Here is a 72,089-nt window from a genome sequence, read left to right as displayed (position 1 = left end):
ATTAGCGGACAAGACTAGCCCGTTTTCTCTCACAGCCGTTTGAATCTGGCCTTATTCACACACAGTAATATTTAAAGCTGCATTTACGTCAGTGTGAAAAACAGAGAAGGGGTGGAAGGATGTGCCAGAGCTAAACGGCTGTAGCACTGAAGACCAGGAGGAATGGGAGAGAGCATGCATCACAGCAAATGCCCATAGCTTCACATTCACAAGAGGAGTCTTTAGAAAATGAATGTAAACAATTTTCTAAACAGTATTTATTAAGGGTGAATTCAACCAAATTTGAGCATGAATGGTCTCATTGGTGAACAGGCGGTAAACCACTGCCAAACACCCTAGGTAACAGCTGATCTCCCTTCAAAGAAAAGGTCAGGCATACGGATATCCAACATGCCCCACCCATTATCTGCCACATTGCCACACTCAGTCCAGACACCAACATACACATTAGTCGTCTGGCTCTACCAAAATTGATAATGCAGAGCTTGACTGGCATTCATTGTAATGTGTATGGCCACATTTAGAGATATTAGTAGTGAGGGGAGAAGGGTTTACATAGCAGAGCAAACTAAAGCAGAGGGTCCAGAGTCGGCAGGGAAAGAGGTTACACAGGTTGCGTAATGAGAGAACTCAATATTAAAGGGACACTGTCACCTGAATTTGGAGGGAACAATCTTCAGCCATGGAGGCGGGGTTTTGGGGTGTTTGATTCACCCTTTCCTTACCCGCTGGCTGCATGCTGGCTGCAATATTGGATTGAAGTTCATTCTCTGTCCTCCGTAGTACATGCCTGCACAAAGCAATCTTGCCTTGCGCAGGCATGTACTATGGAGGGCAGAGAATAAACTTCAATCCAATATTGCAGCCAGCATGCAGCCAGCAGGTAAGGAAAGGGTGAATCAAACACCCCAAAACCCCGCCTCCATGGCAGAAGATTGTTCCCTCCAAATTCAGGTGACAGTGTTCATTTAACCATTGCCAGAATTAAAAGTCTCCCTATATCAGCTTGGTGCTCTACATAAAGGGAACCTGTCACCCGATTAACCCCATATGTGCAGGTTCATAGCATTGCGAAGCTGACCAGTGCCGACACTTAGAGCCGCGCTGGCAGCAGCATTAGCGTTTCGGTCACTGGGGTTGCGCCAGTGCGGGTCCAGTCACCACTATGTATGGAGAGCAGCAGCTGTAACCGCACCCCTTGCTCTGACTGACAGCAGCTCAGCATTAGGGTTGGCTGTCAGTGAGTTCAGTCAATGCAGTTACAGCTTCCTCTCTCTATACACAGTGGTGACTGAACCCACGCCGGGCCGCCCCATGACTGAAACTGGTAAGCTGCTGGGAGGGGGGGGGGATGGGATAAAGTTAATTTCCTCCCGACAGCAGGGGTCTACGTGCCAGCACCAAGCAGGTTCACTACGATATTAACCTGCAGATTAACCCCATATAAGCAGGCTAAGGCCGGTTTCACATTTGCGGTTGTGTCCGCAGCGTTTCTGATGCATACATCCGCATGCGTATTGATTTCATGTCTTTTACATTGTGGACATAGGTACATGCATTCGCCTGCATTTGCTTACGCATGTGTCGTTTCGCGGTGTGTGGCGGGGCGAGGTTAACGCACGTTTCTCAAATTTCTGCCACCATACGCATGCGGATACTTGCGGAAAGAGTGTGTAAAACAATGCATTACAGTCTATGGGAACGCAAAGACATGCGTACGTGTACACATGCGTTTTTATGAGTCAACATGTCCAGGAACTGGTTTTAAGCCACCCCCCAAAGAAAGCTTTTAAAAGAGGGTGTGGGCACTGGAAGTCCATTTCTCTCCAGGATCTGGAAGCGATACAAGGCATTGCAGGATCTTTTATGGAAGACTCTTGACTATCAAAATGTGAGTATACAAAATATATATCTGCCTGTTTTTCTCCCTGCAGTCTGTAATCATTTCTGTATCTCTTGCAGAATTCCTCATCATGTCCTCCAGTTCAGAGCAGACCTCACAGAGTGGACAGGAGACTGAAGTGAGTACATTTGCTACTGATTGGTAAGCATTCACTGTCACTATTACACATGTGGATAAATATTTATTTTTCTTTACAGAGCCATTCCAGTGTAGATGAGCAGGAGCAGCAGACTCGGGCCCAAGTTCCGGTGGCAAGATGGCGTGTAAGTATTCTTGAATGTTTTTGGTTATTCTTGACTATTTTTTGGTTTAAGTGTTTTATCTTTACAACATTAATGTCTTTCTTTCATTTCTAGGTTCCACAACGGGAGGAAAATGCCATTGACAATGACCTCCTCACCACACTTGTGCAGGAGCGAGTTGCATTGTGGGACACCCGGGAGCAGCAGCAGACGCTGTGGTGATTCGGTGGCTGTGGATTGAAGTGGCCAAATCGCTAATGGATGACTGGGACAATGCCACAAGTCCGAAAGGAATTTACTCAGTATTGCAATGAGGGCTGATGCGGCAGTGAACCTGAAGGCCGTGATCACACAACTGTGTGTGATGCGAGAAACTCACAAGAGTTTCTCGCATCACACACGGGTGTGTGATCCTGGCCTCAAGTACATTGTTTAACAAATTTTTTTTTTCCCCCTTCAGAGTGAACAAAGTCAAAACCCATTGGCGTTCGACAAAGGATCGCTTCAACAAGGACCTGAGACAGGAGATCCAAGTTCGCAGTGGTGCTACAGCAAGGATTCAAAAACACAAGTACCACTCGCTTCTAGCGTTCCCGAGGCCTGTCGTTGCTCAGAGAACATAAGTATTTTTGTGTAGTATTCCATTGTGTTGTATTCCCTAATCTGAATTTTTCTATTCCACAGGAGTTGGCGCTTTTACAATTGTTATTTTTTGGTAGTAATGTATTTACTTTTCTTTTCACAGGACCTGGAGCAGCACCCTCGAACCTGGATCGTCCTCTGGAGCAGTCCCTCATTGACCAGCCATGGACTAGTCCCAGCCATCCACCAGCGATGCAGCAAGTGGGCCGGTGTCACAGGCTAGAGAACAGGCAACTGGTCCTTCAGGTGTTCCCCTGTCCCAGCACTCTGCCTCTTTTTTGGGGGGGTCTTCCTGCCAGCAGCAGAAGGCATCGGAAAGGTCACTCATGCCGGAGTTTATTCACTTGAGTTCAGTCTTCCAAATGGCCTGAAGGAACTGGGAGATAGACTGGAAAGTGGTCTGACCCATATTAATCCACTTTTCCAGGATGTCAACTGTCACGATATGGTATGAAATATCATAAGTAGTTCTCTTGCTAGCCTGCGTGGGCTAAGCCCCCCTTCTTGGAGTGATGCTGCAACAGTTTGTAGCTTCAAATTCATTCCCTTTCACTCAGCCAAGAGCTGCTTTGCCAATGTAGATGGGGGAGGAAGAGTTTATTACCTCTAGCTCAGAGAGCCGAAGTATTTACGACCGGTATTCTTGCAGTGGAAAGTGACAGGCTAGAACTGGATTCTAACTTTCCAGAAATGCATGGAAGTCCTTTGTCTTGTTTTGTTAAGATATTACACAACCCGTTTACGTAAAAAACACGAAAATATATATTCTTTACACCCCTCGGTGGATCTATTCACCACGTAAAACCTGAGCTTCTAACTCCGTCTGGTAAAGAAGTAGGGTTTTCTCTGTAAATATGTATCCCAGATAGGACATATTTGATCTCATTAGAATGCTCACGTTAATCCGAGATGAATGCTAGGTTTGTTATGACTCTGACATGTTTTGTAGTGAAGTTATAGAAATCAGAGAAAATAGTTTAAAGTTTACCCAGAATGTAGAGAGAGGAGGGTCTGGGTAAGCCAGCCTTTCTGTGATTTCACAGCCTTAAAGTTTTAAGTTTGTGGCAGGCTCCCCAGCTCAGTCTTCTGCTTGATTTCTTCTTCTGGACTTCTTGTCTTCTCCTGAAGTCAGCAGCACGTCCAAATGAGCTGGGACGTATGGTTGCCTGCCATGCTTTGAACATGTGAGTGTTATCTTTTCTCCTTTATTCCCTTTATGTTATAATTACCCGTGTACATATTTGCAATTGTCTCATTTGTAACATCTTTATAAAATATTTTTGATAAAGCACTGCCTAATTTTTATGGAATATAATATTTAATATTAGTTCGTTCTCCTGTTCTAATCCGTACCCTAAGTCTTCTGAAGGGTAATACGCTACTGTTACTGTTGTGTTGGGTTAGCTTCGGACCCGTTTAATCGAAGCTGGTGGCAGTGATACCGATAGTGTGCAGACTTTTGGGTGATGCTGAAGCTGCTGCGGGGTTGATAATTATTGTTCCTGCCTGAGTGGGAGTAGTTTATCGCGTCGCTGCAGCGTGCCCAATAGCCAGTACATAGCAGGCAGCCTTTCGGGCAACTAATTACCCAGGGTGCAGTACCTAATCTGAACTGAGAGTAAGGGGGGCGCCAGAGAGCTGCAAGTGTTAAGTGGAACTGTAAGCGGGATATACATAAATCCCTGCAGTTTGTGGTATATTGAAAGCAGTGGGATACCTAGAATAAGCCCCTGCTGTAAACTAAGAGGTCAATAGCCTTGTGTGTGTTTTCTCATCACATTGTTAGCAGTGGAGGGATAACTAAGATAAGCCCCCCTGCACATGTGATAGCCGTCTGTTGGCCCAAAGCCACCCCGACCCGTGACGTAGGGATGACGGTCACGGTGTGAATTGTGACAAATTGGTGGCAGCGGTCAGGGGAATCCTGACATTTGGTGGCAAGGCGGTGGGATATCTTGGAGCATTAGTGAATTGGTTTGAGTAATCATTCCTCTCACTAAAAACTTGCAGAAAGTTCTTGCGAGGACTCTGCGCAAATAAGTTTGGAGAACGAACTCAGTGTTTTATTAGTCTTGAGACAATTGCGTACTGGTAATTATCCCCTCCCTTCTCTTCATTTTTCTATCCTATCTTTTATTTGGCAACCATGGCTGCGAAAGGGGAAGTCTGGTACAACCAGCAGAAGAAGGACATTCTTGCTGGGATATGCATGTACCATGGCCTGAACCCCCAGGAAAAGTCCAAGGCTCAAATGGTCACTGACCTGGTGCAATTTGAAGCCGACCAAGCCAGGTCACAGAGCCCAGAGGCCGCAGAAGCCAGCACCAGCGAACATGGTGCTGCAGCAGAGGTCCAACCACTGAATGCTGGCCCTGTTAGCAATCCGGGCGAATTGGACCCCCACCTGCAGGCGGCCTTGAAAGAATTCCCCACTGACGACCATGAGGGACGTCGGCAGCTGATTCAGCAATACCGGCAGGAGGCCCAGCAAGCCGAGAGAGAGGCCCGAGCTGAGAGAGAGGCCCAGTGAGCCGAGCGGGAGGCTGAGAGAGCCGAGTGCCAAGCCCAGTGAGAACATGAACTGGAGATGCTCCGGCAGGGGGGGATGCCCTCCACTGCCCAGAGACGTGAGCCCAGCAGCGCTCAGATACCTAAGCCCCGGCCCGATCACTTCCCTGTTATGGAGAAGGACGGAGACTTGGACACGTTTCTGCGGGCCTTTGAGAAAGCCTGCAGACAGTACCGGCTGCCTACAGATGAATGGGCCCGATACCAGACACCAGGGCTGAGAGGTAAAGCTCTGGAGGCGTTTGCTGCCCTCCCTCAAGAACAAGATGGAGACTATGAGGCCATCAAGCAGGCCCTGATAGCAAAGTACCAGCTTACACCCGAGGTGTACCGTAGAAAGTTCCGGACCCTACAACGTGGCCCACATGACAGTTACAGTGATGTGGTGCATGGACTGGGGACCCACTTTGACCAGTGGACCCAAGGACTGTCAGTGACCACCTTTGCACAGCTGTGAGACCTGATGATCAAAGACCAGTTCTTTCATCTTTGCCCAGCTGTGGTGCGACAGTTCGTGATGGACAGAGAACCCAAAGACGTGACGAAAGTAGCGCAGATTGCCGATGCCTATGAGGCCAACCGTAGATCGGAAGTGCGGAAGCCAGTCACCACCAGCTGGAGAGGGGGTAAGCCTGCAACCAATGCCAGTATCCCTGCCAGCCAACACACCAGAGGTCCTGGCCCCGTGGCAAACAGCACCAGATCTACCACCGAACCTCGCAAGTGTTTCACCTGCCATCCGACTGGTCATATCAGTCCCTCCTGCCCAACCAAGCAGAAGAACACCCCAGCCAAGGCCCCAGGGCCTAATGCAGCAGTTCTTTTGGTGGGTGGTGTGGTTGGGAGGGTGTGTGACAACGTACAGCACGTCACTGTGGGAGGCCATGTTGCTACAGGCCTCAAGGACTCCGGGGCTGAACGAACCCTCATCCGACCCGAACTGGCGGCCCCTGAAGAAATCATTCCGGGGAAAACCCTAACTGTCACTGGGATTGGGGGCATCAGCTGTCCCTTACCGATGGCCCGGGTTTTTATTGATTGGGGTGCCGGGAGCGGGGTGAAAGAAGTGGGGCTGTCTGATAATTTGCCCACTGATGTTTTGTTGGGGACTGATTTGGGGAGGTTGGTTGCACACTACGTCCCTGACACCCCTCCCCAATCTACTAATGAGGGTAACGCTAACCCTGATGATGATGATGATGGGAAATCGCATGTGTTACCTGACCATGCTTTATCTTGTAATGATGCATCTAATAACCATTTTTTTCCTAGGATTGATGGTGAAAATGTTGTACCTGTGCCAGCTGAACCTGATAATGATTTTTCTGTGAAGGTTAATGTGTCCATAGGTACAGGCGTGCCCAGCCACGTCGCTCTGTGGAGTGAGATGGCTGAAGAACCCCTAACAGGGATAAGTGTCGGTGCTACAGGAAATGGGGAGATGCATGGGAACCGTGAGGAAGGTGACGCCATGAAAGTGACCAGTGCCACCGAGGAAGGTAACTGGCCCATAAGTAGCACTGCCCCTGGAGTGTTGGGGGTGGATGGGAAGGTCGAGCCCATAGCAGTGCCGGCTGATGGGACTGTAGAAACCCCCGGGGAGACAGCCTACGTAGCTGCTGTCACCCGCAGTCAGATTGCCCAGAACGCAGAGAACTGTCTGCCTTCCGGACCCTCCTCAGTCATCACTGTGACTGAACCAGAGGTGGACCCAGAGCAGGTCCAAGAGGGCTCCCGTGGGGAAGGGACCCTGACGTCGCTTCTGGCTTCCCCTAGCCAGGAGTTTCAGGCCGCTCTGCACACAGATGCGAGCTTAGAGAGTTTGAGACAACTCGCCGGGACGCGCTTCTCCGAGACTGATAAGGAGAAGGTGTTCTGGGAACAAGGAAGGTTGTACCGGGAGACAGTACCCGGAGAGTCACAAAAGGAGTGGTTGAGGGAAAGACAGCTGGTTGTCCCGCAGCAATTCCGGGGTGAGTTGTTGCGGATTGCCCATGAGATCCCGCTAGCTGGACACTTGGAGATCAGCAAAACTAAGGCCCGGCTGTCTCAACACTTCTATTGGCCTAAGATGGGGACAGATGTGTCAAACTACTGCCGCTCCTGTGTCACCTGTCAAAGAGTGGGGAAGGCGGGGCCTGCTCTTAAGGCTCCCCTGATCCCGTTGCCAGTGATAGAGGAGCCTTTCCAGAGGATCGCGGTGGACATTGTGGGCCCGCTGGCCGTCCCCAGCAGCTCTGGAAAGCAATACATTCTTACTGTGGTAGACTACGCTACCCGGTACCCAGAGGCAGTAGCTCTGTCGTCAACTAGGGAAGATAAGGTGGCGGATGCCCTGTTGGCCAACTTTTCACGTGTAGGATTTCCCAGGGAAATGCTTACTGATCAAGGGACCCAATTTATGTCTCGCCTAATGGAGGCTCTCTGTAAGAGAATGCAGGTGAAGCACCTGGTATCGAGTGCGTATCACCCACAGACCAATGGCTTGTGTGAACGCTTCAATGGTACCCTCAAACAGATGCTACGCATGCTGGTTGAGACTCAAGGGCGCGACTGGGAGAGGTACCTCCCACACCTGCTGTTCGCTTACCAAGAGGTTCCGCAGGCCTCGACGGGGTTCTCCCCCTTTGAGCTCCTGTACGGCAGGCGAGTCCGGGGACCCCTTAGGTTGGTAAGAGAATCCTGGGAAGAGGAGCCGAACCCTTCTGAAGTGTCCATAGTGGAGTATGTCATGTGCTTCCGTGACAAGATGCAGACCTTGACGCAGTTGGTGCATGACAACATGACGCAGGCTCAGGCTGACCAGAAGCACTGGTACGACCAGAACGCCCGGGAGCGGACCTACCACGTGGGTCAAAAGGTGTGGGTGCTGGTCCCCATACCAACGGATAAGCTTCAGGCAGCCTGGGAGGGCCCGTACGTCGTCCACCAACAGCTCAACCTGGTCACGTACGTGGTCACGCTTGACCACGCTCGGGGTAGGCGAAAGGCCTTTCACGTCAACATGATGAAAGCTCATCACGAACGTGAACCTTTCGTCCTACCGGTCTGCAGCTTGCCCGAAGACAGGGAGGAAGACACCCTCCTGGACATGCTGGCCCAAGCCAAGGCCAATGGGTCCATAGAGGACGTGGAGGTAAGCGCCTCGTTAACTGCACCCCAGCGGTTGCAGTTGCAAACCACACTGGAGCCCTTCCGGGTCATGTTCTCCAACCGACCTGGGAGGACTGAGTTAGCAGTCCACGAGGTGGACACCTGGAATCACGCCCCACTACGGCGAACACCCTATCGAATCTCTGACCAGGTGCAGCAGATTATGCACCAAGAGATCGATGAGATGTTACAGCTGGGGGTGATTCGACGGTCAAAGAGCGCATGGGCATCACCTGTAGTTCTCGTGCCAAAGAAGGACCGGACCACCCGGTTCTGCGTGGACTACAGGGGGCTCAACGCCATCACAGCCTCCGACGCGCACCCAATGCCGCGCATCGAGAAGCTGCTGGATAAGTTAGCTGGTGCAGATTACCTAACAATAATGGATCTGAGTAGAGGATACTGGCAGATTCCCCTGAGCCCCGAGGCGCAGGAGAAGTCCGCCTTTATCACGCCCTTCGGACTGTACGAGTCCACGGTCATGCCCTTCGGCATGAAGAATGCCCCTGCCACTTTCCAGCGGATGGTCAATCTCCTGCTTCAGGGACTGGAGAAGTACGCAGTGGCGTACTTGGATGACATTGCCATCTTCAGTTTCTCCTGGGAGGAACACCTGCAGCATCTCGAGGAGGTGCTCAGGCGAATTCACCAAGCAGGACTGACTATCAAGCCGGGAAAGTGCCAGATGGGCATGAGGGAGGTTCACTACCTGGGGCACCGGGTAGGCGGGAACACCCTGAAGCCAGAGCCTGACAAAGTGGGAGTGATCGTGAACTGGCCCACTCCCGTGACCAAGAAACAGGTGATGTCCTTCTTGGGCACTGCAGGGTACTATAGGCGCTTCGTACAGCACTATAGTAGCCTGGCAAAACCTTTGACGGACCTCACCAGGAAGAAGCTACCCCACATCGTCAACTGGACAGATGGCTGTGAGGGGGCCTTCCAGGCGTTGAAAACCGCACTGTGCAACGCCCCTGTGTTGAAAGCAGTCGACAGCAGTCGACCATTCTTGGTGCAGACCGACGCCAGCGAGTTTGGCCTTGGTGCTGTGCTCAGCCAGGTTGACTCGGAGGACGGAAGCTTTTGCCGAGGGAAGTGGCCTACTTCTCCATCAAGAAGGAGTACCTGGCCATAGTCTGGGCCCTGCAGCGCTTGCAGCCCTACTTGTACGGTCGCCCCTTCACTGTGGTGACCGACCACAACCCTCTGCGCTGGCTAAACGCCATGTGTGGAACCAACGGCAGGTTGCTACGCTGGAGCCTTGCCCTTCCACAGTTTGACTTCACCATTGAACACAAAACGGGCAAAGAGCATGGGAATGCAGATGGACTCTCCCGCCAGGGTGAACCTACTGAGGTGCCCATGGAGGCATACCGTGGGGTACTGCCTCCCTAGCGCACACCAAAAGTGGGAGGTGTCACGATATGGTATGAAATATCATAAGTAGTTCTCTTGCTAGCCTGCGTGGGCTAAGCCCCCCTTCTTGGAGTGATGCTGCAACAGTTTTGTAGCTTCAAATTCCTTCCCTTTCACTCAGCCAAGAGCTGCTTTGCCAATGTAGATGGGGGAGGAAGAGTTTATTACCTCTAGCTCAGAGAGCCGAAGTATTTACGACCGGCATTCTTGCAGTGGAAAGTGACAGGCTAGAACTGGATTCTAACTTTTCAGAAATGCATGGAAGTCCTTTGTCTTGTTTTGTTAAGATATTACACAACCCGTTTACGTAAAAAACATGAAAATATATATTCTTTTCACCCCTCGGTGGATCTATTCACCACGTAAAACCTGAGCTTCTAACTCCGTCTGGTAAAGAAGTAGGGTTTTCTCTGTAAATATGTATCCCAGATAGGACATATTTGATCTCATTAGAATGCTCACGCTAATCCGAGATGAATGCTAGGTTTGTTATGACTCTGACATGTTTTGTAGTGAAGTTATAGAAATCAGAGAAAATAGTTTAAAGTTTACCCAGAATGTAGAGAGAGGAGGGTCTGGGTAAGCCAGCCTTTCTGTGATGTCACAGCCTTAAAGTTTTAAGTTTGTGGCAGGCTCCCCAGCTCAGTCTTCTGCTTGATTTCTTCTTCTGGACTTCTTGTCTTCTCCTGAAGTCAGCAGCACGTCCAAATGAGCTGGGACGTATGGTTGCCTGCCATGCTTTGAACATGTGTTATCTTTTCTCCTTTATTCCCTTTATGTTATAATTACCCGTGTACATATTTGCAATTGTCTCATTTGTAACATCTTTATAAAATATTTTTGATAAAGCACTGCCTAATTTTTATGGAATATAATATTTAATATTAGTTCGTTCTCCTGTTCTAAACCGTACCCTAAGTCTTCTGAAGGGTAATACGCTACTGTTATTGTTGTGTTGGGTTAGCTTCGGACCCGTTTAATCGAAGCTGGTGGCAGTGATACCGATAGTGTGCAGACTTTTGGGTGATGCTGAAGCGGCTGCGGGGTTGATAATTATTGTTCCTGCCTGAGTGGGAGTAGTTTATCGCGTCGCTGCAGCATACCCAATAGCCAGTACATAGCAGGCAGCCTTTCGGGCGACTAATTACCCAGGGTGCAGTACCTAATCTGACCTGAGAGTAAGGGGGGCGCCAGAGAGCTGCAAGTGTTAAGTGGAACTGTAAGCGGGATATACATAAATCCCTGCAGTTTGTGGTATATTGAAAGCAGTGGGATACCTAGAATAAGCCCCTGCTGTAAACTAAGAGGTCAATAGCCTTGTGTGTGTTTTCTCATCACATTGTTAGCAGTGGAGGGATAACTAAGATAAGCCCCCCTGCACATGATAGCCGTCTGTTGGCCCAAAGCCACCCCGACCCGTGACGTAGGGGTGACGGTCACGGTGTGAATTGGGACAAATTGGTGGCAGCGGTCAGGGGAATCCTGACATCAACCAACGCCTTGACTGTCTGGAAGCTGAACTCCAGAGACCGGCACACCATATTTTTTAACAAGATAGAGCGGGGCATGTTGGAACACCTTACGCCTGAACTCCAGCTCAATGTGATGCAGGCCTGCAATGCTGCTTACGTTCAGGCTATGTAGCAGACTCGGTACTTACAGCAGACACATGTGGTATTTCCATCTGTGCCACCAATTACACACTTTACCTCAATACTGAGTTCTGCTGCATACCACTTGTACGGCCATCACCATGCCGTCCTGCCACACACCACTACACTGCCACCACAATGCCGGGTCCTGCTGAAAGTCACTCCAGCACCATGCAGAGTCCTGTTCCTGCACGGCCATCCACTGTCACCACGGCGGTTTAGCAAACTGCACATCCATCCACCGCCACCTCCATGGCGGTTTAGCAAACTGCATGTCGGTCCACCGCCACCACCATGGCGGTTCAGCAAACTGCACGTCCGTCCACTGCCGCCACTACCATGGTGGTTCAGCAAACTGCACGTTCCTTCACCGCCACCACCATGGCGGTTCAGCAACCTGCACGGCCATCCCAATCCACCACCATCCCGTTTCCGTATCCCACCCTCCCAAGGAGACGAAGAAGCCACCAGCCTACTCATGGCAAACCGAAAAAGAAACGGGCAACAAGAACTGTCATACTACCTCCACCCTCACCTCCCAATGTGTCTGTGTTGTCCAGTTTCTCTCTCCTGTCCCATGCTTCCACTCCTAATACGTACTTCCATCCTTGACCTTCCAGACCCCACAAATTTGCTAGGCCTTTCCCCTGGAACCCCTTCATCGTTCACACCAAGCCAATCCTCCCAGCTCCACATACCCCAGGTCCATAACATTTCCCCCCTCATTGTCTCGTAAGAAATATATATATTTTTTGTGTTGCTTTTCCCCCATCACTGCTTGTTCTTTGTCTCTTTCGTCGCCAGCAACACACACGGTTTTTGCCCCCTGGCTTCATGACACACAATCTGCTGCCCCTCTTCTTTATTTGCTTTACACTGCAGCTTTGCTTCTTGTGTCTGTCATGGAGCTTATGAGGTGGCAAAAACACAAAGAGGACTGAAAATCCTCCAAAAGAAATATATTAATACAGCACAAAGGGTCAGGGGTAGTGTTGAGCATTCCGATACCGAGTTCCGATATTTTTGCGATATCGGGAATCGGGATATTTATGTGTAAAATAAAGAATAAAAATAAAAAATATGAATATACTCACCCTCGGACGCGCCCTGGTTGTAACCGCTGCAACCGGCAGTCTCCGTTCCTAAGAATGAGTGAGTGAAGGACCTGCGATGACATCGCGTCTTGTGATTGATCGCGTGAGCGGTCACGCGACCAATCACAAGCCGCGATGTCATCGAAGGTCCTTCACCCGCTCATTCTTAGGAACGCAGGCTGCCGGTTACACCGCTAAGGTCCAGGGTCCGCCGGAGGGGTGAGTATATCCATATTTTTTATTCTTTATTTTTTACATGAATATGGATCCCAGGGCCTGAAGGAGAGTTTCCTCTCCTTCAGACCCTGGGAACCATTCCAGGATAGATTCCGATATTTGTGTCCCATTGACTTGCATTGGTATCGGTGATATCCAATATTTTTCGGATATCGGCCGATACAATCCGATACCGATACTTTCAAATATCGGAAGGTATCGCTCAACACTAGTCAGGGGTCAGAAATGCTCACCTGCCCTGGAGTCAGCACTAGTGCACTCAGGATGCTGGGTTTTATGCATCCTGAGAGCACTAGTTCGAACACACGGGCAGGTGAGTAAAGATATGAGGTGGATTAGATCCATCATCTCTTCAGTCTGCATTTATCTATTGGACTATAGAAATGCTGACTGAAGAGACGATGGAGCTAATCCAAGGTCACCTACCATAGCACTGACCTAAAGGTACCGTCACACTCAGCAACTTTACAAGAACGACGACGATCCGTGACGTTACAGCGTCCTGGTTAGCGATCTCGTTGTGTTTGACACGCAGCAGCGATTTGGATCCCGCTGTTATATCGCTGGTCGTAGCTAGAAGTCCAGAACTTTATTTGGTCGTCAGGTCGGCGTGTATCGTCATGTTTGACAGCAAAAGCAACGATGCCTGCAATGTTTTTACATGGAGCGAGAACGATAAGTGAGTCGCTGTTACGTCACTGGATCGCTCCTGCATCGTTCTGGTGTTGCCGTGTTTGACGTCTCTACAGCGACCTAAACAGCGACGCTGCAGCGATCGGCTTGTTGTCTATATCGCTGCGTCGCTTAGTGTAACGATACCTTTAGGGAGGTGTAGTGTAAAGCATGGAATGACCCACTTTGGTCATAATCCACTCCCTGTCTCATGCAATCTGCATTAAACAGGGAGTGGATTTTATAAAGACTGTAGTGGCGTATCGGTGATCAACTTCTTAAACTGTAAGAGTATGTGCACACGTTGCAGATTTCCTGCAGATCTGCAGCTTTTTTTTCCGTGCAGAAACGCTGCAGATCTGCAAGTGATTTACAGTACAATGTAATTCAGTGGCAAAAAAAAAATGATGTGCTAATGGTGCAATTGTGATTTTATTTTTACTGTTTCTCATTCCAGTCCTTTCCTACTATCAATTTATAAGAGAATTTCGAACAACCCTCCCACCAAACAGGTAACCATCTACCGCGAAAGTTGACTAATGTACTTTAAAGTTTAGCGCAGGTAAAAATATTGTAAAAATATTTTTTATTGTTGTCCTGAAAGGGTGATGATCGTAATCTGGCAATGGGTTGGAAACAGGTTCATCAAGTTCAATGTTGGGTCGCTCTTTAGCCATTATGTAGTTGTGCAGAACCACACACGCCTTGACCACCTCATTGACTGTCTCAATTTTCAGATTAATGGCTGTCCCTAAAATGCGCCATTTCACGGCAAGCATACCAAAGGCACACTCAACAGTTCTTCGTGCCCTGGTCAGTCGGTAATTAAAAATCCTTCTTGTGTGGTTCAAGTCCCGACTGGAGTATGGTTTAAGGAGGTTTCCACACATCTGAAAGGCCTCATCCCCAACCACAACAAATGGCATTGGCGGGCCTTCAGTGTTGGGAAGAGGTCGTGGCAGTGGGAAATTAAAATGATTCTCATACAACCGTTGGCCCATGTCCGAGTTTTTAAATGTCAGGGAGTCATTACCACGGACAAAAGATCCAATGTCCACGGCGACAAACCTACAGTCTGCAACTGCAATCGCCATGAGCACTATGGAAAAATATTTTTTACAATTAAAGTACTCGGATCCAGTTCCAGACGGTTTGGTAATCCGGATATGTTTTCTGTCCACTGCTCCCAAACAGTTGGGGAAATTACAAACTTCCAAAAAATTTTCAGCAATTTTGTGCCAGATTTCCATGGTGGGTAGGGGGATAAATTCCTCACGGAAAACATCCCACAAAGCCCAGCAGGTGTCTGAGACAATCCCAGAAAGTGTTGAAATTCCAATCCAGAACTGGAAATGGAGTGATGAGAGCGTTCTGCCACGAATCTGCCGAACAGAGAAAGGACAAAACAGGATTTTTGGTTGCTTACCGTAAAATCTGTTTCTTGAAGCCTCCATTGGGGGACACAGGAACCATGGGGTGTATGCTGCTGCCACTAGGAGGCTGACACTATGCAAATAAAAAAAGTTAGCTCCTCCTCTGCAGTGTACACCCCACCGACTGGCATTAAACTCTTCAGTTAGTGAGAAAGCAGTAGGAGAAAGAACAAGGTTGAAAAACCATAACCACAAACTTGAGAACTGTAAACGTGAGAGCAGTCAGAGAGCATATAACAAAAACATTGGGAGGGAGCTGTGTCCCCCAATGGAGGCTTCAAGAAACAGATTTTACGGTAAGCAACCAAAAATCCTGTTTTCTTTATCGCCTCTCATTGGGGGACACAGGAACCATGGGACGTCCCAAAGCAGTCCCTGGGGTGGGAAAAACAGACTTCCATCAGGTCAGAGGACTCACCACTGCCGCCTGCAAGATCCTTCTGCCTAGGCTGGCGTCCGCCGAAGCGTAGGTATGGACCTTGTAGAATTTGGCGAATGTGTGGATGGAAGACCAAGTTGCCGCTTTGCAAAGCTGTAGGGCGGAAGCCCTGTGGTGCACCGCCCAGGAGGCGCCGACTGCCCGGGTAGAGTGAGCCTTAATCCCAGGAGGGGGCACTCTGTTCTTGACCCGGTAAGCCTCCAAAATTGCCATTCTGATCCAGCGAGCAATAGTCGCTTTAGAAGCCGGTTGGCCTCTGCGCGTGCCATCAGGAATGACGAAAAAGGAATCCGTCTTCCGGAAAGTGGACGTTCTGTCCAGATAGATCCTCACTGCCCTGACAAGGTCCAGCTTGTTCAATGATCGCTCCAGAGGATGAGTCGGAGCTGGACAAAAGGAAGGTAGAACGATGTCCTCGTTGAGGTGGAAGGTGGAAACCACCTTAGGAAGAAAAGAAGGTGGGAGCCGGAAGACCACCTTGTCCTGGTGAATGACCAAAAACGGAGGACGGCATGACAGGGCCGCCAGCTCGGAAACGCGGCGAATGGACGTGATGGCCACAAGAAAGGCCACCTTCCACGATAAAACTGATAGCGGAATCTCCCGAAGAGGTTCAAAGGGAGAAACCTTCAGAACGTCCAGTACCAGGTTTAAGTCCCATGCCTCCACAGGGGCCCTGTACGGCGGGACGGCGTGGGCTACCCCCTGAAAGAAGGTCTTAATCTGTGGCCGAGAGGCCAAGGTCTTCTGAAAGAGGATGGAAAGCGCAGAGACCTGACCCTTCAGGGAACTAAGAGCCAGGCCCGAATCCAGTCCTGCCTGAAGGAAGGCCAAAAGAGAAGGCAGGGAAAAAACCATAGGCGGAACGCGGTTGGACTCGCACCAACGGAAGTAGGCCTTCCAGGTGCGGTAGTAGATCCTGGAAGACGAAGGCTTCCGAGCCTGAATCATGGTGTGAATCACCCGAACCGCGGCGCAGAGGCAGTGCGCCGCGGGGAGAAGAGTGGCCCCTACCGAATGACTGGTAGGAGAAATCACGGAGCCCACACTGGTAGGCAAACGGCGCGGCAGCCTATAACGGCCCCGCGTCCGTAAGAGAAGGTCTGCAGAATAACTGCAAGCCCAGGTCGTGCTGCGGGAATCCATGCAAGCAGCGACCCGGGATACAGGAGCCCCTAGTAAGACCCCCAGGAAAACTCTAGGAAGGGATGGGGGAAAACCGCGGCGCCGGAATACTTACCTCAAAAATCCCACGCCGGTACTAACCTTAAAAGGGGGATGAGACGTCCAGGGAGCTGATGGACGTCCTCGTCTCCACAACCGACAGGCTCTGGTGGGCGAGTGGGTGGGGGACGGAGCCAGGACCGGACTTCTGAGCACGCTTGTGTGCTAGGATCTTGGTCCTGGAGAAGGATCTATGAGGATACGGGGTGGCAGTACACGCCGTACTCATAGTCCATAATGTGGGACTACAGGTGTGACTGTTCACCCTGTATCCCTCCGAGGAAACCTGAAAGAAAAACGACGCACATTGAGGTAGATAAGGGTCTAATGAAAGACCCGTGTCCACCTCCTACTGACACTAAGCTAAACTGAAGAGTTTAATGCCAGTCGGTGGGGTGTACACTGCAGAGGAGGAGCTAACTTTTTTATTTGCATAGTGTCAGCCTCCTAGTGGCAGCAGCATACACCCCATGGTTCCTGTGTCCCCCAATGAGAGGCGATAAAGAAAAAAAATTTCAGAATAATAATATTTGACAGTGGTTTTTCAAAACAGATAAAGAGAAAAAAAAAATAAGAAAGAAAAAGGACAATGACATGTCTTTTAGAACAATAATATTTAGGACAGTTTTTTGGCAAAACAAAAAAGGAAAAAAAAAAAGAAGTACATTGCAGAATAATAATTATGACAGGCGGTTTAAATATTACGTACCTTAGTGTCACCAGCAGACGTTTCTCAGCCAGCAGGAATCGCTCTACGGAGCTGGGTGTCCTGCCTGTTGATGCTCAAGCTCTCTTTGAGACATCCTCGTGTACTCAAATTATTTCTCCGGGTTTTCACGGAGCTCACTATATAAGTAGTCGTAGGTTCCATAGCTCTGTCGGAGTTCAACAATGGGGTGCTGCCAAAAGCGCAGATGCCGTCTTCTCGGTCTTTCTCTTTTCTGCTCTTACTCACAAGCAAAGGCAAGAAACAAGCTGACATCTAAATCCAGATTCCGATAGAAACTCTCCATGCGAAGATCCATCTTGACGCTGGATACAGGAGCAAAATCTGAGGATTTCATCTGTACAAGGGTCTATATACAGAAATCCCATGAGACACACCCATTTGGTGTGGCTTGCGTCAAGGAATTTCTCCTGGAAAATATTTTTCCTATTGAACGCATGCGTATAAAAACCCGCAAAAACGCATGCAAACGCAGCGTTTTTTTCGGTCATGCATAAATTGATGCGGATAAAAACCATTGCATTATTATGCGTTTGCAGACAAGAAGCTGCGGACTCAACCGCAAATTTGAAACTAGCCTAATAGCATCTTTTCTGGTGACTGCTTCCCCTTAAGGAGTAACTTCACTCTCTAGGAAATGCAAAGGGATTGGGAAGAGATCTCATTGGCAGCATTCTAGAGAGAAGAACTGCATCAGCGTCCGAGTCTGCAGAGATTATAAAGAGGCAATATGAGCCCAGGAATGAATCTATGTTGATAAAGACAAGAGCAGAGCTCCAGCGCCAGCATCCTGGACACTCAGATAAGAGAAACACTCACATAAGAACAGTCTGATATCACTAACATATTACATACTTGATATTAGGGTACTTGAAAATTGATGAATCAATAAAGACTGTAGCCTAAGGGCTTGTGCAGACATCCGTCCAACGCGGTCCAAGCCTGGACCGCAATGCACACACTGGCCGCAGAAATCCCAACCTGAGCATGACCGTCATATGAGGCAGTAATGCTTGGTCAGGAGACCTGCGGCCAGGCCGTGCACGGCGGTCCGTACTCGGACCATGTTGGGCGGATGTCTGCAAGATCCCCTAAACTTAGGACCCAATTTATCATTTGCTTTCTTTTAAGTCACTTTTGCCTTTTAATGTTCAATCATGGTTTTTTTTGTTTTACGAGTAGTGCATATGGTTCATGAATCTCTCACTAACTAAAAAATGCTCTTTATTTTTGCCTTTAACCTCTTTTGCAACTTTTCAGCACAGAAAGCCACATGTTCTGCTAAAATGTCACAAAACTGCACCAAAATTCTAGGTGTAAATAAAATCACTAAAAGGGGGAAACTGAAGTAAATAAAATGTCACAATTGATGAATGGGCAAAAAAAGTTTCATTCCAGAAAGTGAATTCCAGAGCTCTACAATGTCGAACAAAAAAAAACTGGAACACACATATAATAGACTTTAAAAAGGAACATACTGAAAGAATAAGGTGCAAATGAAAAACAGGTGAAATTCAGGAAATGCTGAAATTCAATAATGAAGCCGGCCTTTAGTTTTAGCTCAGTTTAACCAAAAACATATGTAAATCATTTCTTCTTGTCAAAGGAGGTACAGCCGTCAAATGGAATCACTCACTGCTTGCTGCCCCATGTGAGAGAGCAGTATAATGTAGAGGCAGAGACCCTGATGCCAGTGATGTATCACATACTGGGCTGCTTGCTGCAGATGTACACCGAGCATAGCCAAAAAGCTGCCAATCAGCAGTGAGGTGGAGTTAAGGTACCGTCACACATAACGATATCGTTAACGATATCGTTGCTTTTTGTGACGTAGCAACGATATCGTTAACGAAATCGTTATGTGTGACAGCGATCAACGATCAGGCCCCTGCTGGGAGAACGTTGGTCGCTGGGGAAAGTCCAGCACTTTATTTCGTCGCTGGATCTCCTGCTGACATCGCTGAATCGGCGTGTGTGACGCCGATCCAGCGATGTCTTCACTGGTAACCAGGGTAAATATCGGGTTACTAAGCGCACGGCCGCGCTTAGTAACCCGATGTTTACCCTGGTTACCGTTGTAAATATAAAAAAACAAACACTACATACTTACATTCCCGGTGTCTAGTCAGGTCCCTCGCCGTCAGCTTCCCGCACTGACTGGTGAGCGCCGGCCAGCCGTAAAGCACAGCACAGTGGTGACGTCACCGCTGTACTTTACGGCCGGCGCTCAGTCAGTGCGGGAAGCTGAAGACGAGGGACCTGACCAGACACCGGAATGTAAGTATGTAGTGTTTGTTTTTTTACATTTACAACGGTAACCAGGGTAAACATCGGGTTACTAAGCGCAGCCCTGCGCTTAGTAACCCGATGTTTACCCTGGTTACCCGGAGACTTCGGGATCGTTGGTCGCTGGAGAGCTGTCTGTGTGACAGCTCTCCAGCGACGCTGCAGGGATCGACATCGTTGTCGGTATTGCTGCAGCGTCGCTTAGTGTGATGGTACCTTTATACAGAGCTCATAAATAAGGTGGACTACATGTTAGTTAAACATTGCTTCAAAAGCTTTACATTTTAGATGGACCACCAGCTCATAATCGTGATTACTTGCAGACCACTTTATTTTACATACAATGTAAATGTGAAGTCTTCAGCTTACACCTAACAGATGTCAATTATCTCCATATGCAGAAGCTATTCTTTCAGAAAGAATATACAATATTTTTGCTTCTTTCACACTTCTAATCAGAGTTCTTATAGGAAGATTTTCGTTTTTTCTTCTTCTTTTTCTTTTTGTCCTTTTTCTTTTTTTTCTTCTTGTGTTTCTCCAGAGAGTCATTTGAACTACTGCTGTCACTGTTTTCTTCAGATGTTGAATCTTCAAGCAGCATTTTCAGCTGCTGGATCCTGTAAAGTAAAAGACAATGAATAAACAGAGCTCATGTGTAAGGTAAGTTTCACATGTCTGTTTCACACGCAGCCCAGCCACCGAGTGTCCTGACCTGAGCTAACTGCTCCATATACCCCTGAGGAAGCCGCATGTATGGCAAAACCAGTGGGGTCTTTTGCCCACATTGTATACTCTGTGTCTATCCAAGGTTTTGCTTCCTTTATGTTTATTAGGCTGGGGTCACACTTGCGAGTGTGATGTGAGAAACTCGCACGAGTCTCTAGCATCAATACCCATCACTGCCGCCGGCACTCGGACCGGAGCATGCTGCTGCATAGAAATACATGTAGCTGCACACTCCAATCCCGAGTGCCGGCGACAGTGCCAGGTATTGATGCGAGAGACTCGTGCGAGTTTCTCGCATCACACTCGCAAGTGTCACCCCGGTCTTAGCAGCAGTCTTTTGGTTTGCTTGTGTCCACATCTATGGTAAGGTATTGTTGGGTCTGAGTCAATGCTTTATTTCTGACTATTCTATATAATCTGTGTCTAGACATCTATATGACCTACTATACTATTATTCGTGACCTTCATTTTTAACTACCTCATATTATCTTTCCTGACCTTTATTTTATGTATCTCTTGCATATTTTTCCATATATTATGGTATCATTGTGCATGACAGGTTTTCTGTGGACACCTTCGTTTTAAGTATTTATTTGGCAGATGAGGATTGGCGTTAGCCTTTTTATAGGCCTTCCCCGTGTGTGTGTGTGTGTGTGTGTGTGTGTGTGTGTGTGTATATGTATATATATATATATATATATATATATATATATATATATATATATATATATATATATATATATATATATATATATATATATATAAATGAGAGAGAGAGAGAGAGAGAAGAGAGAGAGAAGAGAGAAAAATTGGAACAGCATCCAGAGAATACCTTCAATCGCAGTGCAAAGCTCTTCCAGCCAGTAATCCAAATGGCCCCAAACAATATAAGAAAAAAAGAAAAGCAGCACAAAAGAAATAAAAAATGTGGACTTTATTGCCTGAACGGCGTGGCAACGTTTCGGATATCAAATCCTTTCTCAAGCTTGAGAAAGGATTTGATATCCGAAGCGTTGCCACGCCGTTCAGGCAATAAAGCCCACATTTTTTATTATTTCATATATATATAGTCATGGCCGAAAGTGTTGGCACCCTAGAAATTGTTCCATAAAATGAAGGATTTCGCCAAGAAATTATTGCAATTGCACATGTTTATTTCCTTTATGTGTATTGAAACAACACAAAAAAATGAAACAAGGCAAATTGGACATCAATTCACACAATACCCCAAAAATGGGCACCTTTCCAAAATTATGGGTAAACATCTCTGTCCCACACCTTGTTCAAACTCACCTGTGGCAAGCAACAGGTGTGGGCTATATGAAAATCATACCTGAAACCAGATAAAAAGTGAAATCATTGACTCAATCTTTGCATTGTGTGTCTGTGTGCCACACTAAGGATGGAGAACAGAGAGAAAAAGACATGTCTGAGGACCAGAGAACCAAAATTTTTGAAAAATATCAAGGTTACGTGGCCAACTCCAGGGATTTCAATGTTCTTTGGTCCACGGTGCGCAACATAATCAAGAGGTTTACAACCCATGGCACTCTAGCTAATGTCTCTGGACATGGACAGCATAGAGAAATTGATCAAAGGTTGACACACAGGATAGTCCTGATGGTGGCTAAGCAGCCCCAATCAAGTTCCAAAGAAATCCAAGCTGTCCTGCAGGGTCCGAGTGCAGCAGTGTCAGAGTGAACTATCTGTCGACATTTAAATTAAATGAAACGCTATGGCAGGAGACCCAGGAGGACCCCATTGCCAATACAGAGGCATAAAAAAGCAAGACTGCAGTTTGCAAAAATCCTTCTGGGAAATCATCTTGTGGACAGATGAGACCAGAAAAGGTTTTTTGGGGTAAACTACATCATTCTACTGTTTTCCAAAAATGGAATGAGGTCTACAAAAAAACAAAAACAAAAAAAACAAAGCACAGTGCCTACAGTAAAATATGTTGGAGGTTCAAAGATGTTTTGGGGTTGTTTTGCTGCCTCTGTCACTGGGTGCTTTGAATATGTGCAAGGCATCATGAAGTCTGATTAACAAAGGATTTTGGATTGAAATGTAGTGCTCAGTGTCAGAAAGCTGGATTTGCATCTTAGGTTATGGATCTTCCAGCAGGAAAATAACCGCCAAACATACTTCAAGAAGCAGAAATGGATGGAAACAAAAGCACTGGAGAGTTCTGAAGTGGTCAGCAAGGAGTCTAAATCCCATTGAATAGCTGTGGAGAGATCTTAAAATTCCTGTTGGGAGATAGCAGCCTTCATATATGAGAAACCTGGAACAGTTTGCAAAGGAAGAGTGATCCAAAATTCCAGTTGACAGGTGTAAGAAGCTTGTTGATGGTTATAGGAAGAAATTGATTGCAGTTATTTATTCCAAAGGGGGTGGAACCAAATATTAACCCCTTAATGACACAGGGTATTTTCGGTTTTGCATTTTCGCTCCCCTTCATCCCAGATTGATAACTTTTTTACTTTTCCGTCAATATGGCCATGTGAGGGCTTATTTGTTGCGGGATGAGTTTGTACTTTTGAACACCACCATTGGTTTTACCATGTCGTGTACTAGAAAACGGGAAAAAAATTCCAAGTGTGGTGAAATTGCAAAAAAAAAAGTGCAATCCCACACTTGTTTTTTGTTTGGCCTTTTTGCTTTGTTAGATAAATGCTAAAACTGACCTGCCATTTTGATTCTCCAGGTTATTAAGAATTCATAGACACCAAACATGTCTAGGTTCTTTTTTATCTACCTGGTGAAAAAAAAAATTCCAAACTTTGCTTAAAGAAAAAAAAAATTGTGCAATTTTCCAATACCCGTAGCGTCAGAGTGCAAAGCGGGGGTTCTGCCCTCGGATGTACTATTCCGTCTGAGGGCAGAAAGGGGTTAAGTTGAGGGTGCCAACCATTCTGACTGGCCCATTTTGGGGGGTTTGTGTGAAATTGTATCCATTTTGCCAAACATGTATAATTGCAATTTTCTTGGAGAAATACTTCATTTTCTGAACCAAATTCAAGGGTGCCAACACTTCCAGCCATGACTGTATACTTAGCCGATTGGCTTTTTAAATGCTTTTAATTTTTGTATAATTTATTCTCTTATTTGTACTGAAACTTTATTATATGGTGATCCCATAGCATTTGCATACTTCTATTTCTTTCCTTTTTACTGTATTTTTCAGACTAGAGCATGAACTTTTTTTCCCCCAAAATTTTAGTGGAAAGTAGGGGATGCGTCTTGTAGTCTGGATGTACCTTATGTGGCTGTGGATGGAGGTGGGTGGGGAGCATTAGTGGCAGAAGGGTGGGTCGAAGGGGGCAGGAGCTAGCTGCTGCAGCTAAAACGTGTGCCCGCTGTTAAAGAAATGAATATTCACTGCTCCACACACCCATGGGAGTGGAGAATAGTGATTATTCATTATCTTTAGTAGCAAGCACACATGATCGCCCACCTGCTGCAGGAGCCGGTGGCTGCAGCTAACAGTGTCCCCGTTATTAAAGAGAATGAATATTCACTGCTCTCCACTCCCTTACTCCTGGGCGTGTGGAGCAGTGAATATTCCGGCAGCTGTCCTCGGCGTGTGGTGGTGCATGGCAGTGACATCATGCGCTGTGTACACACTGAAATCAGCTGCTGGCATCGGAACAGGACACCGAGCTATATGAGAGCAAAGTGAAGAGGAGTAGAATTGTTTATCTTTTGTGTGTGCAGTGTGATGGGGCCATATATACACCATGATGGGGGGCCATGTATACCTGGATGGGGCATATGTACTAGGAAAGGGAAATATATATACCAGGATGGGGGATATTAGTACCGAATTGAGGGACATTACCATTATTTCATTGTCAGTAGCCCCTCCCCCTCAATTCCCCCTATCTGATAAGATTGCTTCATGACCACATTTTTTCCCTCCTCTAAAACCTAGGTGCGTCTTATAGTCCCAAAAATATGGTAACTTATGTATATGAAACACATATCTCAAGTCAGTAGACTTAGTGATCGGGCCAGGTATCAGGATCTGAGTGAGCAAGGTCTATTTCCCAGACGCATGAAACCGGCTCAAATTATATTCTCCAATACATTTAAAGGGAACCTGTCACCCCCAAAATCATAGGTGAGCTAAGCCCACTGGCATCAGGGGCTTATCGACAGCATTCTGTAATGCTGTAGATAAGCCCCCGATGTATCCTGAAAGATGAGGAAAAACAGGTTAGATTATACTTACCTGGGGCGTTCCCGCTGCGGTCCGGTCCGATGGGTGTCACGGCCCGGTCCGATGGGTGTCGCGGTCCGGTCTGGGGTCTCTTCATACTATGACATCCTCTTCTAGTCTTCACGCTGCGGCTCCGGCATACTTTGTCTGTCCTGTTGAGGGCAGAGCAAAGTACTGCAGTGCCGGGAAAGGTCAGAGAGGCCCAGCGCACTGCAGTACTTTGCTCTGCCCTCAACAGGACAGACAAAGTACGCCGAAGCCCCAGCGTGAAGACAAGAGGAGGACGTCATCGCGTCATCGGACCGGAACCGCCCCTGGGTGAGTATAATCTAACCTTTATTTCTCATCTTTCAGGATACATTGGGGGCTTATCTACAGCATTATAGAATGGTGTAGATAAGCCCCTGATGCTGGTGGGCTTAGCTCACCTTCGATTTTGGGGGTGACAGGTTCCCTTTAAAAGTGATCTAATGATAAGCGAGGACATCAGCTGCACCACAGGACAAACACCTGCAAAATTCGATTTTTCCTCTGCATTTTATGAAATTGCCAATAATGCAATTCCTTAACATACTATAGAAAAACTTCAACAGCACAATATGCCAACCCCTTAACTTCACTCTCTAGAATATTCCCCCTCTCTAAGACACAACCTTTAGTGAACTACTATATAAAAGCTTTTGGTCTCCAAGGCCCAGCCACAGCTCTTACTGGGTAGAACTCCTCTTTAGGTCAGTTGCACACATCAGTCTTTTTTATCTTTCTCATACGTGAAAAGTGGCCAGATTTTTTTTCTCAGTATGCTGGATCCATTTTTGATCCATGCGACAGCTTTTAAAATCGAGTGTTGCATCTGTTTTCCTTGTTTGAAGAAAAAAATATCTTAGCTTGTATACATTAAGCAATAAAATGCACACAGCAAACAACGGAAGACATCCGTGTGCTATTATTTTTTTTTACGGGGCCATAGACTTGCACGGCTAAGTTCAAAGATCAAAATAGGACACGTTTCCATATTTTTTTTTGTGGACAACAAAAAAAAATAAATAAAAAAAAATAAAAATAAAAATAGAAAAATGGGCTTGTGAAAAAAGCACATTATTTGCAATGGATCTGTGATCTACCTACTGAGATAGCAGAAAGCAAACATGCAAAAAAAAACAAAAAACTGATACATGAAAAAGCCCATGATAAGTAAACGCTGCGTACTTGTGCAGCTTCCTACCCGCATCGATCACATGTTACAGCATAGTGGACTTTGCGTCCACAGACGCCCGCTGCTCACCTGCGGAGATGGACATGCAGCACATCTCTCCAGACCGCAGCATGTAAATTTCACAAATAGAATGTTTTGGATGCGGTGCATCTGCACAGTTCAGTGAACTGGCGTTCAATAGACAGCAGCGCTTTGGACGCAGTTCATGTTCACTGCCACTTTCGGATTATTTGCACCCGGCCTTAGTGGTAGTAAATGTGTAACTGTTTGCACATGCCAAATATGTGGAGGTTTGGCGTTTGATGCTTAGGCTGCCCTATGCCAGAAACCTCTGCTTGATAGATCTGAACTTTGGAGCTGCACTTTAAAGAACGACTTTGTATAGTTATTACCTCATCTGCTTTTCTTCATGTTCTTTCTCCTTTAGCAAGCCATACATTGGGTCTTCATGAGCCTAAAGAAATGAAAAATGTACACAAACAATAAAATCAACAATTCACACACGTTTTAGCTTGGTGGCGGAAGATCTATGAAGGTTATGTCAGCCATCATCTACAAATAAAGAGAATAATCATTATGTATAATAACTGTTCAAGGAAACATTACAATTTACAGTATTAAAAAATACCAAAAGTAAAAAGTTAGCATTTTCAAGTACAGCGTTTAGAAATGTGACAAGGACCGTACGCTGTAAAATCAGCATTACTGTATTTCCCCACTCTCCTTACGGATAACACTAAATGGCCTGGGCAGGACAGATGATACTTCCACCCAGGTGGCTGTGCATATTATTGATAAAAACATGACTCTTCTGCTGCTAATAATGGAAAAAAAGATAATGGAAACTGATAAGATTTTCTACAAAGCTAATGTATTGAGCTCAGAATGAAGCGGTCCTTGAGGGTCTGGCATCTCTAATTGGTGGATACTGTAACATTCTCACGCTCGTAAACCAAAACAGTGTCATAAGTCCCCATTCAGATGTGCCTGCTGAATGCATGTGTTGTATCCATTCATTTTACAGATACAACACGTACCCCTTTATAATCTAGGCTGCTGTTCACATGTCAGTGTTTTTCGCGCAATACACTCGGCGACATGTCTGTTTTCTTCCTAACAACACAGGTGAAAGGGCCAATACAAGTCTATGGAAAAACATGTACAGCACACGGATGTACCGCAAAGTACAGGAGACGCTTTATCATTTATTTATTTCTTCATCCATCCATGAAAAATACTGAAGACTGATGGTAAAAATGGACACACGGATGCAGAACACTGATACCATTTTTCATGTACGTGTTTAAACATGGATGTGTGAATGAGGCCCAATCGTCATAAAGCCAATCAGCCGAGCTGATATTTTCATCTAAACCATTTTGAGGTCCGTAAGATGTTTTTAGCACTCTTTTTTATTGTATTTTTTATAGGTAGGTGTGGTGACAAAAAATTCACAATTTTGGCATTTTGATTTTTTTTTTCCCCTATTACATTGTTTACGGATTGGGTTAATTAGTTTTATATTTTGATAGCTTTGACTTTTTTGAAGACATAAACATTTTTGTTTTTTAAAATGTCTATTTTGTAATGGGGGGGTAATTCAAGTTTCTAGATATTTTAGTTTCATTTTAACTTTATTTTTTAACCTTCTTAGGGGACTTAAACATGTGATCATATAAATGCTTATACTATATACTGCAGTACCACAGTATATAGTGAAACTCCTGGCCTCCATTGAAGCTTCGCATATAGCTGAGCTTCAAAGGAGAACCAAGATGGCGGCAGGCTCTCTGCTGTCCTAGTGACCTATCGGCGCCCAGCAATCATGTAATGGGAGGTCGATGGGAACGGTCTTGCGCGCACCCCTGCTGTGATGTCATAAATCCCGCTGTCAGAGACTGATGGCATCTACATGTTTAACAGTTGTGGCCGGGGTTCAGCTGTGTGTAGAGAGCTTCCACACGCAGTCACCTCAACATGTACACACACGTATGTCCATGTGCGTGAAGTGGTTAAAGCTTTGACTTTTTTATTATGTTTTTCTCTTAAACAGTGGTATGTGTGAATGCCTGAAAACATAAAAAACTGATACAAAATTACAATCATGGGCTCCGTCATACAAAGTGCTGAACAGCAATATAACAATGTGGCAGGGGTATACTTAGAGAAAACACAGTAGATATGGATATAAAGGAACTATATCAGGTTTTTATGTATAATTCAGATTTCTGATTGTCAAAAGTGTCAAAAAGGTTCGGATAACATAAGAGGCATAAATCAAACAATCCTGGCTTAATATAGTGAAAACCTCACACCTTAGTATAGCAATATTGCAGTAATTCCTACTAACGTCTTACAGTCCGTAGTATAGACACATGGAACACAAAGAGATGTTCCTCATAACTTTATAGGAGAAAATTCTCTATAATCACCAGTCTGTGACTAACGTATCCAGACTGCGCTGCGGGCTTACCCAGGCTTTTGCGCTGCAGTTAGATCCTCGGTGTGCGCACACCAGCGCGACGCTTCTCAAGCCTGCGCATGGACAGCCTGCACCAAGGATCTAAGGATCTAACTGCAGCATGAAAGCCTGGATAAGTCCGCAGCGCAGTCTGAATACGTTATTCACAGACTGGTGATTATGAAGAATTCAATATGAAAGTGTTTGTTAATACAAGGAATTTTCTACTATAAAGTTATGGAGAACATATTTTGTGCGCCGTGCATCTATATTATGGGTCATAGCAAGTCACCATTTTTCTTACACTTTTCTGATGCATTTCAATTTATAATTATGCAACCGACATGTGTCTGCTACAAAAATTAATTGCCCACTTTTTCACTTACCACTCTGAACTGCTCAATTTTTTGATTGCCTTTGATGAAATATGGACATTCACGATCGCCAGTTCTGTGACCATACTGCTTACATCTCCAACCTAAAGAAGTACATGAGAACTGGTTAGAAGAAGGCATATAAAGTGTGTGCTGAAAATGAGGGCGCCTCTTGATGAAGACATAACAAAACGTGCGTTGGGGTGGTGGGAGCACTTCAAGCAGCTGATGTGATTTACACGTAAGTGCTCGATTTTATTTTAGCCTTTCCTTTGTCTGATATGTTTAGGAAGGTTATACCTGATGATATTATTATATATAGGTGACCATGTTATATCCATCTACAATAACATGTATTTATAATCACCACCTGCATGTGTTAATGTTCCTCTGCATGTATGCCTAGCAGCCTCTGACGTTCTACATATTTTTTGTATTTTTGTGTTATAATTAATAAAGTCTATTTTATGAATATATACACTCTGTAGGTTTTTTGTCCTACTCGTTTCTGGTTTTGGTATACTATGTGAGTTATAGTTCTTACTTCGTTCTTTATATGGGTCCATTGATATTAAGGTAATGATGGCAGTGTTGCTAGAGGGTTGGTTAGGCTAGTTTCACACTAGCGTTTTTATGATCTGCGGACTTCCTTCGTGAAGCCCCGCCCTCAGCCGCACCTCCGCCGCTAGCTCCGCCTACTTCTGCATGCGGCCCGCAGACCTATCTTTAACATTAGGTACGCAGGTCGTGCGGCTGTATGCGGATGCTTCCGCATACGTCGTTTTGACGATGCGGCAAAAAAAAAAATTGCTACCAGCTGCATCCTACGCAAAACGACTCATGCGGAAGCATCCGCATACAGCCGCATGACCTGCGTACCTAATGTTGAAGATAGGTACGCAGGCCGCATGCGGGCCGCATGCAGAAGTAGGCGGAGATAGCGGAGGTGCGGCTGAGAGCGGGGCTTCACGGAGGAAGTCCGCAGCCCTCCGCAGATCATAAAAACGCTAGTGTGAAACTAGCCTTAGAGTAGAACATCAAGATGATACCGTGAATGTGGGTTGTTTCTATGCATTCGTTCTGGGCCCTAATAACTTATAATTGGGTCCATCGGGTTGTCATGTTTCATAGGAAAAATAAAACTGCATGCCGCACTATTATTCTTTTCAAAACCAAGCAAATCGGTGACAGAGGCTTTACTAGGACAACGTGACCTTTGGGTTTCCTCACATTGCATAACCTTTACTTCTTTGCCCAAAGGCATCCATAGTCCCTTGGTAGGAGCATGTGCAAGGAAATCTCTGGCATGTTCATTGCCAGGCAAATCAGGAATACAGTCTTCAGGTTTTGGTTCATCTTCCTTAGAAGAAAAAAAGAAAAAGAATTAACAATATTGTACTTCGTATGTCAGGACTTAAAGGGAGTGTATCAACAATCCTAGCACTGCAGAACTGCTGCCAGCACTAAAAAGGAGAAGTGCAGAGGCGTTTATTCCCACTTTACTGTACTGTGCAGGTCTATGATTAAACACCTCATTCTGGGTAAAAACCACTGACCCACGTCCTTCAATGCAGAGTATGATTTGATACAATCAGACAGGTAATGCAATGTTCACAGGCTGAAAAGTCTGTCTGGATTTATGCATGAATTCGGTGATTAAAGCTACATAGAATACACAGCAATGTTACCAGCAACTATATTAACATGTAGATTTGGGAATACAAACTAATGAAGATGTTCAATTCTTTGACACTAGGACTCAATTTAACACCTGGATTTATGAGTCACTACATGGATACAATTCACACCTCCACCTGACAGACTCCAGATAACTAAGAACATTATTCCCACTGCCTCTCCATTTGTAAGAAAATGCCTAATTTGATTTCCGTGGCTTATCTTTTTTATCTTTAGGAAGCATCACACTTCCCACCCTCTGAACAAATGTCCTACTGTAGTATTCCTTAAATATTGTGCTTTTTTTTTATTATTAATCTACTTGTAATCCTGCCTGAAGAAGGAGCCACTGTGCTCTGAAAGCTTGCAAACATTATTTTCTGGTTAGCCAATAAAGGTATCACTCCTAGAATACTTCTGTCATCATTGGGCAGAAAATTATTCACATAGGACTGGAAAAAAAAAACAGAATAATGGCTGCACATTTATTAATCCGAAGCCTTTTCATTATTGACACATATTCTTTGGTGAAAAGCCATGGATTAGTTATAATAAACTAGAAAAGGAAGGCAGTTTGCGTGAAAAACTGCAGTAGAAATCGGATTTTCAGCTGCAGATTATCCCAAGAATCCAAGGTATTTTTGGCTAGAGCAAATCCAGACTGTGTGAACATAGCCTGAGGGCGAGCAGCAGGATGTGTTATGTATAAAACATGATACAATTGGTAAATTGCGGTATGAATGTGATCTAATGCGTGACATGGATGTTGTATGGGCAGTGGAGAGCAATGCTCATTGCGATAATGATACTATACAAACTGTGCATGTAAAGTAGGGCATAGGCTATGGTGGGTGTTCTGCCCATCTTAATGTGCAGAGAGTTAATTATCATGTTATTCAAGTTGTGGCCACTGGAGGTCATCAGTTGCCTACTTTTAATGTTGTTTACTAACCTTTCCCTCCTAAGAGCAATGTCTTATGGGTTAGTTCCGCCCACATTCTTCTTGTGAAGACAAGCTTCAGTAGCCATTTTTCCTGAGATCTGCAGAGAGGCACACGTGCTCCTGTCTCGCTTACTTTCTTACCCCTGTCCTAACGGATCTCGGTACGTTTATAAAGGTTTAATGCATCTTATGTTTGTGTTAGTATTTAAGCCTTATGCAGCTCCTATAGTCAGATATAGTTAGGCAGATGTGCTTTGCAGCTTGCAGTTAGGTTCAGGTGTACTCTGCATGTAGATAGATGCATTCTTGTATAGAATAGGGCAGTGCTGTTAGAATTACTGTGTAATGCACTCTGTATAATTCTTGCTGTAATGTCCCAGTTATTTATGTGATTGCACCCTGTATGTGCATATACTGAAATGCTGTTATTCTTTACAGTTTTTCATCAGTCATCCACTATGATCAGTCATCCACTATGATTATTCACTGAACATCCACTTTGTACATCAACATCATTCACTATTCGATCATCTACTATGAATACTGTCCACCATTGTTGTTCAACGTTATAGTTTTGGTTATCATCACCCTAATAAATAAGACTTAAGCATCAACACAGTCTGTTTACTGGGATGTGGATGAAGGTTTAGCCGTATGTTGGAATCCACACAGCATCCTACGTGGAGGAAGACAGAACAGTGAAAAATGAGACCGCCAGTCGCAGGCGGTGATTGTAAAGTAAGAACAGATTAGCTGCCTTCAGCGAAACTGATAGCCGGTCGCAGGCTGTAGTTGTTCAGACTGTACGGAACCGCTAACACCCACACTGCTCCGCATTCGGGTATCACAGCAGCCGCCATACAGCCGCGGGACTATACTGCAGCCCGCCAAGAGAAGCTACATCATTCCTGCCACGCGGAAGCTCACCGCACCTAGACTGTTTCCCGCCAAAACACTCAGCAGTACGCAGCTAAGCGCACAATGTCTCGAAACAGCACATCCTCACTCAAGACGAGGTCACGAGCAAGCTCTAGCAGATCTTCATTAGCAGAGCTGGCTGCTGTCGCTCTTGCTGAAGCTGAAGCAGCCAAAGCGAGGTCTTCCTTCGCCGAGAAAGAAATGCATCTAAAGCTGAGACAAGCAGAGCATGCAGCAGAAAATGTACGTTTGCAGGCTGAAACCGCACGTTTGCGGGCAGAGCAAGAAGCAGAAGGTGCACGCCTGCAAGTGTCCCTAGAAAGACTTATGGTAGACAAAGAGGCAGCAGCTGCAATAGCTAAGGCAGAGTACTTGGAAGCCATGAAGGATCCCGATTATGAGGGACGCAGCAACGTTCTTGGAACAGATCTAGAGCAGCAAGATCCAGTTCAGCGCGTCGCAGAGTACGTTCATCGACACTCCAGCATGGACAACACCCTCGACAGACTACAACGATCAGCCTACGCCGATTATCATCGATCCAACCCCGAACTTCACTACTACAAACAAGACGACGTCCAACAAAGAGGAGTCGACCACAGCTACCATTCCACTGAGAAGAAGGTACAGCTCCCACCTCGCCTTAAAGAGACATCTTCTTCACCAGAAAGGTACTATGCAGACTGTCCGAAGCCAAGAGCGTCTCACAGGTATGGTGATGCACCACACACTAGACATGGCTATAACATACCGGCTCGTACCAACACTGATCAAGCCACCATAGACTTGGCAAAGTTCTTTGCCCGCCGAGAACTGGTAACAAAAGGACTTGTAAAGTTCACTGACAAAGCCGAAAACTACAGGTCGTGGCGAGCTTCGTTCCAGAATGCCATTCAGGGACTGGACCTTTCTAGTAGTGAGGAGTTAGATCTCCTGGTAAAGTGGCTTGGAACTGAATCGGTCGAGCATGCTAAAAGACTAAGAGACATTAACATAGAATACCCACACATAGGTTTACGTAAAGTGTGGGAAAGACTTGACGAATGCTATGGGTCCGTAGAAGTAATAGAGAATGCTTTATTCAAAAGAATTGATGATTTCCCTAAGATAGGGCCCAAGGGTTATCAAAGACTTAGAGAATTGAGTGATTTATTGATATTACAGGTCGTCCAGAAGGAAGGTCACTTGGCTGGATTGGCATTCTTAGACACTGCTAGGGGTGTCAATCCAATAATACAAAAACTTCCTTACAATCTTCAAGAAAGGTGGATTATACATGGTTCACGGTATAAACAAATTCATAACGTACTATTCCCTCCTTTTACTGTATTTGTTGAGTTTGTCACCCAGCAAGCCAAGATCAGAAATGACCCTAGTTTTGATTTCACTCTGTCATGTTCCATTACCCCTGGTGTCAAACCCAGTAAGACACCCGTGGCAGTCCATAAAATTGATATTGATTCCACAGGTCCTCCACACAAGATAACTAAGCTCCCTACAGAAGGGAGCAAACCTCAGGATGTCAGTAAGCAGTGTCCTCTACACAGGAAACCACATCCTCTACTAAAGTGCAGAGCCTTCAGGGAGAAGACTTTAGAGGATCGCAAAGGTTTCCTCAAGGAAAACAACATCTGCTTCAAATGCTGTGCTACAACCTCTCACTTCGCCAGGAACTGTGGAGCTAGCGTGAAATGTGCAGAATGCAGCAGCACAGATCACAATACAGCCTTGCATCCTGGACCACCTCCAGGAGTGTTGTCACAAGCAGAGGAGCACGATGAGAAACAGAAGAACACCGACGAAGACACCCCTACGGTCACCTCTCAATGTACGGAGATCTGTAAGGGACTCAAGGGAGGAAGATCCTGCTCAAAAATCTGCCTTGTCCGAGTCTATCCAACAGGCCACAGAGACAAAGCGCTCAAGATATATGCAATCCTAGATGACCAAAGTAATAGGTCTTTAGCCAGGTCCATCTTCTTTGACAACTTCAGCATTGTAGGCCCCAGTTCTCCCTACTCCCTTAGGACATGTTCAGGTACCGTCGAGACGGCGGGGAGGAAAGCAACCGGATACAAAGTGGAGTCCATGGATGGCCAGACCTGTCTATCACTACCGACCATCCTGGAGTGCAACCAGATTCCTGACAACAGGTCTGAGATACCTTCACCAGAGGTGGCAACGTATCACCCCCACCTGAAGCGTATAGCCCACCTGATACCTAAGTTGGAACCAGAAGCGCCAATAGCTTTACTTCTGGGAAGAGATATACTACGAGTCCACAAGACTAGAGAATATATCAACGGCTCATTGAATGCTCCATACGCGCAGAGGCAAGACTTTGGATGGGTCATTGTAGGAGATGTCTGTCTAGGAGGAGCACACAAGCCGGTCTCAGTCAACAGTATGCTTACCAGCACACTAGAAAATGGACGTCCATCTCTCTTCCAGCCGTGTCACAATAGTCTGCTGGTAAAGGAACTACCGAGCAGCACTCCCCTACCTTGCCCTTTCTCAGTTCCTATCAAACGAAGACCACGCCTGTGAAGGTGAACAAGACCACATAGGATGTACAGTCTTCCACAGGACGAAGGAAGACAACAAGGTAGCGATGTCTATAGAAGACAAGATATTCCTGGACATCATGGACGAACAAATAGTCAAGGATACGGCGAATAGTTGGGTCGCACCTCTACCATTTCGACCTCAGAGGAGACGCCTACCCAACAACAAGGAATTGGTCTACAGCAGATTCATCTCCCTAAGACACAAGCTTCAGAAGTCACCTGAGACGAAGGAACATTTCTTTACCTTCATGGGAAAGATATTCCAGAACAACCACGCAGAGATTGCACCTGCACTTCGACACGGAGAGGAGTGTTGGTACCTGCCCATCTTCGGAGTGTACCATCCTAAGAAGCCAGGTCAAATTAGAGTGGTATTCGACTCAAGTGCCAAATGCGAAGACGTGTCATTGAATGATGTCTTACTGTCGGGCCCAGACCTCAACAACAGACTTCTGGAAGTATTACTCTGTTTCCGTAGAGATTCAGTGGCATTTATGGCCGACATACAACAGATGTTCCACTGTTTTCTCGTCAAAGAGGAACACAGAAACTACCTGAGGTTCTTCTGGTACCGTGACAATGACCCGGACGAAGACATCGCAGAGTACCGGATGCGGGTACACATCTTTGGGAACAGTCCTTCCCCAGCGGTCGCAATCTACGGCCTCCGACATTCTGCCAAAAAGGGTGAAGAAGAGTATGGCTCGGACGTCAGGTCCTTTGTGGAAAAGGATTTTTACGTGGATGACTGTTTGAAGTCCACACCGACAAGTGAGGCCGCAATCAGTCTACTAAAGAGGATTCGTGACATGCTCGCTCAGTCTAACCTAAGGTTACACAAGATTTCTTCCAACAGCCGAGAGTTGATGGAAGCCTTTCCCTCTGAAGACTATTCCAGCGATCTAAAGGATTTAGACCTCAGCATCGACCCCCTTCCTATGCAGCGGAGCCTTGGATTGCTGTGGGACCTGAAGACAGATACCTTCACCTTTCAGATCAGCAAGGATGAGAAACCCTTCACGAGCAGAGGAGTTCTTTCCTTCGTGAATAGTTTATACGACCCCTTGGGGTTCGTAGCTCCAGTAACCATCCAAGGGAAGCTGATGCTCAGGGACTTCACCCAAGACACTACTGATTGGGATGATCCACTTCCAGCAGAAAAGGCTGACCTGTGGGCAGAGTGGAGGAAGTCTCTTGAAGCCCTGACCAACCTTCGTGTGAAACGACCTTATGCTCCTGTGCCATCCACAGAGGTCAAAACGCAAACACTTTGTATTTTCTGTGATGCATCAGTCAAAGCGATTGCAGCAGTAGCGTACCTCAAATCCACAGACGTAAGCGGACAATGCCATATCGGGTTCGTTATGAGCCGGACGAAATTGGCGCCACTTCGTGAACACACGATACCCAGACTGGAACTCTGTGCTGCTGTCCTCGCAGTTGAGACAGCCGAACTGATCTCGGATGCGATGAGCCTGAAGATCAAGGATGCAGAGTTCTACACCGATAGCAAGGTGGTACTGGAGTACATCTGTAACGAGACACGACGCTTCTACGTCTACGTCAGCAACCGGGTACTTCGGGTAAGAAGATCCACCGACCCTAATCAGTGGCACTACGTACCTACTCATCACAATCTTGCGGACCACGCGACTAGATCCGTTGCACCCAGTCATCTGAAGGACACTTCATGGTTCACAGGTCCTACCTCTTTGTACCGTTCGATGTCCCACATCAGCAGGCCTGAAACTTTCGAACTAGTGGGTCCAGAAGCAGACGAAGAGATCCGACCTCAAGTGTCTGCTCTACATACAGAGATTTCAAGCTGCCACCTCGAATCTCACCGGTTCAGCAGGTTCTCCACCTGGAAGTCACTTGTTCGAGCTATAGCTTGTCTATTTCTTGTAACCCAGTCCTACAAGACAGCACTTTCTAGTGATTCTGGAGATCCATCCATCCTTACTCCTGCAATGTTACTCACACAGAAAACCTGTGTCCCGAAAGCTCCACTCGGAGAATTCAATGACAAAGACCTCTACAGACGACAATGGAGGCAGGTACAAAGCGTGTCCAACGTCTTCTGGAATAGATGGAGGAAACAGTATCTTTCCACTCTGCAAAGCAGGACAAAGTGGCAGAAAGACCGCCCAAACATTCAATCTGGCGATGTTGTACTCGTCAAAGACAGTCAGTCACATCGGAACGAGTGGCCACTCGGCCTAGTCATTAAGACCCTGCCCAGTAAAGATGGGAAAGTGCGGAAAGTAGAGGTCAGAGTGTGCAAGCTTGGAGAAAAACTGTTCCTCAGACCCGTTACCGAGCTTGTATTATTTTCCCCAAAAGAACCTAATTGTGGCATCTGTTGACGCCAAGCGGGGAGTGTTCTGCCCATCTTAATGTGCAGAGAGTTAATTATCATGTTATTCAAGTTGTGGCCACTGGAGGTCATCAGTTGCCTACTTTTAATGTTGTTTACCAACCTTTCCCTCCTAAGAGCAATGTCTTATGGGTTAGTTCCGCCCACATTCTTCTTGTGAAGACAAGCTTCAGTAGCCATTTTTCCTGAGATCTGCAGAGAGGCACACGTGCTCCTGTCTCGCTTACTTTCTTACCCCTGTCCTAACGGATCTCGGTACGTTTATAAAGGTTTAATGCATCTTATGTTTGTGTTAGTATTTAAGCCTTATGCAGCTCCTATAGTCAGATATAGTTAGGCAGATGTGCTTTGCAGCTTGCAGTTAGGTTCAGGTGTACTCTGCATGTAGATAGATGCATTCTTGTATAGAATAGGGCAGTGCTGTTAGAATTACTGTGTAATGCACTCTGTATAATTCTTGCTGTAATGTCCCAGTTATTTATGTGATTGCACCCTGTATGTGCATATACTGAAATGCTGTTATTCTTTACAGTTTTTCATCAGTCATCCACTATGATCAGTCATCCACTATGATTATTCACTGAACATCCACTTTGTACATCAACATCATTCACTATTCGATCATCTACTATGAATACTGTCCACCATTGTTGTTCAACGTTATAGTTTTGGTTATCATCACCCTAATAAATAAGACTTAAGCATCAACACAGTCTGTTTACTGGGATGTGGATGAAGGTTTAGCCGTATGTTGGAATCCACACAGCATCCTACGTGGAGGAAGACAGAACAGTGGGCCTGCTAGATTATACATATATTTACAAAACAAAACAAAAAAAAAAATCACCTTAATTAGTCCTGGCGGAGGTTTCTCATAGCTAAAAACAAAGATAAGAAACATCAAGAATGAACATCTGCAGGGAAACAGTAGAAACTGCCAGGGTCACACACACACCGGCTAAACGGCAATAACTGCTGCAAAAGCTGCGCAGAGCAAACACTAACAGGTACAGTAAAATGTAAGAAAATGGAGTTGGTCCCGAAGAGCATATTAACCCCAAATGACATATCTAATTCTTATCTGATTTACACCTCAAGACCAGTAATTACCATCACCTTCTGCATTCTGACAGCCAGACTTTTTGTCATTTATTTTTTATCAATGTAGCTGTGTTATTTAGGTTATTTTCATAAATAAGGTGAAGGATATATTTTGTAAATAATGTAGCATTTATTTGACACAACGCTCACCTTAAAGGGAACCTGTCACCCCGAAAATCGCGGGTGAGGTAAGCCCACCGGCATCAGGGGCTTATTCTGCAGCATTCTATAATGCTGTAGATAAGCCCCCGATGTTACCTGAAAAAGGAGAAAAAGACGTTATATTATACTCACCCAGGGGCGGTCCCGCTGCTGGTCAGGTCGGATGGGCGTCTCTGGTCCGCTGCGGCGCCTCCCATCTTCTTTCCATGACGTCCTCTTCTGATCTTCAGCCACGGCTCCGGCGCAGGCGTACTTTGCTCTGCCCTGTTGAGGGCAGACAAAGTACTGCAGTGCGCAGGCGCCGGGCCTCTGACCTTTCCGGCGCCTGCCCACTGCAGTACTATCCTCTGCCCTCAAGAGGGCAGAGCAAAGTACGCCTGCGCCAGAGCCGTGGCTGAAGATCAGAAGAGGACGTCATGGAAAGAAGATGGGAGGCGCCGCAGCGGACCTGACCAGCAGCGGGACCGCCCCTGGGTGAGTATAATCTAACGTCTTTTTCTCCTTTTTCAGGTAACATCGGGGGCTTATCTACAGCATTATAGAATGCTGCAGATAAGCCCCTGATGCCGGTGGGCTTACCTCACCCGCGATTTTCGGGGTGACAGGTTCCCTTTAAGCTTATAACAACATAGTAGATTTACAATGCTTGGTAGTGGACTTTAAGGCTATGCTCCCACCACGAACTTTTGATGTCGCAGATTATCTGCACCAATTAAGTAAAATGGGTTACTTTCATTTTTTTTTTTAAATAAGCAGCGCAAAACCCAGCAAATCTCACTGTGGAAACATAACTTAAAGGGACCGTCAGCACAGAATGACTGTTCAAACCAAGCACAGGCGCGCTGTGCACAATGGCAGAGCCAAATATTTAACCACACAGTACCAATCTTTTTCCCTCCACCCCTTCTGTCATTGACAACTATGGCTGCATAGAGCCAGAGAAGGTTGCCGATAGATGGAAACCAAGCGATGGGAAGGTGTATATAAATGATTGGTCCTGCTGTTATGCACTGAGCGCCTGTACTTGGTTTGAACAGTCATTCTGTGCTGACAGTTCCGTTAAAACCGGTCACATCCAGAAAAGCTGCTTACCTACAGGTGTACAGTGAAGGTAGATCGTGTCATGCTACTTTACTGAAGCAGCGGCTATAGGTAGAAAATGAATTTATATCCTCCCTGACGCCACATGATCATCGAAACAGTGCGGGGAGTTATTAAATCTCCGCTCACTACATAGAAAGCATGCTTGCAACCTCTACCCAAGACCGCTAAGTGATCTGGGTAATTTCCCAATGCATCCTGGGAACGCAAGATGGCGGCAACCGCGCGTATCGCCAGAGGTTCGCAGGATCTACGCTGAATCCTGCCGGGTGAGTATATAACTATTTTAAATACTACGTGGACAGTGTTATATACTGCGTGGCTGCTATATACTTCCTTGGCAGTGTTAGATACTATGTGGGCTGTGTTCTATACTGCGTGGGCTGTGCTATATATTACGTGGCCAGTGTTATATACTGCGTGGGCTGCGTTATATACTACATGGCTGCTATACACTACGTGAGCAGTGTTATATACTACGTGGCTGTGTTCTATACTGCGTGCTATATACTACGTGGCCACTTAAGATACTATGTGGGCTGTGCTATATATTACATGGGCTATGTTATATATTACATGGCCAGTGTTGCATACTATGTGGGCTGTGTTATATACTGTGTGGCTGCTATATACTGTGTGGGCTGTGTTATTTACCGTGTGGCCTATATTAACGCATCGGGTATTCTACAATATGTATGTATGTTTATAGCAGCCACATGGTATATACCACAGGCCACGTAGTACTCCTATATACTATGTGGCTGCTATATACATACATATTCTAGAATACCTGATGCGTGTATATATATATTATGTATTGACACCCCTGCAATTCTGTCAGATAATATTCATTTTCTTCCTGAAAATGATTGCAAACACAAATTATTTGGTATTATTATCTTCATTTAATTTGTCTTAAATGAAAAAAAACAAAAAGAATTGTCCTAAAGCCAAATTGGATATAATTCCACACCAAACATAAAAAGGGGGTGGACAAAAGTATTGGCACCGTTCGAATATCGTAGTTACTTACCGATAACGGTATTTCTCTGAACCCATGACGGCACTAACGAGAGAGAGGGATCCGCCCTCAGGGACAGGAAACCCACAGGTTAAAAAGGCGGGACCTCTCCTCCACCTCAGTTGGTTTACAGAGCCTTGCAGGGAATTTCTGCTGTAACTTAATTGGTTATTTTTACACAACAAAATATAACTGTATAACTTATATAAGCTCCTCTATATATACACTTTTTTTTTTTTTTTTATGCACACCTCGTGACTTAATTTATAAGTAGTGTGGACACCCATACGTGAAGGGAGGGAATATACAGGTGCCGTCATGGGTTCAGAGAAATACCGTTATCGGTAAGTAACTACGATATTCTCTTACCCCATGACGGCACTAACGAGAGAATTTCAAAGAATGAAAAATTTTAGGGTGGGACTACTGCCTCAAGAACTCTCCTACCAAAAGTTAAGTCTGAGGGAGAAGATAGATTAAGCTGATAGTGCTTGAAGAATGTAGAGGGGGAAGACCAAGTGGCTGCTCTACATATTTGATCTATTGATGCTCCACCACGTTCAGCCCAAGAGGTTGCCACCGACCTGGTTGAATGGGCCTTAATTGTGTCCGGAGCTTGTTCTCCGGAAGAGGTATATGACATCTTGATGGCATCTCTTACCCACCTCGCCAACGTGGCTTTCGATGCCTTGTGACCCTTATTTGGTCCCTGAAAGCAGACAAACAGAGCCCTCCCTTTTCTACACTCCCTTGTGGCTGATAGATAGTGTGTTAGACATCTCTTTACATCTAGAGTGTGTAGAGCCTCCTCTTTTTTGTTTTTTGGATTGGGGCAAAAAGATGGTAACGCTATCTCTTGAGATCTGTGGAATTTTGATGCCACTTTGGGAAGGTAAGAAGGGTCAGTTTTGAGGATTACTCTGTCATCTAATATTTGTGTTAGAGGTGGGTAGGCTGATAAGGCCTGCAGATCACTAATCCTGCGAGCTGAGGTTAGGGCCACCAATAAACAGGTTTTCCAAGATATTATTTTTAGTGAAGCCTGAGATAAAGGTTCGAACGGCGCTTTAGTTAGTGCTGAAAGGACTAAGTTCAGGTCCCAGGGAGGAGCGGTGAGATGTATAACTGGTCTGGACCTAGTAGATGCTCTAACAAATCTTTTTACCCAGTGATTCCCCGCCAAATCCTGGTTGTAAAGGGCACCCAATGCTGCAATCTGAACCTTCAGAGTATTTGTTGCTAGGCCTTTCTCTAAACCTTTTTGAAGAAATTCTAAGATTTCCTGAATTGGCATCTGATTTGATAGGATAACTCCTGACGTGGAGAGGAACTTTTTCCAGACTTTGCCGTAGGCTCTGGTAGTTATAGGTTTTCTACTGGCCAGCAGGGTAGAAATTAAATTTGAAGAAAACCCCCTTTTTGTTAACAGTTCCCTTTCAAAAGCCAGGCCGTCATGTGCAAACTTTTTATTTGAGGGTGATTCACTGGCCCTTGATGCAGAAGGTCTGGGATATCTGGGAGTACCCATGGATCCGCTATGGACATTAGGCGTAGCCATGGGAACCATACTCTTTTCGGCCAGAACGGAGCTATCAGTATCACTTTGGCTCTGTCTTCCCTGATTTTCTTCAAGACTAAGGGAATTAGAGCTATCGGAGGAAACACATAAGCTAGATGGAATTTCCATGGAATTAACAACGCGTCTATGGCCACTGGACTCCCCCGAGGATCTATCGAGCAGAAGGCCTCCGTTTTCCGATTTTGATTGTTTGCAAATAGATCTATATCCGGGGCCCCCCAAAGATCCACTATGCGTTTGAATATACTTGTATTTAACTCCCATTCCCCCTGTTTTAATTGGGTTCTGCTTAGAAAATCTGCAGTTTGATTTTCTGACCCTTTTATGTGAAGGGCTGTCAGGGAGGACAAGTTGGCTTCTGCTTGTGACATGATGAAATTTGTCACTTTCATTAGGGATTGAGACCTCGTCCCTCCCTGATGGTTTAAATATGCTACTACCACCCTGTTGTCCGTCAGTACTCTCACGTGGTGGGAACGGAGGGAAGTTAAAAAATGATTGATGGCGTACTGAACTGCTAAAAGCTCCTTCATGTTTGAAGTAAGGTCTTTTTCTTCTACTGACCAAGGACCTTGGGCAATTTGCCTGTTTAGGTGGGCCCCCCACCCCCAAGGGCTTGCGTCTGTGGTCAGGATTATCGAGACCGGCCATACCCATGGAACCCCCCTCCTGAGATTGGACGGGTCTGTCCACCAAGCTAAGGAAGTTTTTGTCCGAGAGGATATTTTTAATTGCTTTTCTAAATTTCCTCCTGCGTGGGATACCGCCTTTAGTATTTCCCACTGGAGATCTCTCGAGTGGCTCTGAGCCCACTGTACCGCTGGGATACAGGATGTCATTGATCCCAGTATGGACATGGCTCTCCTTAGAGAGATCAGAGGAGAGATACTCAACTGATTCACTAGATGTATCATGTTGGATACTTTTTCTTCTGGCAGACGACACTCTTGCTTTGTTGAGTCTATTAATATCCCCAAGTACAACTGTACTTGAGATGGGATAAGCCTGGATTTTTCCAGGTTCAGAAACCATCCTAGATTCGATAGGGCTACCATCACTCTGTTTAGTTGCTGGCTGCAATGTAGAGAGGAACTGCCCATCACTAGGAGGTCGTCCAGATAAGGCACAATCAATATGTTTTGTTCCCTTATATGGGCCATTACTTCCGCCATTAATTTTGTGAATACTCTCGGGGCAATGGCTAGACCAAACGGAAGAGCCTTGTATTGGTAATGTTTCAGTTCCCCTTGTATCATTACTGCAACCCTGAGATATTTCCGGAAATCCGGATGGATTGGCACATGATAGTATGCGTCCTTTAAGTCTATAACAGTCATGAAACAAGACGGGATAAGGGATCTGACACATGATTTTATTGTCTCCATTTTGAATTTTTCTATTATCAGGTATCTGTTTAGTTGTTTTAAATTTATAATTACTCTGAAAGTTCCGTCCGGTTTTGTTCGAAGAAAGAGTGGAGAATAAAACCCCCTCGTCTCTTCCTGTTGTGGAACTTCCTGTAAGACTTTCTTCTCCAGAAGACTGAGAACTTCTCTCTGGATGCTCAGCTGCTCGATCTCTGACTTTCTTCGTGGTGTGACCACAAACTGATTGTGTGGCATTGTGTGAAAGCTTAGTTTTAGGCCCGTCTTTATGATGTTTAGAGTCCAGGCACTTCCAGAAATTTTTTCCCAGGTTGGAAGAAAGTGGGTCAGTCTCCCTCCTACCTGGGGCACACCCTCATTGTGGCTGTTTTTTATTATCCGGCTTGTTGAACATGAAACCTCCTCTTTTGAATTTTCTGTCTTCCCACCCCTCCTTTTGATTTTTTGGGGGGCGTCTTTGTGTGAACCTCCTTCCTCGAAAGGGCCGCCTATAAGATTGATTTAGGAATCCCGGAAAGGCTTTCTTTTTATCAACCGCTTTTTCGAGGACATCGTCTAGGGTGGGACCGAACAAATATTCACCTTCACACGGAATGGAACACAACTTAGCTTTAGTTTGCAGGTCCCCCGGCCAGCACTTTAGCCATAATGCTCTCCTAGCCGCATTTGAGAAGGAAGCCGATCTTGCCGTCAGTCTAACTGAGTCTATTGAGGCATCTGCTAAATATGCAGCGGCCCCTTTCATCGCTGACACGGAGTCTAGTATAGACTCTCTCGGGGTTTTATTTTTTAATTGAGACTCCAAATGATCCAGCCAGACCATTAGTGCTCTAGCTGTACACGTAGCAGCTATACCGGGTTTTAGCCCCCCGCTGGCGGCCTCCCAGGACCCTTTTAGGAAGACATCGGCCTTTTTATCCATAGGCTCCTTGAGGGTCCCCATATCTTCAAAAGGCAGAGCGAACTTTTTAGAGGCTTTCGCGATGGCGACGTCTAATTTTGGCGCTTTTCCCCATGAGGCGCAGGCTGGGTCATCAAATGGGTATTTCCTTTTGGGTGTTAACAGTACTTTTTTGTCTGGTCTTTTCCACTCCTTTTTTATAAGGGCTTGAATTTTTTCATTTAATGGGAACACTCTGTACTTCTTTTGTTCCAGGCCACTAAACATAAGATCTTGTACAGATTTTTTGGAACGAGTATCTGCCAGACCCATTGTCGCCCTAACCATTTTCACCAACGCATCCGTTTCATCTATTGGGAAACAGTTGCGACCGCTTTCTGAAGATGCAGAGGAGGATGATGAAGCTGTAGAGCTATCAGAATCCCCACTCGTACTATCTCCCTCGCTGGAGCTGTAATCTGGAGATTTTTCTTTATGTTTTCTTTTACGGTTTTTTACGCTTTTTAATGCGTCTGCTACTTGGGTTTTAATTAAATCTTTTAATTCAGATGTGAAACTTGGTGCCTCCTCATCAATGGTGTTCTTAATACATGACGCACAGAGTTTTTTAACCCACGAATCTGGCAAATCTGCTGAACAAAGTGGGCACACTTTATGTTTACTTTTCCCTTGGCATTTCTTTCCCTAGGAAACAATAAACCCCTATTAGAATATACACTTTCACGGAGGTCACTTACCCTCCTAATGTGAGGAAGATACCGGCTGTGGCTTTGAGGATGCCTCCTCCACTTGAACCACCGTCTCCCTCCTGGATCCACCAGAGCCTCTGCTGCGCTGGGATCCTGAGCTGCTGCGCTGCGTAGGTTTCCGTGACGAATGGCGCTCCTTCGGATTCTTTGTCACAGGGGCCTGTGAAATTTCTTCCACCGACTGCTCTATTCCACTCATGGTGGTAATTACTGAGCAGCGGTATGCCCCTTTTTTTCCCTTTTTATGCTGACAGAGCGGCGCCAGGTAACTTCCGGTTTACCCAGAGGTACCTTGCGCCGACCCCGGAAGTGACCCCAGCGCCTGCGCAGTAAGTTGCCGGACCTCGCGCGCGCGCTCACTACTTGCCGGCTCACAGGAGGGACGGAGCTTCTGCAGCCGCCGCTGCAATCTGCGTCTTGCCGCTTGTCGGTGACCGGCGTCACCACCCCCTGTGCGCCTCATGGACCGGCGGAGGAAACCTCCAGGTAGCCGCCGCTACCTATTACCGACCACTCCATTGAAAAGAGAAGAGGCAGGCTCGGTAACCTCTTCACTGCCTCCCCTCCGCGCATATCCACGAGGCCCGCCGACCCCGGAACGCGCCTTCAGGGAGGAATCCACCTGAACCGTGGCAGGGCCCCCCGCTGCCTGAACTCGGCCCGATGGTCCCTGGACTCCTGGATGGTGAGTTGTGGGCTCCCCGTCGGGGACAGGAAACCGAACTGAGGTGGAGGAGAGGTCCCGCCTTTTTAACCTGTGGGTTTCCTGTCCCTGAGGGCGGATCCCTCTCTCTCGTTAGTGCCGTCATGGGGTAAGAGAAAAATCATGTGATGCTTCTGTAATTTGTGTAATTAACAGCTCCTGTAACTTACCTGTGGCACCTAACAGGTGTTGGCAATATCTAAATCAAACTTGCAGCCAGTTGACATGGATTAAAGTTGACACAACCTCTGTCCTGTGTCCTTGTGTGTACCACATTGAGCATGGAGAAAAGAGAGAAGACCAAAGAACTGTCTGAGGACTTGAGAAACCAAATTGTGAGGAAGCATGAGCAATATCAAGGCTACAAGTCCATCTCCAAAGACCTGAATGTTCCTGTGTCTACCGTGCGCAGTGTCATCAAGAAGTTTAAAGCCCATGGCACTGTGGCTAACCTCCCTAGATGTGGACGGAAAAGAAAAATTGACAAGAGATTTCAACACAAGATTGTGCGGATGTTGGATAAAGAACCTCAACTAACATGCAAACAAGTTCAAGCTGCCCTGCAGTCCGAGGGTACAACAGTGTCAACCCGTACTATCCGTCGGCATCTGAATGAAAAGGGACTGTATGGTAGGAGACCCAGGAAGACCCCACTTTTTACCCCGAGACATAAAAAAGCCAGGCTGGAATTTGCCAAAACTTACCTGAAAAAGCCTAAAATGTTTTGGAAGAATGTTCTCTGGTCAGATGAGACAAAAGTAGAGCTTTTTGGGTAAAGGCATCAACATAGAGTTTACAGGAGAAAAAAAAAGGCATTCAAAGAAAAGAACACGGTCCCTACAGTCAAACATGGCGGAGATTCCCTTATGTTTTGGGGTTGCTTTGCTGCCTCTGGCACTGGACTGCTTGACCGTGTGCATGGCATTATGAAGTCTGAAGACTACCAACAAATTTTGCAGCACAATGTAGGGCCCAGTGTGAGAAAGCTGGGTCTCCCTCAGAGGTAATGGGTCTTCCAGCAGGACAATGACCCAAAACACACTTCAAAAAGCACTAGAAAATGGTTTGAGAGAAAGCACTGGAGACTTCTAAGGTGGCCAGCAATGAGTCCAGACCTGAATCCCATAGATCAGCTGTGGAGAGATCTAAAAATGGCAGTTTGGAGAAGGCACCCTTCAAATATCGGGGACCTGGAGCAGTTTGCCAAAGAAGAATGGTCTAAAATTCCAGCAGAGCATTGTAAGAAACTCATTGATGGTTACCGGAAGCGGTTGGTCGCAGTTATTTTGGCTAAAGGTTGTGCAACAAGTATTAGGCTGAGGGTGCCAATACTTTTGTGTGGCCGATTTTTGGAGTTTTGTGTGAAATAATCAATGTTTTGCTTTTTGCGTCATTCTCTTTTGTGTTTTTTCACTTAAGACAAATTAAATGAAGATAATAATACCAAATAACTTGTGATTGCAATCATTTTCAGGAAGAAACTGAGTATTATCTGACAGAATTGCAGGGGTGTCAATACTTTTGGCCATGACTGTGTGTGTGTGTATGTATATGTGTGTGTGTGTGTGTGTGTGTGTGTGTGTGTGTGTGTGTGTGTGTGTGTGTGTGTGTGTATATATATCTCACACACATACACACACACTAGATGGTGGCCCGATTCTAACGCATCGGGTATTCTAGAATATGCATGTCCACGTAGTATATTGCCCAGCCACATAGTATACAGCACAGAGCCACGTAGTATATTGCACAGCGACGTAGTATATTGCACAGCGACGTAGTATACTGCCCAGCCACGTAGTATACAGCACAGAGCCACGTAGTATATTGCAGAGCCACGTAGTATACTGCCCAGCCACGTAGTATATTGCCCAGCCACATAGTATACAGCACAGAGCCACGTAGTATATTGCCCAGCCACGTAGTATATTGCCCAGTCACGTAGTATACTGCACAGAGCCACGTAGTTTACTGCACAGAGCCACGTAGTATACTGCACAGAGCCACGTAGTATATTGCCGAGTTACGTAGTATATTGCCCAGCTACGTAGTACCGTATATTGCCCATCCACGTATGTCACAGGTTAAAAAAAAAATAAACATATACTCACGAGGGCCACTTGTAGTTCGATCACATGACCGTGACGTCATGGCAGGTTCTTCTCGCGCAGGGCCTGTGATGACGTTGCGGTCACATGACCGTGACGTCATGGCAGGTCCTTCTCCCATACCACCAGAACCTGCCGCTTGCATGGAGCGGTCACCGGAGCGTAGCCAGGAGCGGGAAAGGCGGCGGAAGGTGAGTATATAATTTTTTAATTATTTTTAACATTAGAGGTTTTTACTATTGACGCTGCATAGGCATCATCAATCGTAAAAACTTGGTCACACAGGGTTAATAGCGGCGGTAACGGAGTGAGTTACCTGCGGCATAACGCGGTCCGTTACCTCTGGCATTAACCTTGTGTGAGCGGTGACTGCGGGGAGTATTGAGCGGGCGCCGACTGCAGGGGAGTAGGGAGGGACTAATCGGACTGTGACCGTCGCTGATTGGTCACGGCAGCCATGACAGGCAGCTGGCGAGACCAATCAGCGACTTGGATTCCATGACTGAGGCCGCGACCAATGAATATCCGTGACAGACAGAAGGACAGACAGACGGAAGTGACCCTTAGACAATTATATAGTAGATAGATATATATATATCTACTATATAATTGTCTAAGGGTCACTTCCGTCTGTCTGTGTCACGGATATTCATTGGTCGTGGCCTCTGTCTATCATGGAATCCAAGTCACATTATTTAGAGTACAACGTCAACAGTAGAGATGAGCGAATATCTTTGGCTCCCTCCTTATCCGAATAGCTGCAGCGGTAACCCGAATGCCTGGAGCGCTCTCGATAGTCAGCTGATTGGTGCCGCAACAGCATGTGTCAGGCTGTGTGACAGTTACAACACACAGGCTCTCAGTGTATGTATTGTGCCTGTCACACAGCCTATGCAGCATCAATAGTAAAAAAATATAATGTTAAAAATAATAAAACATCATGATATTCTCACCTTCCGGCATCCCCCGCAGCGTTCCCGATGCTCCCGTTCCCAGTAATGCATTGCGAGACTGACCTGTGATGACGTAGCAGTCTCGCGAGACCGCTACGTCATCACAGGTCATTGCCTCAAGGCATTCTTGATAACGGGAGCATTCGGAGGAGTAGGAAGACTGCTGGGGACGTCGGAAGGTGAGGGTATCACAATGTTTAATTTTAAAGGGCCTCTGTCACCCACTCCAGCCATTATAAACTAAAAAAGCCACCTTGTGCAGCAGTAATGCTGCATTCTAACAATGTGGCTCTTTTAGTTTTTGGTGTATTTATTCCCAAAATAAAGCGTTTTATAACTTCTCCAAAATACCTGTCTTTAGACAGGGAGGCAGATCTTAACCCCCCTGCTTGAAACGCCACACTGCCGTCACTCAAATATTCAGGGGCGTCGGGCGCCGCCCCCTCCGCGCTGTTTTCCCATGAAATCCAGCGCCTGCGCTGTTTAGTACTGGCTGGTGCAGGCGCCCCTGGGACTACTCCACACAGCACGACGGACTGGACGTCTATGAGCGCCATATGCAGCGGCGAATACACGCCCTCCTTCTCCCTTCAGGATCTGTGAGACGTTCCAGGTGCACTTTCCATCCCGGGTTGCCTAGGCTCATATACCCCATTGTCCTATGCTTCCAGTTTTGTTAAAGATATTTCTGATGAAGGTCTTGTGATTTGACCGAAAACGTTTAAATAATCTTTGAACTGGATGCACAAATAAATGGGATGTTCACTTTTTCATCTGAAAGAAACCATTTGAGTGCCAAGTGATTTATTACTATTGGATTGATGTGCTGGAAACCTGACTTGGGCACCACACAGGATCCTTGAGTGCCATGTGTTTTGTCTTTATCTTTATTTTTATTACTTAGCCCACATTCATACGTTCAGTATTTGGTCAGTATTTTACCTCAGTATTTGTAAGCCAAAATCAGGAGTGGGTGCTAAATACAAAAGTGGTGACGCGGGTCTATAATACTTTTAATAATAATTTTTATTTATATAGCGCCAACATATTCCGCCGGACTTTACAATTAAGCGGGGACATGTACAGACAATAAATTCAGTATACATTAAGACAATTTAAACAGTGACATTAGGGGTGAGGTCCCTGCTCGCAAGCTTACAATCTACAAGGAAATGGGGGGACACAATAGGTGAAAAGTGATTGTTATTTCAGGTCTGGCAATTATAATAAATAGGGATTTTCATATGAAGCTGCATGATCCGGTCATCAGCCCGTGTGTTTAAGTGCAATAGTCAAGTATCAAGTGCAGTTATCGTGTGTATGGAGGGTGTGGAGACAGATGAATAGTAGGGTGCAGATTCACATGCAGATAATATTTACTTTTGCTCTGACTGTTCCACTCCTGGTTTTGGCTTACAAATACTGAGGTAATACTGACCAAATACTGATAGTGTGAACGTGGCCTTACATTCAGTTAATTGCAAAATGATGTCTAACTTTAGATTGGTCTCACATGTCTGGCATTCGCGGGTCTCCTGACTCAAATTTAACAGTGTCATGTCTATGAGGCTGTGGAGTTCAGGTTAGGAGACCTGTCACTGAATGCCCTCAACTTACAAGATCTCAACATGCTTGATCTTCTGGATCTCCTGTGAGGTATGGGTGCCACCACTGCTGCTGCTCCGTCTCCGTTTTCTGTCACTAGGATGGTGGCGACTACTACTGCTCCCTGGTGTCACAGACTCATCCTCCTCACTCTGACGCCTGCGGTCTTCTTTCCTTCTGTGGGACATTTTAGATTGCCTGTAATACAACCACATTACTTAAACACAGTGAGGCTTATAGGGTCTTTTCACTAGCAGCATTCAGAGCTCTATGGGATTTTACTGTCAAATACAAACAGATCCTCTGAAAGTACTTGTCCACTACTCTGATAACCCTTCCCCAACCCCTATGTTTTCCCCTTGTAAAATAAAACCAGCTATGCTCTGCTCTGGGCACTGTGCCAGTGGTGTCAGCGCTGGCTCTCCCTGCAGCCAATCAGGTGCCACTTCTCTCTCCCCTCTTTCAGATAAATTACATACATCCAGAGGGAATGAGGGCAGCCACACCATCTAATGTGAACAGGAGCATTGAGTAGGTTGGGAAAAAAAAAAAACAGATGGCCCAACTAATTCCTAATGTGTATGGCCAGCCTAACAAGCCTCATTAGTCATTTGCAGAATAGCAGGGAAACCAGCCAAGGGACCATGTCAGCCAACAAGCAGAACCGCATACACTATTAGGCTTGAGGAGTCACACATAACGTATAAGAAAAAAAAAATAAGTTTTTCATGGCTGAGATTCGCAGAAATGTTCCCAAACAGTGATCCTTAAGGCTACGTTCACATTGGCGTTCCGCCAATGTGCGTCGCTGTTGCGCCGGCGACGCGCCGGCGACGCAGCGGCGACGCGCCCCTATGTTTAACATAGGGGACGCGTGCGTCGTTTTGGTGGCGTTTTTCGCCACGTGCGTCGTTTCCGACGCTAGCGTCGGACGCAAGAAAACGCTACTTGTAGCATTTTCTGTGCGTCCGATTTTCGTCGGAAAACGACGCACGCGTCGCAAAACGCGCGCGTTTTAGCGTGCGTCGCGCGTTGCGTCGCCGACGCACGGCGGCGCAACGCTAATGTGAACGTAGCCTGAGTCATCCATGTGCAATGCAAGGATGCGATTTTTTTCTCATCAAAGTATCCGTGTGACATCCGTATGGCGAGATTTTCTTTCCGGCTTGCAAAATGGACATATAATGGATCCATAGCCTCAAATATTTGTGAAAACATATATATCAGGGAGAGACACACATATATATATATATATATATATATATATATATATATATATATATATATATATATATATATATATATATATATATATATATATACACATGCATACATATATACATACATACACACACACACACCGTATAAGCCGAGGCCCCTAATTTTGGCACAAAAAAAATAGGAAAACTTATTGACTCGAGTATAAGACTAGGGTGGGAAATGCAGCGGATACTGGTAAATTTCAAAAATACAAATATATACTAATAAAAGTAAAATGAATTGAGACATCAGTAGGTTAAAGGTTTTTGAATATCCATATTGAATCAGGAGCCCCATATAATGCTCCATACAGTTTATGATGGACTCCATAAGATGCTCCATATTAAAATATGCCCCATATAATGCTGCACAAAGGATAATGATGCCCCATAAGATGCTCCATACAAAATACTCCCCATATAATGCTCCATAAAGGTTAATTATGGCCCCTTAAAATGCTCCATATAAAAATATGCCCCATATAATGCTGCATAAAGGTTAATGATAGCCTAATTAGATGCTCCATATTAAATTATGCCCCATATAATGATCCATAAAGGTTGATGGCTCCATAAGATGCTCCATAGAATAATATGCCCCAAATGCTGCTGCTGCTGCGATTAAAAAAAAAAAAATAACATACTCCCCTCTCATTGCTGGGCGCCGAGTGCCGGGGTCCTGAGCTGGCAGGGACACCGGCGCGCTATTGGGGCGAGGTGCCGATGTCGCCACTGGCCCAGGCCTCTGGCACTTGCGATATTCACCTGTCCCCGTTCCACCGCCGCGCGCCACTGTGTCTTCCGGGTCTCTGCAGTAACTGTTCAGTCAGAGGGCACACACTAAACACGTCATTGCACCCTCTGACCTGAACGTTACAGCCAGAGGACGCGGAAGACACAGCGCAGCGGTGGAACGGGGACAGGGGAATATAGCATGGCTCACCCTCCTCCATCATACTCACCCCCTCCTGGCACGTCCCTGCTTCTCAGTCATCCCAGGCCAGCAGCTCCTTCCAGTGCTGAGCGGTCACATGGTACCGCTCATTAAAGTAATGAATATGAGCTCCACGCCTATGGGAGTGGAGACGCGTCCATATTCATTACTTTAATGAGCGGTACCACGTGGCCACTGAACACAGGAAGAGCTGCTGCGCCAGGACAACAGAGTGATGCAGGGAGGACTTGCAGTAATCGCACAAGGAGTGGGTGAGTATGATGTGACAGCCGCGGCCTCCTGCCGACCCCCTGGGACGACTCGAGTATAAGCCAAGAGGGGCACTTTCAGCCTACAAAAATGGGCTGAAAATCTCGGGTTATACTCGAGTATATACGTTATATCTTTATATCTCATACAGAGCTAGATAGCAAAATAGCCGATAATTCAAATGTCGGATTCTGCAAAATCATTACCGAACCCGACAGGATATGAGACATGGTTTACATACAGTAAATCATTGCATATCTGTTGATAGATTTTTTTTTTGTGTCCCTCACTAATAATGTTAGTAGTGTGTGTGTAAAATTTGGGAGCTGTAGGGGTTGAATTAAAGGATTAATTCACGGAAAAAACTGGCGTGGGCTCCAACTCAATTTTCTCCACCAGCGAGGGAAAGCCAGTGACTGAGGGCAGATATTAACCCCTTACCGACCTCCACCGTACAATTACTGCGTAGGTCAGATACCTTGCTTTGATGCGGGCTCCGGCAGTGAGCCCGCATCAAAGCCGGGACATGTCAGCTGTTTTGAACAAAAAAAAAAAAATTGAAACGCCAGAATTACGGTTTTTTGGTTGCCATGACATTGCATTAAAATGCAATTAACGGGTGATCAAAAGAACGTATCTGCACCAAAATGGTATCATTAAAAACGTCAGCTTGGTGCGCAAAAAATAAGCCCTCACCCCAGATCACGAAAATGGAGACGCTACAGGTATCGGAAAATTGCGCAATTTAAAAAAAAAAAAAATTTTAAGCAAAGTTTGGAATTTTTTTTTTTTTACCACTTAGATAAAATGTAACCTAGACATATTTGGTGTCTATGAACTCGTAATGACCTGGAGAATCATAATGGCAGGTCACTTTTAGCATTTCGTGAACATAGCAAAAAAGCCAAACAAAAAACAAGTGTGGGATTGCACTTTTTTTGCAATTTCACCGCACTTGGAATTTTTTTTTCCTGTTTTCTAGTACAAGACACGGTAAAACCAATGATGTTGTTCAAAAGTACAACGCGTCCCCCCAAAAAATAAACTCTCACATGGCTATATTGATGAAAAAATAAAAAAGTTATGGCTCTGGGAAGGAGGGGAGCAAAAAACGAGAACGCAAAAACGGAAAAGTGCAAAGTCTTGAAGGGGTTAATAGGCTAGAGAGGTATGGGATATTGTTGCTTTATTATTTTGGATTTTTTTTTTTTTTTTTTTTTAACAGGAGAACAAGGGCTCTGATTGGATTGAAAGTGTAATAAAGTTGGTAAACCTGTGTGTTTAACTATTTCATTAAAAGACTTTATTCTTAATGTGTATTTTTTTTAACCCATTCATACTATTGGATTAATAATGGAGAGGTGTCTTATTGACACCTCTCCATTATTAACCAGTCCTAATGTCACCTTACAATAGCAAGGTGACATTAACCCCATATGCCACCTCTACAGGGCAATGTGAAGAGAGAGGCTAAGTGCAGGAATAGGCGCACCTTACAGATGTGCCTCTTCTGGGGTGGCTGGGGTCAGATGTTTTTAGCTGAGGGGGCAATAACCATGGTCCCTCTCTAGGGTATTAATATCTGAAATCATATAAACTAAAAGGTGTACAATGAACACAAATACTAAAAAGTCATCATAAAAATGTAGAATTTTATTGAATGACAAAAAAATATATAAAATATAATACGTCAAATACCAAAGTTGGCCAGAAGGTGGCACTACAGGGTAACAAATCAGCAAATCCCTCAAGAAAATGATTACAACAATGAAAAATATATGATAGTGAGGTGACTATAAAAAATAGAAATGTGAAAAATAAAATGCAGTGAAAAAACATCAAAATTTATGTGAGGTAAAGTACAAACCGTGAGTATGCTGTGGAGCCAACCTGTCCCTACGCACGTTTCGGCAGTAAAAAGCCTTATAATTTGTAAAGCGCTGCGGAATATGTTGGCGCTATATAAATAAAAATTATTATTATTATTATTCCAGGGGAGAATATCTGCCCTAAGTCACTGGCTTTCCCTCTCTGGTGGAGAAAATTGCACGGGAGCCCACACCAGTTTTTTCCGTGAATCCTTTAATTTAACACCTACAGCTCCAAAATTTGACACACACACACTACCAACATTATTAGTGAGGGACATATATAAATCTAACGGATTTGCAATGGTTTACTGTATGTAAACCAGGTCTCATATCCTGTCTATTTCCATGACTATGAAAATTGTACATTCACACTGAAGGCATCAAAACTATGAATTAACACATGTGGAATTATATACTTAACAAAAAAGTGTGAAACAACTGAAATTATGTCTTATATTCTAGGTTCTTCAAAGTAGCCACCTTTTGCTTTGATGACTGCTTTGCACACTCTTGGCATTCTCTTGATGAGCTTTAAGAGGTAGTCACTGGGAATGGTCTTCCAACAATCTTGAAGGAGTTCCCAGAGATGCTTAGCACTTGTTGGCCCTTTTGCCTTCACTCTGCGGTCCAACCCACCCCAAACCATCTCGATTGGGTTCCGGTCTGGTGACTGTGGAGGCCAGGTCATCTGGCGTAGCACGCCATCACTCTCCTTCTTGGTCAAATAGCCCTTATACAGCCTGGAGATGTGTTTGGGGTCATTGTACTGTTGAAAAATAAATGATGTCCAACCAAACGCAAATCGGATGGAATAGCATGCGGCTGCAAGATGCTGTGGTAACCATGCTGGTTCAGTATGCCTTCAATTTTGAATAAATCCCCAACAGTGTCACCAGCAAAGCACCCCCACACCTCCTCCTCCATGCTTCACGGTGGGAACCAGGCATGTAGAGTCCATCCGTTCACCTTTTCTGCGTCGTACAAAGACACGGTGGTTGGAACCAAAGATCTCAAATTCGGACTCATCAGACCAAAGCACAGATTTCCACTGGTCTAATGTCCATTCCTTGTGTTCTTTAGCCCAAACATGTCTCTTCTGCTTGTTGTCTGTCCTTAGCAGTGGTTTCCTAGCAGCTATTTTACCATCAAGGCCTGCTGCACAAAGTCTCCTCTTAACAGTTGTTGTAGAGATGTGTCTGCTGCTAGAACTCTGTGGGGCATTGACCTGGTCTCTAATCTGAGCTGCTGTTAACCTGCGATTTCTGAGGCTGGTGACTCGGATAAACTTATCCTCAGAAGCAGAGGTGACTCTTGGTCTTCCTTTCCTGGGGCGATCCTCATGTAAGCCAGTTTCTTTGTAGCGCTTGATGGTTTTTGCCACTGTACTTGGGGACACTTTCAAAGTTTGCCCAATTTTTCGGACTGACTGACCTTCATTTCTTAAAGTAATGATGGCCACTCGTTTTTCTTTACTTAGAATTTGTATTATGGCAAGAAAAAAAGCAGCTAACAGTCTATTCAGTAGGACTATCAGCTGTGTATCCACCAGACTTCTGCACAACACAACTGATGGTCCCAACCCCATTTATAAAGCAAGAAATCCCATTTATTAAACCTGACAGGGCACACCTGTGAAGTGAAAACTAGAGTTGAGCGACCTTGACCTTTTTAGAGTCGAGCCGGGTTTCGCGAAACCCGACTATCTCAAAAGTCGGGTCGAGTGAAATCGGCCGATTATGACGTAAAGTCGGGATCGACCGAAACACGAAACCCAATGCAAGTCAATGGGGCAGCATAGTCGGCAGTGAATGGGGGCCAGGAAAACACCTAGAGTGCCCATTTTATTGTCAAAACCATCCATTCTTCTTAATGAAGCTTGTCAAGCGTAATTTACCTTATAATAATTGGAAGGCATTTGAAATTGGGGGTCATTTGGCTAAAGTTGTGGTGGGTAGGGCTGGTTCAAGTAATTAGTGGGCCCAGGAAATCTGGACCACGTCACGGCAGTGGAGCAGGGAGAGGTAAGTATTTCAACTTTGCAAGTGCTGTGAACCTGAGCAAGCAGGGGGGGCCCACTCGTTGGCATTGGCACTGGCACAGGGCCCCTCAAAGTACAGCGGTGTGTTTGCACGGCGGGGGCACCTCCCACCGGCAGCAACACTTTTGCGTACTATGAGAGGCCCTGTGCCAGTGACGTCGCCAACTAGTATTCCTCCCCCCACCTGATGAAGGAACCTGCACTTTCATCTGCACCTTCCTCTTTGTCCCCGTGTAAGGTGGTATGGTATGCGGGAAGAGCAACCTGACTTTCAGCAGGGTCACAATGTTGTTGTGTAGCGTGCACGGGGAATGTTGCGTTATGGGTCAATGTACCAGCAGACTCATCTATCACTGGCTGGGCAATGGGCAGGATGAGGAGGAAACACAGATATAGGCCCAAAGAATAAAGTTGGCTAAATGCAGTTCAAAATTGGTAACACAGGAATAACCAGGGGGCATTGCAGTGGAGGACAACTGGAATGAGAGGCTGACACAGAGAGTAGGCCCAAATCAGTAAGTAGTCGAAATGCAGTTCAAAATTGGCAACCGTAGTAAACAGGCGGCACAGCTTTGTTCAGTGGAGGAGAACAGCAAGGAGTGGCAGACACCGATAGTAGGCCCCAACCCAACTAGTAGGCCAAATGCAGGCTAACATTAACAACTACTTAACGAGCGCCTGAAAACGGAATTTCAGGACAGGAAACCAGGAGAACAGCAAGGAGCGGCAGACACTGTTAGTAGGCCCCAAACCAACTAGTACGCCAAATGCAGTTGTTCCATTTAACCACAATTTAATGAGAGCCTGAAGATAGAAGTTCAGGAAAGGCAACCTGGAGAACACCTTGGAGTGTAACACACCATCTCTCTACACCCCATACCCAATTTGTAGGCCTAATTCAGTGTAGTTTCCAACAACTACTAAACGAGAGCATGAAGATCGAAGCATTGGCGAGGAAACCTGGGGAACACCTTGGAGTGGAACACACCATCTCTCTACACCCCATACCCAATTTGTAGGCCTAATGCAGCGTAGTTTCCAACAACTACTAAACGAGAGCCGGAAGATCGAAGCTCAGGAAAGGCAACCTGGAGAACACCTTGGAGTGGAACACACCATCTCTCTACACCCCATACCCAATTTGTAGGCCTAATGCAGTGTAGTTTCCAACAACTACTAAACGAGAGCCGGAAGATCGAAGCTCAGGAAAGGCAACCTGGGGAACACCTTGGAGTGTAACACACCATCTCTCTCCACCCCATACCCAATTTGTAGGCCTAATGCAGCCTACTTTCCGACAACTACTAAACGAGAGCATGAAGATCGAAGCTCAGGAAAGGCAACCTGGGGAACACCTTGGAGTGTAACAAACCCTCTCTCTACACCACGGAAGGGCTGATTCTTAGGAAGGAAGGCTGTCGGAAAGAAGCAGGGCGCGTCCGAGGGTGATTATATTCTTATTAGGTATATACTCACCCTCGGACGCGCCCTGCTTCTTTATTTGTAATGAATGTTTATTTGCAATGTGGTTTTGACTTACTCTATTTTTTTGGTAAATAATGATTTTATTATTTTCATTGTTTTGCATCTTCTTGGCAATAATATAAAGAAGACGCGACAGGACAACACTCGGTGGATGCCATATCTGTGTTTTAAATTGAAAAAAACTTTCAGTTAACTACTTGCAGGAGAAAGTTATTGTAGCTGGTGGCCATTTTTAGTACTGTACCAGATTTTTGTTGTATGTGTTTGTTTTTAATGTTAAAATGTCTGCATTTGATATCTCTCCAGTATTTTCTTTTTTATAAGCAAAATACTTATTTTTATATTTTCTGATGTTGGTTCAAGGGGTACACGGGCAGCAGTAGACAGGTCAGTGGAGGCCTAGTGGAAGGAGGGACCGCAGACAGGCTTCGAAGCCCTAACATAATAAATTGGGCTGGCTGTAGGCAATTTAAAATTGGTTCCACGGGAACACGGGCAGCAGTAGACAGGTCAGTGGAGGCCTAGTGGAAGGAGGGACCGCAGACAGGCTTCGAAGCCCTAACATAATTGGGCTGGCTGTAGGCAATTTAAAATTGGTTCCAGGGGAACACGGGCAGCAGTAGACAGGTCAGTGGAGGCCTAGTGGAAGGAGGGACCGCAGACAGGCTTCGAAGCCCTAACATAATAAATTGGGCTGGCTGTAGGCAATTTAAAATTGGTTCCAGGGGAACACGGGCGGCAGTAGACAGGTCAGTGGAGGCCTAGTGGAAGGAGGGACCGCAGACAGGCTTCGAAGCCCTAACATAATAAATTGGGCTGGCTGTAGGCAATTTAAAATTGGTTCCAGGGGAACACGGGCAGCAGTAGACAGGTCAGTGGAGGCCTAGTGGAAGGAGGGACCGCAGACAGGCTTCGAAGGCCTGACATAAGAAAAATGTCAATACAATGGTATTGACAGTGCCAGGCATTGAAGGATGTCAGCGCATAGACTAAACATTGGTGGAGCTGTGAGAGAAAATTTTGCAAGTCGTAGAGCACTGTTTGACCTGGGGGGGGGGGACTGTCTTGTGGCCGGCGGTACAGGCCCAGGGCCCCTCATATTACAACGGTGTGTCTGACGTTCGGTGCGCACCACTACCGCCAGACACTTTATTGTACTATGAGGGACCTAGTGGCAGTGCCGTCGACCAAAAGCGGGCACACCCACCTCTTCAGACAAACAGTACTCTCACGGGTGCTGGCGCCAAGTGGCGATACCACGGCCCCGTGTGGGGACTTTGGCCATTTAGGGAGGTGTTAACATGTCGGATGCTGGACAATCAGGTGCTGCAAATTACGAGATTGGAAAAGGCATTCAGAATAGTCCACAGGCAAGACCTTTACATAGGAAAGCTAGGTGTCAGCCGGGCAAGGTGGGGCAAAAGATTTCGAAATCCAGTTGTGGTTCATTTTAATGAAGGTTAGATCATCTACATTTTGGGTAGCCAGACGAGTCCTTTTTTCTGTTAGTATTGAACCTGCAGCACTGAATACTCTTTCTGATAGGACACTAGCTGCCGGGCAAGCAAGCTCCTGCAATGCATATTCTGCCAATTCTGGCCAGGTGTCTAATTTTGATGCCCAGTAATCAAATGGGAATGACGGTTGAGGGAGAACATCGATAAGGGATGAAAAATAGTTTGTAACCATACTGGACAACTGTTGTCTCCTGTCACTTTGAATTGATGCTGCAGTACCTGTCCTGTCTGCGGTCATAGCAAAATCACTCCACAACCTGGTCAGAAAACCCCTCTGGCCAACGCCACTTCTGATTTCTGCCCCTCTAACTCCTCTGGTCTGCTGGCCCCTGCAGCTCGTGTGAGAACGATCACGGGCGCTGTGTGCAGGGAATGCCAGAAGCAAACGGTCAACAAGAGTTGATTGTTTGGTTGCTAATATTAGTTCCAAGTTCTCATGTGGCATTATATTTTGCAATTTGCCTTTATAGCGAGGATCAAGGAGGCAGGCCAACCAGTAATCGTCATCGTTCATCATTTTAGTTATGCGTGTGTCCCTTTTGAGGATACGTAAGGCATAATCCGCCATGTGGGCCAAAGTTCCAGTTCTCAAATCTCCGGTTGTGCTTGGTTGAGGGGCAGTTTCAGGCAAATCCACGTCACTTGTGTCCCTCCAAAAACCAGAACCCGGCCTTGCCGCGCCACCAATTTCCAGTGGCCCCGGAAAAGCTTCCTCATTACAAATATAATCATCCCCATCATCCTCCTCCTCCTCTTCGCCCGCTACCTCGTCCTGTACACTGCCCTGGCCAGACAATGGCTGACTGTCATCAAGGCTTTCCTCTTCCTCAGCTGCAGACGCCTGATCCTTTATGTGCGTCAAACTTTGCATCAGCAGACGCATTAGGGGGATGCTCATGCTTATTATGGCGTTGTCTGCACTAACCAGCCGTGTGCATTCCTCAAAACACTGAAGGACTTGACACATGTCTTGAATCTTCGACCACTGCACACCTGACAACTCCATGTCTGCCATCCTACTGCCTGCCCGTGTATGTGTATCCTCCCACAAAAACATAACAGCCCGCCTTCTGTTCGCACAGTCTCTGAAGCATGTGCAGTGTTGAGTTCCACCTTGTTGCAACGTCTATGATTAGGCGATGCTGGGGAAGGTTCAAAGAACGCTGATAGGTCTGCATACGGCTGGAGTGTACGGGCGAACGGCGGATATGTGAGCAAAGTCCACGCACTTTGAGGAGCAGGTCAGATAACCCCGGATAAGTTTTCAATAAGCACTGCACCACCAGGTTTAAGGTGTGAGCCAGGCAAGGAATGTGTTTCAGTTGGGAAAGGGAGATGGCAGCCATGAAATTCCTTCCGTTATCACTCACTACCTTGCCTGCCTCAAGATCTACAGTGCCCAGCCACGACTGCGTTTCTTTCTGCAAGAACTCGGACAGAACTTCCGCGGTGTGTCTGTTGTCGCCCAAACACTTCATAGCCAATACAGCCTGCTGACGTTTGCCAGTAGCTGCCCCATAATGGGAGACCTGGTGTGCAACAGTGGCAGCTGCGGATGGAGTGGTTGTGCGACTGCGGTCTGTGGACGAGCTCTCGCTTCTGCAGGACGAAGAGGAGGAGGAGGGGGTGCGAACGGCTACAGCCAACTGTTTCCTAGACCGTGGGCTAGGCAGAACTGTCCCAAACTTGCTGTCCCCTGTGGACCCTGCATCCACCACATTTACCCAGTGTGCCGTGATGGACACGTAACGTCCCTGGCCATGCCTACTGGTCCATGCATCTGTTGTCAGGTGCACCTTTGTGCTCACAGATTGCCTGAGTGCATGGACGATGCGCTCTTTAACATGCTGGTGGAGGGCTGGGATGGCTTTTCTGGAAAAAAAGTGTCGACTGGGTAGCTCGTAGCGTGGTACAGCGTAGTCCATCAGGGCTTTGAAAGCTTCGCTTTCAACTAACCGGTAGGGCATCATCTCTAACGAGATTAGTCTAGCTATGTGGGCGTTAAAACCCTGTGTACGCGGATGCGAGGCTAAGTACTTCCTTTTTCTAACCATAGTCTCATGTAGGGTGAGCTGGACTGGAGAGAGGGAGATCGTGGAACTAGCGGGGGTGCCGGTGGACATGGCAGACTGAGAGACGGTGGGAGATGGTATTGTTGCCGCCGGTGTCCTAGATGCAGTGTTTCCTACTACGAAACTGGTGATTCCCTGACCCTGACTGCTTTGGCCTGGCAAAGAAACCTGCACAGATACTGCAGGTGGTGCGGAAAATGGTAGCCCTACACTGCCGGAAGGGATGTTGCGTTGCTGACTAGCTTCATTGGCCGAGGGTGCTACAACCTTAAGGGACATTTGGTAGTTAGTCCAGGCTTGCAAATGCATGGTGGTTAAATGTCTATGCATGCAACTTGTATTGAGACTTTTCAGATTCTGTCCTCTGCTTAAGGTAGTTGAACATTTTTGACAGATGACTTTGCGCTGATCAATTGGATGTTGTTTAAAAAAATGCCAGACTGCACTCTTTCTAGCATCGGATACCTTTTCAGGCATTGCAGACTGAGCTTTAACCGGATGGCCACGCTGTCCTCCAACAGGTTTTGGCTTTGCCACGCGTTTTGGGCAAGATACGGGCCCGGCAGATGGAACCTGTTGCGATGTTGATGCCTGCTGCGGCCCCTCCTCCTCCGCTTCAGAACTGCTGCCGCCTGCACCCTGTTCCCCCAATGGCTGCCAATCGGGGTCAAGAACTGGGTCATCTATTACCTCTTCTTGTAGCTCGTGTGCAACTTCGTCTGTGTCACCGTGTCGGTCGGTGGTATAGCGTTCGTGATGGGGCAACAGTCTCATCAGGGTCTGATTCTTGATCATTACCCTGCGAGGGCAATGTTGTGGTCTGAGTCAAAGGACCAGCATAGTAGTCTGGCTGTGGCTGTGCATCAGTGCACTCCATGTCAGATTCAACTTGTAATGGGCATGGACTGTTAACTGCTTCACTTTCTAAGCCAGGGACGGTATGTGTAAAGAGCTCCATGGAGTAACCCGTTGTGTCGCCTGCTGCATTCTTCTCTGTTGTTGTTTTTGCTGAAGAGGACAAGGAAGCGACTTGTCCCTGACCGTGAACATCCACTAACGACGCGCTGCTTTTACATTTACCAGTTTCACGAGAGGAGGCAAAAGAGCTAGAGGCTGAGTCAGCAAGATAAGCCAAAACTTGCTCTTGCTGCTCCGGCTTTAAAAGCGGTTTTCCTACTCCCAGAAAAGGGAGCGTTCGAGGCCTTGTGTAGCCAGACGACGAACCTGGCTCCACAGCTCCAGACTTAGGTGCAATATTTTTTTTCCCACGACCAGCTGATGCTCCACCACTACCACTACCCTCATTACCAGCTGACAATGAACGCCCCCGACCTCTTCCACCAGACTTCCTCATTGTTTTAAAAACGTAAACAAACTAACGGTATTTGTTGCTGTCACACAAATTACACGGTGAGCTATAACTTCAGTATGATTTAGCTACCCCTTTACAGGTGAGTGAGACCACAACGAAAATCAGGCACAATGTTACACACTCTGTTGTTGGTGGCAACAAATGAGAGAGATGCCACACACGCAGGACTGTCACTGAAGCACAAATGTAAATATTAATCTCCCACTGATTTGATTTTTTTTTTTTTTCAGGGAGACTTTAGGAAAAAAAAATAATAGAATAAAATGATTTTTTCAGGAAGAATTTAGAAACCAAATAAAATAAAATGATTTTTTCAGGGAGAATTTAGAAAACAAATAAAACAAAAAAAGGCTTTCTATGGCCCACTGAGTGAGAGATGACGCACACAGGAGTCAGGAGTGGCACACAAGCCCAGAGGCCAATATTTATCTCCCACTGATTGATGTAGTGATTTTTTCAGGTAGATTTCGGAACCCAAATCAAGCTAAAAAAATAATAGGCTTTCTATGGCCCACAATTGGAGAGAGAGAGAGAGAGAGAGGGCACACCCAGGAGTCAAGACTGGCACACAAGCAGAAAGGGCAATATTAATCTCCCACTGATTTGTTTTTTGTTTTTTTTCAGGGAGACTTTAGGAAAAAAAAATAATAGAATAAAATGATTTTTTCAGGGAGAATTTAGAAAACAAATAAAACAAAAAAAGGCTTTCTATGGCCCACTGAGTGAGAGATGACGCACACAGGAGTCAGGAGTGGCACACAAGCCCAGAGGCCAATATTTATCTCCCACTGATTGATGTAGTGATTTTTTCAGGTAGAATTTAGAACCCAAATAAAGCAAAAAAAAAAGGGCTTTCTATGGCCCACTGAGTGAGTGATGATGCACACAGGAGTCAGGAGTGGCACACAAGCCCTGAGGCCAATATTTTTCTCCCACTGATTGATGTAGTGATTTTTTCAGGTAGATTTTAGAACCCAAATCAAGCAAAAAAATAAATAGGCTTTCTATGGCCCACTATTTGCGAGAGAGATGGCACGCTCAGGACTGGCACACAAGCCCAGAGGCCAATATTAATCTCCCACTGATTGATGTAGTGATTTTTTCAGGTAGATTTTAGAACCAAAATCAAGCAAAAAAATAAATAGGCTTTCTATGGCCCACTGACTGAGAGATGGCACACACAGGAGTCAAGAGTGGCACACAAGCCCTGAGGCCAATATTTTTCTCCCACTGATTGATGTAGTGATTTTTTCAGGTAGATTTTAGAACCAAAATCAAGCAAAAAAATAAATAGGCTTTCTATGGCCCACTGAGTGAGAGATGGCACACACAGGGATGGCACTCTAGCAGAAATGTCAATCTTAATCTCCCACAAAAAAAAAACAGGGAGTGTCCTTCAATTACTATCTCCCTGCAGTAATCTCAGCCAGGTATGGCAGGCAGCAATAAGGAGTGGACTGATGCACAAATTAAATAAAAAGTGTGTACAAACAAAAAAGATAGCTGTGCGGAAAGGAAGGAACAAGGTTTTGTGCTTTGAAAAAAGCAGTTGGTTTGCACAGCGGCGTACACACAGCAATGCAGCTATCAGGGAGCCTTCTAGGGCAGCCCAATGAGCTACAGCGCTGAGGGGAAAAAAAAAAAAAAAAAAAAAAAAATGTAGCTTCCACTGTCCCTGCACACCGAAGGTGGTGTTGGGCAGTAGAAATCGCTACAGCACAAGCGGTTTGGTGGTTAATGGACCCTGCCTAACGCTATCCCTGCTTCTGACGAAGCGGCAGCAACCTCTCCCTAAGCTCAGATCAGCAGCAGTAACATGGCGGTCGGCGGGAACGCCCCTTTATAGCCCCTGTGACGCCGCAGACAGCAAGCCAATCACTGCAATGCCCTTCTCTAAGATGGTGGGGACCAGGACCTATGTCATCACGCTGCCCACACTCTGCGTTTACCTTCATTGGCTGAGAAATGGCGCTTTTCGCGTCATTGAAACGCGACTTTGGCGCGAAAGTCGCGTACCGCATGGCCGACCCCGCACAGGGGTCGGATCGGGTTTCATGAAACCCGACTTTGCCAAAAGTCGGCGACTTTTGAAAATGAACGACCCGTTTCGCTCAACCCTAGTGAAAACCATTCCCGGTGACTACCTCTTGAAGCTCATCAGGAGAATGCCAAGAGTGTGCAAAGCAGTCATCAAAGCAAAAGGTGGCTACTTTGAAGAACCTAGAATATAAGACATTTTCAGTTGTTTCACACGTTTTTGTTAAGTATATAATTCCACATTGTGTCACGTGATCGATGCAGCCGATGAGCCACCACTGGCCGGCTGCAGCTTTTTACTAGTTTATCAGAGCTGCTCATTGGCAGCAGCAATCAGGTGACACAATCATGTCATGTTACCCTCAGGGATCGGAGTAACTGCAGGAGGTATTTGTTTTTATTATAATTGGGGTCCTGAATAATTAAGATGGGGAGTGAAGTGGTGGACAAACCCTTGATGTCCATGGAAGGCAGCACTAGGAGAACCTGGAATACCTTTGTAGACTGTGAGCCCTCGCGGGCAGGGTCCTCTCTCCTCCTGTACCAGTCGTGACTTTTGTATAACTATACTACTGTACTTGTTTATTATGTATACCCCTCCTCACATGTAAAACGCCATGGAATATATGGTGCTATAATCATAAATAATAATACTTCCATATTAGAAAGTGTCACAAAACCATATCCACAACATGTCTGTGATAATAAAGTGGACATGGCCTCTAAAGACGGCACGTGATACCAAACCTTCCCCGGAGACGGTGGGCTCAGCCGCGAGAGCAAACCTTCCCCGAAGACGGTGGGCTCAGCCACGAGAGCAAACCTTTCCAGGAGACGGTGGGCTCAGCCACGAGAGCAAACTTTCCCTGCAGACGGTGGGCTCAGCCACGAGAGCAAACCTTCCCTGCAGACGGTGGGCTCAGCCACGAGAGCAAACCTTCCCCGCAGACGGTGGGCTCAGCCACGAGAGCAAACCTTTCCAGGAGACGGTGAGCTCAGCCACAAGAGCAAACCTTCCCTGCAGACGGTGAGCTCAGCCACAAGAGCAAACCTTCCCTGCAGACGGTGAGCTCAGCCACAAGAGCAAACCTTCCCTGCAGACGGTGGGCTCAGCCGGAGACGGTGGGCTCAGCGTTGTTAGAAAACATATTTATCCCTCATGTCAGTCAGCAAGGAGCGCTGCTCCGGGTCACTAGTCCTTCCTCATGGCGCGGACTGACGGCTCCAGAGCTGGCCTCCTGCCCCATGAAATCCAGAGCGGCTCAGCGTACACCACTGCCCGAGCAGAGAACAGCTCATGGGGGACCAAGGTATCAATGGGGCTAATAGCACAAAAGCGATGACTGGTACAGCACCGGCCTGGCACCGCCCACTGGGCATCTTCAGGTTCATTAGCATAATAGATACTTGTTTTTGGGAGCTTTGCAATTCGACCAGCGTGAAAACAGTGATCCCAGGTATCAGCATCACCCCGAGCGGTTACTGTGAGAAAGCTGCTGGGCAGAGGGAAGCCATGTCCTCCACAGAGCTGGGCGTCCACAGCCGCATCACAGAGGGAGCAGAGACCTCCTATTACTGCCGGGGCTGCTCTCCGATACACGGACATCCCCCATGGCCGACATCCCCGGCTGTACACAGCGGACCTATTGTATACAGCGCCGAGTACACACCGTGCAGCCCGCACAGCACTCACCCGGATGTTGTAATCCTAATGGAGGACGTCACATACCCCGTCTGACAACTAATAGAGGTTGCAATGGTAAGGCCGCCATGATTCCGCACACAGCTTCCTGGTATAGCGCCACCTCCAGGCTACGGAAAGATGGCGGTCGCCATAGACAAGAAGACAACGGGCGGAGTTGTTAATAATGGAAGAAGCCGATGGCGCCCCCCTGTGGACAGATTACAAGCTGTTCTTCTCGGTGCTTGCTGTAACCTGTGAAGCCAGGACCACAATGCTGGGAATAACTATCCCTGGGTGAGCATGTGTCATGTGATCGGGCACCTGTCCCCAGTGGGGTGTGCAGCTTCTGGGGTCAGATCAGTGCAGTGTGTGAAGAGCGCAACCTGTTGTTTTATTCCTGCTGTATTAACAGTCTAATTGTAAGATACAGATATCATACTTTTTAGGCTACGTTCACATTGGCGTTCCGCCAATGTGCGTCACTGTTGCGCCGGCGACGCAGCGGCGACGCAGCGGCGACGCGCCCTTATGTTTAACATAGGGGACGCGTGCGTCGTTTTGGTGGCGTTTTTCGCCACGTGCGTCGTTTCCGACGCTAGCGTCGGACGCAAGAAAACGCTACATTGTAGCATTTTCTGTGCGTCCGATTTTCGTCAAAAACGACGCACGCGTCGCAAAACGCGCGTTTTTACGTGCGTCGCGCGTTGCGTCGCCGACGCAGGGCGGCGCAACGCTAGTGTGAACCTAGCCTTACTGCAGACTTGTGCCGGTGCGTGCAGACATGTGACCAGAGGCTTGCAATCTGCCTACTTCCGGCCACATTCCCACTAGACGTGTCCGGCCTCACTATGTGCACTCGCACTGAATGAGACCAGGCATGTCTAGTTGGCATGTGACCACGTGTATGCAATTGGCGGTACCAGAGAATCCTCACAAGACCGGACAAAACCTTTAAGGCTATGTGCACACGTTGCGGATTTGACACTGTAGATTCGCAGCAGTTTTCCATGCGGTGTACAGTACCATGTAAATGTATGGAAAACAAAATCCGCAGTGCACATGCTGAGGAAAAATGAGAAAAAAAAATGCTATGTACACTTTGCGGAAAATCCGCTGCGGAAACGCGTTTTAACCCCTTCCCGACCTGTGACGCCATATAGGCGTCTTGAAAGTCGGTGCCAATCCGACCTGTGACGCCTATGTGGTGTCATGGAGGGATCACGTCCCTGCAGATCGGGTGAAAGGGTTAACTCCAATTTCACCCGATCTGCAGGGACAGGGGGAGTGGTAGTACAGCCCAGGGGGGTGGCTTCACTCCCCCCCCCCCCCCCCCCCCCGTGGCTACGATCGCTCTGATTGGCTGTTGAAAGTGAAATTGCCAATCAGAGCGATTTGTAATATTTCACCTATGAAAACTGGTGAAATCTTACAATCCAGCCATGGCCGATGCTGCAATATCATCGGCCATGGCTGGAAACCCTGATCTGCCCTCCCCCCACCGCCACCGATGCCAGTCCTCCGTCCTGTGCTCCGCTCCCCTCCATCATCCTGTCCGCTCCCCCCGTGCTCCGATTCCCCCCCCCATGTTCCGATCTCCCCCCTCATACTTACCGAGCCTCCCGGTGTCCGTCCGTCTTCTCCATGGGTGCCGCCATCTTCCAAAATGGCGGGTGCATGCGCAGTGCGCCCGCCGAATCTGCCGGCTGGCAGATTCGTTCCATGTACATTTTGATCACTGTGATAAAACCTATCACAGTGATCAAAATAAAAAAAATTGTAAATGACCCCCCCCCCCCCACTTTATTACCCCCATAGGTAGGGACAATAAGAAAATATATACATATTTTTTTCCACTAGGGTTAGGGTTAGAACTAGGGTTAGGGTTAGAATTAGGCTATGTGCACACGGTGCGGATTTGGCTGCGGATCCGCAGCAGTGTTCCATCAGGTTTACAGTACCATGTTAACCTATGGAAAACCAAATCCGCTGTGCCCATGGTGTGGAAAATACAGCGCGGAAATGCTGCGTTGTATTTTCCGCAGCATGTTAATTCTTTGGGCGGATTCCACAGCGTTTTACACCTGTTCCTCAATAGGAATCTGCAGGTGAAATCCGCACAAAAAAACACTGGAAATCCGCTGTAAATCCGCAGGTAAAACGCAGTGCCTTTTACCTGCGGATTTTTCAAAAATGGTGCGGAAAAATCTCACACAAATCCGCAACGTGGGCACATAACCTTAGGGTTAGGGTTGGAATTAGGGTTAGGTTTGGAATTAGGGCTAGGGTTGGAAATAGGGTTAAGATTAGACCGTGGTTAGGGTTATGGTTAGGGGTGTGTTGGGGATAGGCTTGTGGGTAGGGTTATGGTTATTGTTAGGGGTGTGTTGGGGTTGTGGTTAGGGTTATGGCTACAGTTGGGATTAGGGTTAGGGGTGTGTTGGGGTTAGTGTTGGAGTTAGAATTGAGGGGTTTCCACTGTTTAGGCACATCAGGGGTCTCCAAACGCAACATGGCGCCACCATTGATTCCAGCCAATCTTGCATTCAAAAAGTCAAATGGTGCTCCCTCCCTTCCAAGCCCTGACGTGCGCCCAAACAGTGGTTTACCCCCACATATGGGGTACCAGCATACTCACGACAAACTGGGCAACAATTACTGGGGTCCAATTTCTCCTGTTACCCTTGTGAAAATAAAAAATTGCTCGCTAAAACATAATTTTTGAGGAAAGAAAAATGATTTTTTATTTTCACGGCTCTGCGTTGTAAATTTCTGTGAAGCACTTGGGGGTTCAAAGTGCTCACCACATAACTAGATAAGTTCCTTGGAGGGTCTAGTTTCCAAAATGGGGTGACTTGTGGGAGGTTTCTACTGTTTAGGTACATCAGGGGCTCTGCAAACGCAACATGACGCCCGCAGACCATTCCATCAAAGTCTGCATTTCAAAAGTCACTACTTCCCTTCCGGGCCCCGACGTGCGCCCAAACAGTGGTTCCCCCCGACATATGGGGTATCAGCGTACTCAGGACAAACTGGCCAACAACTTTTGGGGTCCAATTTCTCCTGTTACTCTTGTGAAAATAAAAAATTGCGGGCTAAAAAATAATTTTTGAGGAAAGAAAAATGATTTTTTATTTTCACGGCTCTGCGTTATAAACTTCTGTGAAGCACTTGAGGGTTTGAAGTGGTCACTGCACATCTAGGTTAGTTCCATGGGAGGTCTAGTTTCCAAAATGGGGTCACTTGTGGGGGAGCTCCAATGTTTAGGCACACAGGGGCTCTCCAAACGCGACATGGTGTCCGCTAACGATTGGAACTAATTTTTCATTCAAAAGGCAAATGGCGCTCCTTCCATTCCGAGCCTTGCCGTGTGCACAAACAGTGGTTTATGACCACATATGAAGTATCGGTGTACTCAGGAGAAATTGCCCAACACATTTTAGGATCCATTTTATCCTGTTGCCCATGTAAAAATGAAAAAATTGAGGCTAAAATAAATTTTTTGTAAAAAAAAAGTACTTTTTCATTTTTACGGATAAATTTGTGAAGCACCTGGGGGTTCAAAGTGCTCACTATGCATCTAGATAAGCTCCTTGGGGGGTCTAGTTTCCAAAATGGGGTCATTTATAGGGAAGCTCCAATATTTAGGCACACAGGGGCTTTCCAAACGCAACATGGTGTCCACTAAAGATTGGAGCCAATTTTTCATTGAAAAAGTCAAATAGCGCTCCTTCCCTTCCGAGCCCTGTTGTGCGCCCAAACAGTGGTTCCCCCCCACATATGAGGTATCGGCGTACTCAGGACAAATTGTACAATAACTTTTGTGGTCCAGTTTCCCTTTTTACCTTTGGGAAAATAAAAAAATTGTTGCTAAAACATCATTTTTGTGACTAAAAAGTTAAATGTTCATTTTTTCTTTCCATGTTGCTTCTGCTGCTGTGAAGCACCTGAAGGGTTAATAAACTTCTTGAATGTGGTTTTGAGTACCTTGAGGGGTGCAGTTTTTAGAATGGTGTCACTTTTGGGTATTTTCTCTATCCCCATGATGGCACCACGGAGAGAGGGGTCCGCCCCCAGGGACAGGAAACCTACAGATGAAAAAGGGTGTACCTCTCTCCCACATCAGTTGGTTTCCTGTCCCTGACGGGGAACCTACAGCGACGTACCTGAAGATTCTTCGTGGGATTCCAGGGTGCTGGCCGGTCGGTTCCTGACAGGGGGGCCCTGTCACGGCTGTGTCCAGCTGGTTTTCTCCCCCCTTTTCTCCGACCCTGAGGCACCACCACGGGGGTCGGCGGGCCCTACGGGTGAGTGTTGCAGAGGAAGGCAGTGAAGAGGTTCGAGCCTGCCTTCCCCAAGGAAAAAAAAAAAAAAAAAAGGGGGAGGAAAGAGGCAGGTGACGGCGGTCACCATTACAGCCTCTGCACCACTAATTGGTGCATGGGGGTAGCGGCGGCTACGCTACCATCATCAGGAGCGCTAGAGCAAAGCGCTGCAGGTCACCGCTGAACCGCCACCCAAACCGGAAGTACGGGCTCGGGCGGAACGTTAGAACGCGCGCACAGGCGTCCCCAATAATATCTTCCCTATAGGACGCCTGTGCCGCGAACCGGAAGTGACGCGCGCGCATGCGCAGAGGACCACTTCTACCGGCGGCAAGTTTAAAAAACAGCGTTCTCTGTAGGGGAAACGTGGAAAACCCTCTCTTTTTGGCAAACGCAGTGCGGAGCCACTATGAGCGGTAAAGAACCACAAGAGGCACAGGAATGTGCACAATCATCACCTGAGCAAGTACTGCGTCCGCGCTCACAACATCAGCGCAAGGGGAACGCTTCATCCCAGCAACGCAGCAGCAGCGGACGCTCAGGGTCACAACGCAGCCGAGTCTCTGGGGGAAATACACGGCCGGCGACGAATCCAGTGGATACAGTCCCGAGGCCAGAGACGGTATCTCTTAGTCGTAAGGGGTGAGTGATCTACGTGAAAGTAATAATGTAATACGAGATTACTTTTTCT

The 72,089-nt window shown here is 46.4% G+C and overlaps 1 protein-coding gene across 6 annotated transcripts; it reads right to left on the bottom strand.

Annotated features, from left to right (window-relative positions):
• Positions 1–20,001: 20,001 nt before the first annotated feature.
• On the bottom strand, positions 20,002–67,226 carry RP9 (RP9 pre-mRNA splicing factor). 6 transcript variants are annotated; one of them, XM_069730280.1, is made up of 7 exons: positions 67,086–67,226; positions 50,550–50,735; positions 38,017–38,047; positions 29,918–30,047; positions 28,700–28,791; positions 26,245–26,306; positions 20,002–20,305 (listed from the first exon to the last, which is right to left on the bottom strand). In XM_069730280.1, the coding sequence occupies exons 2-7, from the start codon at positions 50,723–50,725 to the stop codon at positions 20,140–20,142; spliced, it is 657 nt and encodes a 218-aa protein (XP_069586381.1). In that variant the 5' UTR covers positions 50,726–50,735; positions 67,086–67,226; the 3' UTR covers positions 20,002–20,139. The 6 variants fall into 6 exon arrangements, with proteins under 6 accessions (XP_069586381.1, XP_069586382.1, XP_069586383.1 ...); XM_069730281.1 differs by having other exon boundaries at positions 67,063–67,088; XM_069730282.1 differs by lacking the exon at positions 67,086–67,226 and adding an exon at positions 66,800–67,072.
• Between the last annotated feature and the right edge of the window lie 4,863 nt (positions 67,227–72,089).

Source organism: Ranitomeya imitator, chromosome 6, assembly GCF_032444005.1.
Source record: "Ranitomeya imitator isolate aRanImi1 chromosome 6, aRanImi1.pri, whole genome shotgun sequence".
In the NCBI taxonomy this organism is placed as follows: domain Eukaryota; kingdom Metazoa; phylum Chordata; class Amphibia; order Anura; family Dendrobatidae; genus Ranitomeya; species Ranitomeya imitator.
This window is presented reverse-complemented; position numbering and strand designations above follow the sequence as displayed.

Excerpts from the sequence above, each read along its gene's own strand:
- RP9 (XM_069730278.1), bottom strand. The coding sequence starts at position 66,940 with ATGCGGCTGTGGACGCCCAGCTCTGTGGAGGACATGGCTTCCCTCTGC. Across the intron at positions 28,792-29,917 it reads AGAAGTAAAGGTTATGCAAT|GTTGGAGATGTAAGCAGTAT; the intron begins GTGAGGAAACCC and ends GTACTTCTTTAG. Across the intron at positions 20,306-26,244 it reads CATGAAGAAAAGCAGATGAG|GATCCAGCAGCTGAAAATGC; the intron begins GTAATAACTATA and ends TTTACTTTACAG.